Genomic DNA, 72,089 nt, shown 5'->3' with positions numbered 1-72,089 from the left:
AACATTTTTAGAAGAGAATATTAGAGAATATTTTTATGATCTTGGGAACAAACCTGAAGGAAAAAGACCAAAAATTTTAACAGTGTTACAGATTTAAACTTCTGTAAAACAAGACACCATAAATAAGGTGCTAAACAAGCCACAGGCTAAGATAATATAATTGCAATAAATATAACTGACAAATAATTAATATTTAAGATATAAAAAGAACCTGTACAAATCAATAAGAAAATGAAAAGTAATTTAAGAGAAAAAACAGGCAAAAGAGATGAACAAGCAATTTGCAAAGCAGAAAACTCAAATAGCCAATAAACACAAGAAAAGATGTTCCACCTCTCTACTAGTAAGAGAGATACAAATTAAAACAACAGTTAGGTTTAATTCATATACTTCAGACCAAAAATCATGGTTTTGTTTTTTTTTTTGAGATAGAGTCTCGCTTTGTTGCCCAGGCTGGAGTGCAGTGGTGTGATCTTGGCTCACTGCAACCTCCACCTCCCGGGTTCAAGTGATTCTCAGGCCTCAGCTTCCCGAGTAGCTGGGATTACAGGCACCCGCCACAACACATGGCAAAATTTTTTTTTTCTTGTGTTTTTTGTAGAGACAGAGTTTCACCATGTTGGCCAGGCTGGTCTCAAACTCCTGACTTCAAGTGATCTATCCGCCTTGGCCTCCCAAAGTGCTGGGATTACAGGCGTGAGTCACCATGCCCAGCCTGATTTTTAAATAATTATACTCCAGCCAGGAGCTGTGGCTCACACCTGTAATCCCAGCCCTTTGAAAGGCCGAGGCGGGAGAACAGCTTGAGCCCGGGAGTTGGAGACCAGCTTGGGTGACATGGTAAAACCCTGTCTCTACAAAAAATACAAAAATTAGCCAAGCGTGGTGCTGCATGCCTGTAGTCCCAGCTACTTGGGAGGCTGAGATGGGAGAATCATTTGGGCCTGGGAAGTCGAGGCTTCAGTGAGCTAAGATCAAGCCACTGCACTTTAGCCTGGGCAACAAGGCAAGACTCTATCTTAAAAAAAAAAAAAAAAAAAGTCCCTTTGCTTCTTAGTAGCAGGATTTTGACTATTTAGAATAATTTTAATTGTTACATTTGGCTTATCTTAGTTTCTATTTTATGCTTTCTTATTATTATTTCTTCAGTTCTGCCTTTCCTATGAGTTTTACTTTGTTTCTGTTACTTTTTAAATCAGTTTGGAAGGGAAACAGTAGCATGAACAACAAACATTTATTATCTCACCCAATTTCTGAAAGTCAGGAATCCAGAAGTGGTTTAACTGGGTGGTTCTGGCATAATGTCTTTCCTGAGGTTGCAGTCAAGATATTGCCTGTTGCTTTAGTCTTCTGAAGATTTGACAGGAGCTGGAAAATATGCTTCCAAGCTCACTCACATGGCTGTTGTCAAAGGACCTTGGTGTCTGTTGTCCGGAGCTCTCATTCCTTACCACACAGGCCTCTCCACAGGACAGCTATGGCATAGCAGGTGGCTTACCCAAGGGCGAATGATCCAACAGGGAGGGAGAGAGAGCAAGACAGAAGCCACAATATCTTTAATAACCCAGTTTCCCAAATGACATACTATCAGTTTTGCTGTATTCTGTCAATCATAGAGAACAACCCCAGTACAATACGGGAAGAGACGACACAAGGATGTCAAGGCCAGGAGGTGGGAATCACTGGGAGCTATCTTGAAGGCTGGCTACCTCAAACACCCTATTTTTATTCTGCCGGTGAATATTTTAAGTTCACAAACATCCTTAACTGTATATTTGCCTACTTATAGCTGCCTGATAAAAAGTAACTTTGGCCATCATATTATAAGATAAGCAATTTTGTTTATTTTGGCTTATTTTATAACTTTCTTATACTTTCTCATTCTTTATTAACTTATTTAGAGGTTTTATAGTGTCCAAAATCAATCTCTCTTCTACATCTTTTTCTAATATTAATTAAGAAGCCTTACTAACAACTGTAGTTAATATCACTGCATTAATCAGGGTGCTATCAGAGAAAAAGAATCAGTAGGAGATGCAGTTCGCCCTTGAACAACATAAGTATGAACCGCGTGGGTCCCCTTATACATAGATTTTTTTTCAGTAAATATATTGGAAAAGTTTTTGGCGATTTGGGACAATTTGAATAAACTTACAGCCTAGAAAAACCACGTAGTCAAGAAATACGGAAAAAAGTTAAGAAAAAGATATGTCGTGAATGCATACAATGTATAGACTGTTTTATCATTTACTATCATAAAATATACACAAATCTATTACAAAGAGTTAAAATTTATCAAAACTGACAAACATTTATACGCTGAATATGGTAACTTTCACAGTTGTGAGCAATGTAAACAAAGGTGAAGATGCATCATTAAATCATAACTGCATAAATTAACTGTTGTACGTACTGTGCTGCTCTAATCATGTTTTACCCACCTCCTGTTGCTGTTGTGGTGAGCTCAAGTGTGGTTAGTATCTGTTTAAACCACCGCGTGGCTCTAATAATCTCTGCATGAACAGTTCATCTCGCTAGTAAATTGTACATCACAATAAAAAATGATCACTTGAAGTTCTAGCATATTTTTCATCATGTTTAATGCAATACCATAAACCTTGAATAACACCATATGTCCCATACCAAGTGCCACTAGTGACTAGAAGTGCTTCCAAGAAGCAGGAAAAAGTCCTGACATCACAAGGAAAAGCCGAATTGCTTGATGCTTACTATAGATTGAGGGCTGCAGCTGCAGTTGCCTGCCATTACAAGATAAATGAATCCAGCACAAGGACCATTGTTAAAAAAAAAAAAAAGGAAAGAAAATTCACAAAGCCATGGCTCTGCTATGCCAGCAGATACAAAAACTGTGCACACTTTGTGAAATACCTTTTTGTCTGGTATTGAAAATGTAGCTTATTTTTTTTTTTTTTTGAGATGGAGTCTTGCTCTGTCACCCAGGTTGGAGTGCAGTGGCATGATCTCAGCTCACTGCAACCTCCGCTTCCTGGGTTCAAATGATTCTCTTGCCTCAGCCTCCCACATAGCTGGTACTACAGGTGTGTGCCACAATGCCTGGATTTTTTTTTTTTTTTTTTTTTTTTTGTATTTTTAGTAGAGAGGGAGTTTCATCATGTTGGCCAGGCTGGTCTCAAACTCGATCTGTTGATCCCCATGCCAAGGCCTCCCAAAGTGCTGGGATTACAGGATTACAGGCATGATTCACTGCGCCCGGCCAAAAATGGAGCTTTTATGTGGGTACAGAACTGCTGTAAGAAAGGTATTCCTGTAGACTCTAATATGATTTGAGAAAAAGTGAAGTCATTACATGGCAACTTAAAGCAAAAGGAAGGTGAAGGATCTAAAGCTGGAGAATTTAATGCCAGCAAAGGATGGTTTTATAATGTTGTCTGTGTGTTTGGGTTGATAATTTTAGGAAGAGGTTGGGCTTAAAAAATGTCAAGATGACAACAGAAACAGCTTCTGCCAACCTAGAAGCAGCAGATGAGTTCCCAGATGCCACTGAGAAAATCATTAAGGAGAAAGGATATCTGCCTGAACAGATTTTTAATGCAGACAAATGTGTCCTATTCTGGAAAAAAAAAATTGCCAAGAAAGACATTTATTAGTAAGGAAGAGAAGTGAACACCAGGATTTAAGACAGGAAGGAATAGTCTAACTACTGTTTTGTGCAAATGCAATCAGGTTTATGATCAGAACTGCCCTTATTTATAAAGCTACTAACCCTCGAGCCTTGACGGGAAAAGATAAACACAAGCTGTTAGTCTTTTGGTTGCACAACAATAAGGCCTGGAAAATGAGAATCCTTTTTCTGGAGTGATTCCATCAATACTTTGACCCTTTCTTACCTTACCAGTGAGGAACTGCCTTTTAAATTTATTTTGATATTGGACAACGCCCCTGGCCACCCAGAACCCCATGAATTCAACACCGACGGTATCAAAGTGGTCTACCTACTCCCAAACACAAGATTCAGCCTTTAGATTAGGGGGCCATAAGGACCTTGAAGGCTCACTAACACAGCACTCTATGGAAAGGATTGCCAACGCTATGGAGGAAAACCCTGATGGAGAGAACATCATGCAAGTCTGGAAGGATTACACCACTGAAGATGCCATCGTTGTTATAGGAAAGCTGTGAAAGCCATCATGCCTGAAACAATCAATTCCTGCTAGAGAAAACTGTCCGGATGTTGTGCATAACTTCACAGAATTTATGACAGAGCCATCCGAGGAAATCATGAAAGAAAGAGATTGTGGATATAGGAAAAAAAAAAAAAAAAGGAAGGGGTGAAGAGTTTCGAGATTTGAATCTTAGAAAAATTCAAGAGCAAATTGACACCACATTGTAGGAATTAACAAAAGATGACTTGATGGAGAGGTGTGCTTCTGAACCAGTGCCAGCTATTGAGGAAGAATAGGTAGAAGAAGCAGTGGCAGAAAACAGACATTATACAATGGGGCAGAAGGGTTCTGAGTACTCAAGACTATTTTTGACTTCTTTTATGATATGGCACTGAAACTAAAGCAGATGGTGGAAGAAGGATTGGTACTATACAGAAACAATTATAGAGGGATGAAAAAGCAAAAAGGTCAGCAATTATGATGTATTTCTTTTTTTCTTTTCTTTTTTTTTTTTTTTGGAGATGGAGTCTTGCTCTGTTGCCCGGGCTGGAGTGCAGTGGCGCGATCTTGGCTCACTGCAACCTCCGTCTCCCGAGTTCAAGCGATTCTCCTGACTCAGCCTCCCGTGTAGCTGGGACTACAGGTGTGTGCCACCATGCCTGGCTGATTTTTGTATTTTTAGTAGAGATGAGGTTTCACCATGTTGGCCAGGCTGGTCTTGAACTCCTGACCTCAGGTGATCCACCCACCTCGGCCTCCCAAAGTGCTGAGATTACAGATGTGAGCCACCATGCCTGGCCTATACCTTTTAAACTGTGTGACTTGATTAAGGTCCTATGACTAAAACAGGATCAAGTTAGGATCAAAATTCAAATCTTTGGAAAATAGGACATTTTCTTTTCCACTCTACCATGTGCCTCCATTGTAGAGAAGAAACAGCAGCAAAATCATGGCATTGGATAGGAAATGGGCTACAGAGATTGAAATTGCTTTCTCTCCTTCTTGCCCACCTGCCTACCTGCCTTACTTTCTCCCTTCCTTATTTCTCTCCTGCCTCCCTTCCATCTTTTCTTACACTTCAATTATAAACTGTTTCAGGCAAACAGAAAACTACAGTGACTACTTTAAAAACAATGTATCCACCACAGAATATTACAGTGACTAATTTAAAAACAATGTATCCACCACTCAGCTCATCAAATCTTACTTAACATTTGGTCATATTTACTTCAGATGTTTTGTTTATTTTTAAGAAGTTAAACATTTGCATATATAGTTGAATCCAATTTGTACCCTTCTGATAAAATCTTTTTCTTTCTCTGCAACCATGTCCATTATCTTTTTTTTTTTGTGAGACAGAGTCTTGCTCCATCACACAGGCTGGAGTACAGTGGCACGATCTTGGCTCACTGCAACCTCCGCCTCCTAGGTACAAGCGATTCTCCTGCCTCAGCCTCCCGAGTAGCTGGGACTGCAGGTGTCTGCCACCTTACCTGGCTAATTTTGTATTTTTAGTAGAGATGGGGTTTCACCATGTTGGCCAGGATTGTCTCAAACTCCTGACCTTGTGATCCACCCACCTTGGCCTCCCAAAATGCTGGGATTACAGGCGTGAGCCACTGCACCCAGCCCATTATCTTAGTATATATTATATTCTTGCATAGTTTAATACATTTGTTATATGCTATATGATTGTGTTCTGCCTGTTTCTAAAGTTTATTTAAATGGTGTCATAAATATTCTGAAAATTGCTTGTTCTATTCAAGATTATTTTTTAATATTTATCCATATTGGTATATGTAACTCTAGCATATTCATCTTAACTATTAACTTTTTTTATTGAATATGCTTGAATTTATATTCATCTAGTTATCCATTGATGAACATTTAGATTATTTCTAATTTTCTCTGTTACCACAATGCTGCAAAGAATATTCTTGTAAATTTCTCATTGTACATACATACAATAGTTCTCCAGAATATTTCTACTTAGGAGTAGAGTTGTTGGTTCATATGTTATATGCATCTTCAACTTTATTAGTTATTGCCAAATCACTCCCCAAAGTGGTTTTACCAGTTTACCTTCTACTAGCAGTGTATAAGTTTCCAATTCTTCATATGCTCACCAATATTTAGTTTTGTAAGACTTTAAGTTGATTTTCAGGCCAGGCACAGTGGCTCATGCCTGTGGTTCCAGCACTTTGGGAGGCTGAGGTGGGAGGATTGCTTGAGGCCAGGAGTTCAAGACAGTCTGGACAACATAGTGAGACCCAGTTGCTACAACAAGTTTAAAAATTAACCAAGTGTGATGACATGCACCTGAAGTCCCAGTTACTGGGGAGGTTGAGGCAGGAGGATTGCTTGAGTCCATAGGTTCAAGGCTGCAGTGAGCTATGATTGTGCCACTGCATTCCAGCCTTGGTGACAGAGTGAGACCTTGTGCCTAACAACAACAGCAACAACAAAAATACGATTTTTAGGCCTGGCCTGGTGGCTCAAACCTGTAATCTCAGCACTTTGGGAGGCCAAGGTGGGCAGGTCACCTGAGCTCAGGAGTTTGACACCAGCCTGGCCAACATAGTGAAACCCTGCCTCTACTAAAAATACAGAAATTAGCTGGGTGTGGTGGTGCACACCTGTAATCCTAGCTACTCAGGAGGCTGAGGCAGGAGAATCACTTAAACCCGGGAGGTGGAGGTTGCAGTGAGTAGAGACCACGCCACTGCACTCCAGCCTGGGCAACAGAGCAAGACTCTGTCTCAAACAAAAAAAAAAAACCATGATTTTTGGTCTGAAGTATATGAATTAAACCTAACTGTTGTTTTAATTTGTATCTCTCTTACTAGTAGAGAGGTGGAGCATCTTTTCTTGTGTTTATTGGCTATTTGAGTTTTCTGTTTTGCAAATTGCTTGTTCATCTCTTTTGCCTGTTTTTTCTCTTAAGTTACTTTTCATTTTCTTATTGATTTGTACAGGTTCTTTTCATATCTTAAATATTAATTATTTGTCAGTTATATTTATTGCAATTATATTATCTTAGCCTGTGGCTTGTTTAGCACCTTATTTATGGTGTCTTGTTTTACAGAAGTTTAAATCTGTAACACTGTGAAAATTTTTGGTCTTTTTCCTTCAGGTTTGTTCCCAAGATCATAAAAATATTCTCTAATATTCTCTTCTAAAAATGTTAATATTTTGATTTTGATATTTAAATCTTTATCTACATTTTTCTTTTTGTACATGATATAAAATAGGAATTTATTATAATTTTTCAATTACAGATTTTTTTTTTTTTTTTTTGAGACCGAGTCTTGCTCAGTCGCCCAGGCTGGAGATCAGTGGCGCGATCTCGGCTCACTGCAAGCTCCACCTCCCGGGTTCACGCCACTCTCCTGCCTCAGCCTCCTGAGTAGGTGGGACTACAGGCACCTGCCACTACACCCAGCTAATTTTTTGTATTTTTAGCTGATAACGGGGCTCCACCATGTTAGCCAGGATGGTCTCGATCTCCTGACCTCGTGATCCACCCAATTACGGATTATTTATTTTTCTAATATAATTTTTTCAATAATCTATTTTTTTGGCTACAGAATTTGTAATGCCACCTTCATTATGTTTTTATGGGTCTATGCCTAGCTCTCTATTTGACTCACTGGCAGGTTTGACAATTCTTAAACCATTACCAGGATGTTAAATATTATGTCTTGGCCGTGTGCGGTGGCTCACGCCTGTAATCCCAGCACTTTGGAAGGCCAAGGTGGGTGGATCACTTGAGCTCAGAGTTTGAGACCAGCCTGGGCAACACGACAAAACCCCATTTCTACAAAAAACACACACACACAAAAAAATAGCCGAGCATGATGATGTGTGCCTGTAGTGCCAGCTGCTCGGGAGGCTGAGGTGGGAGGATCACTTGAGCGCAGGAGGTCGAGGCTGCAGTAAGCCGTGATCACGTCAACCTGGGAGACAGAGTGAGACCCTGTCTCAAAAAAAAAAAAAAAAAAAAAAAAAAAAACAGCAACAAAAAACACTTGTCTTTATAAGACATCTTGATATCTGGTAGAATAAGTCTCTCTACCTTGTGGTTCCTCTTTAAAATTGTCCTGGCTAATCTTGGTACTTTGATCTTTCAGTTGAATCTTTTAGGTTCGACAAAACAAACTTACTGGAATTTTGTTTGTAATTTCACTGGATTCTTAGATTGATTTGGGCCTGACTTACTTTTTTATCTTACTTTATTTTTTGAGGCAGAGTCTCACTCTGTCACCCAGGCTGGAGTGCAGTGACACGATCTCAGCTCATTGCAACCTCTGGCTCCCAAGTTCAAACAATTCTCGTGCCTCAGCCTCCTGAGTAGCTGGGATTACAGTTGCATAACACCACACCCAGCTAATTTTTGTAGTCTTTTAGAGATAGGGTTTTGCCATGTTGGTCAGGCTGGTCTCAAGCTCCTAGCCTCAAGTGATCTGCCTGCCTTGGCCTCCCAAAGTACTGAGATTACACGTGTGAGCCACTGTGCCCGGACCTGACTGACTTTTTCAAATTAACTTTTAATATTAAGAGTTTTCATACATGAACATAGTATATAAAATTTTACTTAGTTTTATCTTCTGTATGTCTTAAAATTTTAGAATATTCTCTATAAGGATTTTTGAAGATGTTTTTTCAGTAGCTTTTTCCTAGCCCGACAATAGCAACAAGTATAGTAGCAGGGAGCTCAGGGATGAATACCCAAAAGAAAGAAGATTCTGAAGAATGAGGGAAGAGAAATTTGACCTGAGGTTGTCCAGTTGAGTATTGATTCTTTTTTTTTTTTTTTTTTGAAAGAGAGTTTCACTCTTATTGCTCAGGCTGGAGTGCGATGGTATGATCTCAGCTCACTGCAACCTCTGCCTACTGGGTTCAAGTGATTCTCCTGCCTCAGCATCCTGAGTAGCTGGGATCACAGACACCTGCCACCACGCCCAGCTAATTTTGTATTTTTAGTAGAGATGGGGTTTCTCCATGTTGGTCAGGCTGGTTTCAAACTCCTGACCTCAGGTGATCTGCCCCCCTCGGCCTCCCAAAGTGCTAGGATTATAGGCATGAGCCACCACGCCTGGTCTGCGAATTACAGGAGTGAGCGACCTAGCCCAGCCTGCGTGTATCGATTCTTATGCTGGCTTTGTATTGTGTCAATATAGCTAAGCTGTAACTATATTTCCCATAATTTTCTTTCCTATGTATTTCTTGGAATTATCCACAAGAGAAAATTGCATAGGATTTTGAAGGTAGAAATGAAATAGTAGCCAGTTTTATGCTCTGAAAGTCAGCATAGGGCAGGTGCAGTTATGTAGCTCACATGTTGTCAGTTATCTACTGGCTCATTTTGCTGGTTTTGGGGCGGGATCCATTTCCCACTGGATCTCCTCTTTCATCTTCAAATCCTATACCAAGTGCATGTACAGCTCTATGTTGAGGAATACCAGCTTATCCTGGAGATCAATCCCATTACCTAGAGTAGAGGGAGCGAGAGAAAGACACATACAGTTCCAGTTTGTCCTCATGGATTCTACTTTGTCCCTTGTCTCTCCCACATCTTCCCTTTTCAATCAATGACCTTGTTCACTTCAGGCCCGGCAGCAGTTGCAGAAGCAATAAATGTGCATAGACTGCTTAACCAGCTCCCATGATTGCATGAGATCTAATCCCTATAATAAATCCTTTATTCTGTGTTACTCATAGTGGTCTGCTTTCCTGATCAGATCCTAACTGATGTAATTGCTATTTCCCTAAAGGTTCCAGAGGGAACATCTGAAAAATAGAATGAGAATATGATTAATTGCATATAGGCTCTGAGGGAATGAGAGAATATCTCTGAGAATTCAGGGATAAGACATAATTCTTGCAATAAAATGCACGAGACTGATGCTGTGGAAACTACAAAGTTTAATATCAACAGAGAAGAATCTGAGACATACTTCCATACTACTGCACACACGCAAAATCAATGAGCAGGAGGCAAAATTAGGAACGTAGGGCTTATTTGGTAATTAGCTTTACTTTTTATTGCTGATTTATTTTAGAAGCCCCTTACTATAATGTCTGGCACAGTGTGCACTTAACAGATGTTTGTAAAATGAATTGAAATTAGACTATCTATCTCGAAGATATTACAAGACTCACCTTTGCTAAAATACTATTAATTAGGCCAAAGAGAAATACTATTGCCCTGTGTTTGAGAGAGATAATAGATAAAGGGATAGTACAATATTGTCTCTTTTTATGGGAAAATATGGACTGGGTAATAGAATCCCTGGCTTTTGGAAGAGGAAGTAAGTTTAGTGTAGCCCTCCCATTTTCAAAATGAATTCAAGAGAAGTTAATTGACTTGCCCAAAGTCACTGGCAAAGTTTGTGTCAGAATCATGTTTATAGGAATATATTCACCCCATTGCTCCATTCACTAACTTATACCCTCTTCCTTGCAAAACAGTTGGGCAAAATATAGTACTGACAAAATCCATCTTAATTTGGTGAGAGGTCTCTAAAGGCCAGGCCTTGCCTCATTCAACATTTTCTTTAACATCTTGGATAAAGACCTGTGAAAAATACAACATTTTCTTTTTTGAAATTTTTATTTTAGGTTTCAGGGATACATGTGAAGGTTTGTTACATGAGTAAACTTGTGTCACAGGGAGAAATACTTATAACATTTTCTTTTTCTTTTTTATTTTTTTTTTGAGATGGAGTCTCACTCTGTCGCCCAGGGTGGAATGCAATGGCGTGATCTCGATTCACGGCAACTTCCACCTCCTGGGTTCAAGCAATTCTTCTGCCTCAGCCTCCTGAGAAGCTGGGATTACAGGCACCCACTACCACGCCCAACTAATTTTTTGTATTTTTAGTAGAGATGGGGTTTCACCATGCTGTCCAGGCTGGTCTTGAACTCCTGACCTCAGGTGATCCACCCACTTCGGCCTCCCAAAGTGCTGGGATTACAGGCATGAGCCACCACACCCGGCTTACTTATAACATTTTCAGGTGACATAACCTGTAGTAATTATAACCTATTACATTGACCTACAGAGTTAGAATTCCAAATCCTAATTAAATAGCCTATATGTTTGGCTGCAAAAAAAAAGCACAGGGGCGATTGGAAAGCCCAACATATATATTAAATATATAATAAGCATAGGAAGGGAAAGACTTGGTTTGGTAGCAGTTCATGAGAAAAAAGGCCTGGAGTTTTATAGGAGCCAATGAGTGATACAAATAAACTTTTTTTTGTTTGTTTGTTTGTTTGTTTTTTGAGGCATGGTCTCGCTGTGTCACCCAGGCTGGAGTGTAGTGGTGCAATCATGGCTCACTGCAGCCTCCAAATCTTGGACTCAATCAGTCCTCCCATCTGAGCCTCCTGAGTAGCTGGGACTACAGGTGCACACCACTGTGCCTGGCTAATTTTTAGAAACTTTAAAAAAATATTTATGGTCAGGCATGATGTCTCATGTCTATAATTCCAGCACTTTGAGAGGCTGAGGTGGGAGGATTGTTTGAGCCTAGGAGTTTGAGACGAGCCAGGGTAACATGGCAAGGCCCTGTCTCTACAAAAAGTACAGGCTGGGTGCGGTGGCTCACGCCTGTAATGCCAGCACTTTGAGAGGCAGAGGCAGGTGGATTGCTTGAGGTCAGGAGTTTGAGACCAGCCTGACCAACATGGTGAAACCTCATGTCTACTAAAAATTCAAAAATTAGCCGGGTGTGGTGGCAGGTGCTTATAATCCCAGCTACTTCGGAGGCTGAGATAGGAGAATCACTTGAACCTGGGAGACAGAGGTTGCAGTGAGCTGAGATTGTGCCATTGCACTCCAGCCTGGGAAACAGAGCAAGACTCTGTCTCAAAAAAAAAAGTACAAAAAATTAGCCAGGTGTGGTGGCATGTGCCTGTAGTCCCAGCTACTTGAAAGGCTGAGGTGGGAGATTGATTGAGCCCAGGAGGTAGAGGCTGTAGTGAGCTGTGATCATACCGCTGTACTCCAGCCTAGGAAACATAGTGAAACCCTGTTTCAAAAAAAAAAAATAAAAAGCCAGTCGTGGTCGCTCACGCCTGTAATCCCAGCACTTTGGGAGGCCGAGGCGGGCGGATCATGAGGTCAGGAGATCGAGACCATCCTGACTAACACGGTGAAACCCTGTCTCTACTAAAAATACAGAAAATTAGCCGGGTGTGGTGGTGGGCACCTGTAGTCCCAGCTACTCGGGAGGCTGAGGCAGGAGAATGGCATGAACCCGGGAGGCGGAGCTTGCAGTGAGCCGAGATTGTGCCACTGCACTCCAGCCTGGGTGACAGAGTGAGACTCCGTCTCAAAAAAAAAAAAAAAAAAAAAAAGAAAAGAAAAATGTTTATAAGGTCTTCAGTTGCAAGGAGATGGAGGAAACGAGATGAGTTGAGCATATAGACATGGGTACGATTTGGAGAAAGGCCTGAGACAAAGCTTCAAGCTATGGGATCTATATCTTTTCCTAGGAAGCAAGAGAAGCACTAGTGGATAATTTGTTATTATCCCTACTAAACTGAACTTTTGTTATTTCTGGTTATTTCACCTCCCCACCATATAGATGTAGTGTTCTGTTTTTACGTGTATAAAGTGTATACCACATTTCCTCTCTGCTCATCTTAATTCTATCTTTCATTTAAACCTAGCTCAAGTCCTTTTCAGTTTTCAGCCCAGTTCTTGATGAACTCTCCCTTCTTCTGAACTTCTCTAGCATTTATTTAGCCTAAATCCTATGTACTATCTTTTAGCTTGTTACTTTTATTAATGATAATTATGGTGATGATACAGGCAACATTAATGACATATGGCATTGACAATGTATATGAGTTATCTGAGAGGCTGGGCACAGTGGCCCATGCCTGTAATCCCAGCACTCTGGGAAGCCAAGGGGGATCGGATCACCTGAGGTCAGGAGTTCAAGACCAGCCTGACTAACATGATGAAACTCCGTCTCTGCTAAATATTAAAAAATTAGTCAGGGTGGTGGTGGGCACCTGTAATCCCAGCTACTCGGGAGGCTGAGAGAGGAGAATTGTTTGACTCCGTGAGGCAGAGGTTGCAGTGAGTCAAGATTGCACCACTGCACTCCAGCTTAGGTGACAGTGCGAGACTCCGTCTCAAAAACAAACAACAAAAAGAATTATCTGAGAATGATGAAACTTTGAGCAAGGTGACTCATTTCTAAGAAGAGATACAATAAAAGCCAACTATAGAAGCTAAAGAATGAAGTGTAGCCATGTGTTGCTTAATGATGGGGATACTTTCTGAGAAGTGCATTGTTAGATGATTTTGTTGTGTGAACATCATAGAATGTACTTGCATAAGACTAGATGGCATGGCCTACTACACATCTAGGCTGTGTGGTATAGTCTATTGCTCCTAAGATACAAACCTACTGAATACTGTAGGCAATTGTAACAGGATGGTATGTATTTGTGTATTTAAATGTATCTAAACATAGGAAAGTACAGTAAAAACATGGTATCAAAGATTAAAAATCTTATAGGGCACTTACCAAGAACGGAGCTTGCAGGATTGGAAGTTGCTCTGGGTGAGTCAGTGAGTGAGTGAGTGGTGAGTGAATGTGAAGGCCTAGGACATTAGTGTACACTGCTGTAGACTTTGTAAACACTGCACACTAAGCCGGGCATGGTGGCTCACGCCTGTAATCCCAGCACTTTGGGAGGCCGAGGCAGGTGGATCACCTGAGGTCAGGAGTTCGAGACCAGCCTGGCCAACACAGCGAGATCTCATCACTACTAAAAATACAAAACTTAGCCTGGTGTGGTGGCTCATATCTGTAATCCCAGCTACTTGGAAGGCTGAGGCATGAGACTCGCTTGAACTTGGTCGGTGGAGGCTACAGTGAGCCGAGATCATGCCACTGCACTCTAGCCAGACAGAGAGAGTGACAGAGCTAGACTCTGTCTCAAAAAAATAAATAAATAAAAATAAACACTGCAAACTTAGGCTACACTAAATGTATTTAAAATTTTTCTTTACTCAATAGTAAGTTAACCTTAACCTACTATAACTTTTTTACTTTATGAAGTTATTATTATTATTATTATTATTTTTCTGAGACAGGGTTCCACTTTGTCCCCCAGGCTGGAGTGCAGCGGTGCTATCTCAGGTCACTGTAGCCTCCCAGTTTCATGTGATCCTCCCATCTCAACCTTCCTAGTAGCTGGGACTATAGGCGTGCACCACCATGCCCGGCTAATTTTTGTATTTTTTTGTAGAGACAGGGTTTCACCATGTTGCCCAGGCTGGTCTTGAACTCCTAAGCTCAAGCAATCTGCCTGCCTTGGCCTCCCAAAGTGCTGGGATTATAAGCATGAACCACTACACCCAGCCTGAAAATTTTCTTTTCTTTTTTTTTTTTTTTTTTTTTTACTTTTTGACTCTTTCATATTAACACTTCACTTAAAACACAAACATATTATACACCTATATGAAAAATTTTTTCTTTATATCTTTATTCTATATGCTTCTTTCTATTTAAACGTTTTCTTTTTAAACATTTTTGTTAACAACAAAGACACAAGCACACGCATTGGCCTAGGCCTACACAGGATCAGGGTCATTCGTATCACTGTCTTCCCTTCCACATCTTGTCCTACTGGAAGGTCTCCAGTTGCCACGATATGCATGGAGCTGTCACCTCCAATGATACCAATGCCTCCTTCTGGAATTCCTCCTGAAGGACCTGCCTGAGACTGTTTTACAGTTAACTTTTTTAAATATTTAAATAGAAGGGGTACATTCTAAAACAACAATAAAAAGTATAGTATAGTATAGTATGCACATACACCAGTAACATACTTACTTATCATTATCAAGTTTTTTTTATTATCAGTATTATGTATTCTCACTTATAGGTGAGAGCTAAACAATGGCTACATAGACATATAGACAGTGGAATAACAGATATTGGAGACTCCATAAGGTAGAAAATGGGAAGGGGGTGAGGGATAAAATCCTACCTATTGGGTACAATGTATACTGTTTCAGGGATGGGTACACTAAAAGCCCAGATTTTCCCACTATACAATATATCTATGTAAAACAACTGCACATGCACCCCTAAATATTTGAAAATAAAAAACAAGACAAAATAAAATATATTATGTACTGTACATAATTGTATGTGCTATGACTGGCAGCACAATAGATTCGTTTAGCCCAGCATCACCACAGACATAAGAGTAATGCATTGTGCTATGATAATGGCTATAATGTGATGAAGGCCACCATGTCACTAGGTGATAGGGATTTTTCAGCTTCGTTCTAATCTTATGGAACTGCCATGGTACATGGGGTCTGTCATTACCAAAATGTCATTATATGACTGTATGTACTTTGGAAAAACCATTATTCTATTGTGGCTTTGAAATATGGCATCTTGGCCAGGTGCAGTGGCTCACACCTATAATCCTAGCACTTTGGGAGGCCAAGGCGGGAGGATCACTTGAGGTCAGGAGTTTGAGACCCACCTAGCCAACATGGTGAAACCCCATCTCTAGTAAAAATACAAAAATTAGCTGGGCGTGGTGGTGCACACCCATAGTCCCAGCTACTTGGGAGGCTGAGGCAGGAGAATTGCTTGAATCTGGGAGAGGAAGGTTGCAGTCAGCTGAAATCATGCCACTGCACCCGAGCCTGGGTGACAGAGTGAGACTCGGTCTCAAAAAAAAAAAAAAAGACATATGGCATTTTTAAAATTTGTAAAATTTTCTTATAGCAAAGAGGGGCAATATATAAAGAAACTGAGACCCAGAGTGCTAAGTTACTTTGCCCAAAGTCACTAAATCAGAGAAAAATTTGATTCCCAGTGTCTTATATGTCTCTCAGATAAGGTTCTTAGCATGTTAAGTTGCAAGAAACAGAAATCAACTATGGTAGATTTAAACAGAAATGAAATTTATTTGGTGAATACATCTACCTAATGTAGATTTGTAGAGTACTCGTTAAGTACTATGTACTCTTTTAGGCACTGGGGATATGGCAGAAAACAAATGGACGAAGTCCGTACTCTCAGGGAGCTAACGTCCTAGTGGCAGAGACAGACAAACAAATGCATACGTACATGCAGTTGAAGAAAAAAAATAAGGAGGAATGTTTCAGATGTTAGCAAAGAAAAATAGAGGGGAACTGGCAGGAGAGAGAAGTGCAATTTTATTTATTTATTTATTTATTTATATTTATTTATTTATTTATTTTTTTGAGATGGAGTCTCGCTCTGTCGCCCAGGCTGGAGTGCAGTGGCATGATTTCAGCTCACTGCAACCTCCGCCTCCTGGGTTCAAGTGATTCTCCTGCCTCAGCCTCCCGAGTAGCTGGGATTACAGGCGCCCGCCACCATGCCTGGCTAATTTTTGTATTTTTAGTAGAGGTGGGATTTCACCATGTTAGCCAGGCTGGTCTCTAACTGCTGACCTCATGATCCGCCTGCCTCAGCCTCCCAGAGTGCTGGGATTACAGGCGTGAGCCACCACGCTCGGCCAGAAACGCAAGTTTAGATAGGGTGGTCAAGGAAGCCTATCTGATAAAGTAGCATTTAAGTAGAGACCTGATTGAAGTGAGGAAGCAAGTCATATAGGTATCTTGGAGAAGAGCATTCTAGGCAGAGGGAATAGCAAGGCCGAGAGTCCAGCATCAGGAGTGTGCTTGGCATTTTGAGGAGTTGAAGAGAGACTGGTGCAGCTGGGCGGAGTGAGCAAGTAAGGGAGTGAGAGGAGACGAGATTAGAAAGGTAGCAAGCAAGAGACCAATCACGTAGATCTTGACAAGCATTTTGCATTTTATTTTGAGTAATGAGAAGCTGTGGGGTGACTCTGAGCAGAGGAGTGACATGATCTCAGTCATGATTGTAAAAGATAATGGACTACTGTATGGAGACAGGTCTGTATGGGAACAAAGTGAAAGCAGAGAAACCAGTTGAGGCTGTTGCACGGGCAACAAAAGTGAAAACAGACAAATGGGATTATAACAAACTGGAAAGCTCCCGCACAGCCAAGGAAACAATCAACAGAGTGAAGAGACAACTTGTGGAATGGGAGAAAATACTTGCAAACCATACATCTAATAAGGGGTTATATCCAAAACACATAAGGAATTCAAACAATCCAATAGCAAGAAAACAAATAACCCGATTAAAAAATGGGCAAGAGACCTGCATAGCCATTTCTCAAACAAAGACATGCAAATGGCCAACAGGTGTATGACGGCCAATGGGTATATGAAAACGTAATGTCACTAATCATCAGCGAAAAGCAAATTAAAACCACAAGGAGCTATCACCTCACACCTCTTAGAATGGCTGTTAATCAAAAAGTGAAATGATAAGTGTTAGTAGGATGTGAAGAAAAGGAAACCATTGCACAATCTTGGGGAGTATGTAAATTAGTATAGCCATTGTGGAAAACAGTATGGAGGTTCCTCAAAAAAATTAAAGCTAGAATTACCCATATGATCCAGCAATGTCACTACTGGGCATATATCCAAAGAAAATAAGATCAGTGTGTTGAAGAGATGTCTGCACTCCATGTTCATTGCATCATTACTTACAATAGCAAAGATATGGAATCAACCTGAATGTCCATTAATGGATGAATAAATAAAATATGGTACATATACACAATGGAATACTATTCAGCCTTTAAAAAGAAGGAAATTCTGTCATTTGCAACAAGATGGATGAACCTGGAAGACATCCATTGTTTGCTCTGATTGCTGAAGGAGTCAAATGTACTTGAAATCAAAGGGCTGGAGGACATTATGTTAAGTGAAATAAGCTACACACAAAAAGACAAATAGTGGCCAGGAGCAGTGGCTCACTCCTGTAACCCAGCACTTTTGCGAGGTCGAGGCAGGTGAATTGCTTGAGGTCAAGAGTTCAAGACCAGCCTGACCAACATGGTGAAACCCTGTCTCTACTGAAAATACAAAAGTTAGCTGGGCACGCTTGCACAAGCCTGTAATCCCAGCTACTCAGGAGGCTGAGGCAGGAGAACCACTTGAACCCGGGAGGCAGAGGTTGCAGTGAGCCGAGATTGTGCCATTGCACTCTAGCCTGGGCGACAGAGCAAGACTCCATCTCAAAAAAAAAAAAAAAAATAGTGTATGATCTCATTTACATGTGGAATCTAAAAAAGTGAACTCATAGAAGCAGAAAGTAGTATGGTGATTACCAGAGTCTGGGTGTTGGAGGGGGAGATATTGGTCAAAGGATACAAATTTTCAGTTAGAAGGAATATGTTCAAGAGATTTGTTGTAAAACATGGTGACTAGAATTAATAACAATGTGTTGGGCAGCGCACAGTGGCTCACGCCTGTAATCCCAGCACTTTGGGAGGCTGATGCGGGTGGATCACCCAAGGTCAGGCGTTCAAGACCAGCCTGGCCAATGTGGTGAAACCCTGTCTCTACTAAAAATACAAAAATTAGCTGGGTGTGGTGGTGGGCGCCTGTAATCCCAGCTACTCGGGAGACTGAGGCAGGAGAATTGCTTGAACCCAGTAGGCGGAGGTTGCAATGAGCCAAGATTGCGCTATTGCACTCCAGCCTGGGGCAACAAGAGTGAAACTCCGTCTCAAAAAAACACATTCACACACACAAAAACAATGTGTTGCATTCTTCAAAATCACAAAAACAGTAGATTTTAAGCCTTCTCACTACAAAAAAAAGAAGCATGTGAGGTTAAGCATATGATATTTAGCTTGATTTAGCCATTCCACAGCATATACATATTTCAAAACATGATGTTGTACATAATAAATACATAAAATTTTTGGCAATAAAAAATGTTTGATGAACTAATTTTTTTTTAAAGGAGTCTATTTCAGTAATTCAGGGGAGAGATAATGGTGGTTTAGGCCAGGGAGTACTAGCAGAGGAAATAGGCCACTTCCGGAATTTCCTATTGGATTAGATATAAGGTTACAGAGGAAACTCAAAGATGTCTCCCAAGTTTGTGCCTGAAGCAACCAAAAGGAGTTGGATAGTTCGCAGGATTACCTGGAGACTCAAGCTCCACAAATGGACATAAAGGGGAGAGAAAGAGTAAGACGTGGCCACTGCCAAGGTCACACCATAGAACCAGTTTGACAAAGCCTTTCCTGCTGCTGGCATCAGACACCGGATGCCACCCCTGGCATGAAAACTGGATGTTACTGTTGGAATAAAGTGTTTCCCGGCTTCCTTCTTTGCATTACTATTTCCTCAGTCAACACCTTGGGTGGACATGTCCAATTGACCAAGCCAAGGTCACATGCCTTCTCCCTTGCTGCAAGAGGTGCTGGGGCAGTAAATATCGGATCCTTCTACTTCCATAGTGGGACATTGGCCCTGCTTTTTACTAAAGCTCAAATGATAGGGGATTCTCCAAATATAAGGAGTGGGTTCAGATGAAGGGCAGCCACAGAAACAAGGAATGCACACCACACTATGTTAGAGAGTCACCATGGAAATGTGTTAGACTGCAGATGGAGGAAGTTACTGCTACTCTTTTAAGAGCTAGAGATCTGGAAGGAATTTTTAAAAAACAATCCGAGAGAGTTTCATTCATAACTGTGAAAGCATGTCAGACTCTTCAACAGGAAGATGAACTGTTGCATTATCACTCAATAGCACTGAGTATCAGTAAAAAACTTCCTTTTGCTTTGCCCACTTCTCTTACCACAGCCCTGCTAGGCTGGGATTCTTATAAAAGTGAGGCTTGCTTTCAAGGCACCCGGGGCCCTATCTCTGTACTACTTATCCTTCCTAATCATTGCAGAGGAAGCGAGGCTAACAACCTTTGATGATTGCTGGAGGAACCAAATGTACTTGAAATTAAAGGGCTGTACCAAAGTCAGGCATTACTGAGCAGTGGTTGACAAAGTTTTTTGGGGCTGAGTGCAGTGGCTCATGCCTGTAATCCCAGCAATTTGGGAGGCTGAGGTGGGAGGAGCACTTGAACCCAGGAATTTGAGACCAACTTGGGCAACATGATGAAACCCCATCTCTACATAAAATTTGAAAATTAGCTGGGCGTGGTGGCAAGCGCAGTAGTCCCAGCTACTTTAGGAGGCTGAGGTGAGAGTATTGCTCAAGCCTGGGAGGTGAAGGCTGCAGTAAGCTGAGATCACGCCACTACATTCCAGCCTGGGTGACATAGTGAGGCCCTGTCTCCAAAAAAAAAAAAAAATGGATTTGAAACCTATTTGGGTCCTACATCTGTACTGCCTGGGAAATTTCTGCTGTCATAGAATATATGGAGGCCAGAGCTTCATTGTTCCTTGCCTCAAGAATGTTATAACTTGTGAAGCTATGGATTATATTGAGCAACAACAAGAAAAAAGAATGCTAACAGCCTTAACGATAGAACCAGGCTGGCAGCCTTTTCAGTCCCATCCCTTCCTTCCCTCCCTCCCTCTCTCTCTCTCTCTTTCTCTCTTTCTTTCTTTCTTTCTTTCTTGTTTCTTTCGAGACAGAGTCTTGCTCTGTCACCAGGCTAGAGTGCAGTGGCATGATCTTGGCTCACTGCAGCCTCTGCCTCCCAGGTTCAAGCCATTCTCCTGCCTCACCCTCCCGAGTAACTGAGATTACAGGAACATGCCACCACGCCCAGCTAATATTTGTATTTGTGTGTGTGTGTGTATATATAATATATATATTTATTTATTTTGTAGAGACAGGGTTTTACCATGTTGGCCAGGATGGTCTCGATCCCCTGACCTCGTGATCCACCGGCCTCGTCCTTCCAAAGTGCTGGGATTACAGGTGTGAACCACCATGCCTGGCCATCCCCATCACTTTAAACATCATCTGAGCTCTGGATTTGTTACATTGGTGTAAACTGATTGCCACCGAAGTTCAGGTTCTAATTTATGCACCCATTGTTGAAGAGAGAGCCTCCCAGGTCAGCCCAGGGGTGCTTGTTCTTTCTGCACCTGGCTAACCCAGGTGTTGCTTTCCATTTTCCCCTACTTGGTCCCATAGCCTCCTCCTCAGGGACTTTTCTTCAGAGTCTAGGGGGAAAGCTAATTGGTTAGAAAATTTCCCCTTGCCACCAGCCTTGGTCTCTCCTGGCATAGGAGCCATTCCATGGTTTGCGGTCGAGTTGACTAGAAGACAGTTCTGGGTGGCCACCTTTGTTTAGGATGCATGAACTTAAAGCCCGTGAATCACCTCTACAGGCTTTTCCTGACTTGGCTTCTGTGGGTGGGGTTGGGAAATTTCCCCAGGCTTTCATAGTACTTCCTTCCTCTGGGAAAGAATCTCCCAGGTTTGGCCACAACTAGAAGGATGAAACTAACAGGGCATCTGAGCCCTAGTGGGAGAACTGGAGCAAAGTAAGAGTTCATGGTAGGTAGGCAGGAGGACTTCGGCATTGCCTGTTTGCCACGAGGAAACCAGGAGAGGAGGGAAGCGTTATGGGTATGTGAGGGTAGTGGGTGGGGTTACAGAATACAGTATCTATGTTTTGGCATTGAATGTGAAAAACATTTTTAAACTAAGAAATAATAATAAATATAAATATATATGAAATGACTTCTAATTTATGAATCCTTTGTTTGGGACTGTAGTTCTGAGCATATGAAAAGGGGAAAAGAGATAAAAAGTTACCTTATTGGATTTTTTTTTCCCTCAAGTAGAGACGTGGTCTTGCTATGTTGCCTAAGCTGGTCTTGAACTCCTGGCCTCAAAGAGATCCTCTGGCCCTGACCTCCTAGACTGCTGGGATTACAGCCATGAGCCACTGTGTCTGGCTGCCTTATTGCATTTTAAAAATATATCCCCAAAAAACATTTTGTCAGGGAATGGATGGCTTTCAGTTTCCAAACTTCTTGGTGACTCATGGAATCCCCTTTCTTTTCCTTAGATACAGGAAGGGAATTTCTAGAGTGGGAGGGAGCTGGAAAGCTGTGAATATTTTTTAACTACCTCTTTGTTTTCTCAGCTATGTGATGTGTTTATTATTGTAAAAATTATGTATTGCTAGGTTCTACCATATAAGCTCAGAGCCAGTGCCCGTCTTCTATGATATTAAAATTTAAGATCGGTATACTTATGAAGACCCAACCTGCAATGACAGAAAACCAAAACAACAATAGGTGAAGTAGGAGTAGGGTGTTTTCATTGAAAAAAAATAAGTACATTTTAGAGTTCAGAATGAAGGAAAACTTGGGGAAAAAAAGTTGAATTTCAGTGTCCAGGTGAAGTGTTCAGCTAGGAGGTTTCCTAAAGGAAAGAGTATTATAGGATCTATTAGAATAAAATTAATTCTTTCCACTCGATTGTACAGCTTGTTGGGAAGGGAAGAGATCCTTTTGATGGGGGAAAGTCAAGAGCTTTTATGGCCCTAGAGAGGTGAGAAAAGATGGTTGATGAAACAGTTTTCTTTCACTTCTGCAAATCATAGCATCACCAGATGTTTGGGGTGCAGGTGGGCTAGCTAGCAAGATGCTGACTACAGGAGGTGATTGCCGCTGTGTGCCTCATACCTGAGACTTTGCGCCCTTGAAGGTTAATTGTCACATTACCAATCTGCATCTGAGGGGGCCCTTGCAGATCTGAGAAATGAGATATCATCAATGCTGGTTTCTGCAGAACACTGAGCCTGGCAGTCAGGCAGGAGGGGAAGTCATGCAGAGGGGGCTGCCGCAGGAAATATGCCCACCTGGGCAGGTGGCATCTTGTGTCCCCATACCCATCAGAACCTACATCTTTTTGTAGAACAGGAAGCACAAGATTCATACCAGCTACTCAAACTGCAAACCATGCCATAGCTAAAAGTGTGACCTCAATTATCCTGGATCAAGAAAATAACAGGTGGTCAACCTAAACTCTGTCCATAACAAGGGGAAAAGTCCTTGGGACCTGACTCAGGTCTGGGGCTAATCTGTAGGAATCTCTTCTGGACACTCCCCTTTGACTTGAATGCCTTTCCACTCATTGAACAGTTTATTTATGAACCCTATAATAAGAATGAATAAGAAACATTTACCAAATACCAGCAACATATTGCAATATTATGCTAGAACTTACGGGTGATACAAAAAATTATGAAACCTGTACTTTTCTAAGTTATACTTTCCAAAATGCTTTCATATTCTTGCAAGATTTTATCCTTATAACCTCTGCTTATCCCTTCCAGGAAGTCTTCGTCCACTAACCTTACCTTGTTATTTATATATCAGGTTTTTCTTTTTTTGTAGAGATAGGGTTTCGCCATGTTGCTCCTAATGACTAATGAAGCCAGTCATTCTTCTCTTGTGCTTATTTGCTGTCTGTTTATCTTTTCTGGTGAAATGTTTCTTTAAGTTTTTTGCCCATTTTCTTGATTGGGTTGTTGTTATTTTATTATTGAGTTGTGAGAGTTGTTTATATATTTGGGATACAACTTCTTTGTCAAATATGTGGGTTTTTTTAGATTAAACAAAAACCTCAACCTGGCTTAAATGATAAAAATTTACTGGCTCACATTATAGTGAGACCTGGGCAGACTCCGGGATTGGTGTAGTTCAGTTTTTCTTTTTTTTGAGACGGGGTCTCACGCTATCACCCAGGTTGGAGTGCAGTGGCACAATCTCGGCTCACTGCAACCTCTGCCTCTTGGATTCAAGTAATTCTCCTGCCTCAGCCTCCTGAATAGCTGGGACTACAGGTGTGTGCCATCACGCCTGGCTAATCTTTTGTATTTTTAGTAAAGACAGGGTTTCACCGTGTTAGCCAAGATGGTCTCGATCTCCTGATCTCATGATCCGCCCGCCTCGGCCTCCCAAAGTGCTGGGATTGCAGGCGTGAGCCACCGCGCCCGGCCGAGTCTTGGCATCTTACCCCGGTTAGTCTTGAACTCCTGGGCTCAAGTGATCTTCTCACCTCGGCCTCCCAAAGTGTTAGGATTATGAGCGTGAGCCACCACACCTGGCCACATGTTAGATTTTATAAGTCATAGACCTCATCCAAGTTTATGAGTTGGGCATCTGGATGTGAGTACTGGGTTTACTGCAATGGGGAGCCCTGGAGGCAGAAGATTTGAGGAAAGATGACACTAACTTTGAGGTGCCTTTGAGATATCCTATCAGTGAGGCAGTTGGAGATACGGATCTAGGAGCACAGGAGATATAGGGTCATAGGCAAATTGTTAACATGGAAAGGCATAGGGCGGGAGTTTCCTGGGGCCTCACCCTGGCTTGGTTCATACATGCTGTATGAGAGTGCACTGCAAATTTTTCTTTGTAATAGGCAGACCTCTTGGCTACAAGAGACAGAAACTGTTTAACCAGCTTGGGTCGAGGAAGAATTGATGAACCAAACCATAGGAAGAGCAGAAATGCAGCTGGCCCCAAGGAACAATTGGAAAGACAGACTTTCTATAGCTCTTGTCTTTTCTTCTCTTTTCCTCATGTACCGTTAAAGCTCCCTGGCTTCCTCCATATATGGAGGAAATAAGGAGACACAGTTATAGACAGACACAATTGCCAGCTGATTGTGCAGGTAATCAGAGAGAGGCTGCCTCTGTTTACGGTCCCAGTTTGAAAATTGTGGGCAAGGAATTAATTGGCCTGGCCTGGGTCAGGCCTCCCCTTGAAATAATTACCTGTGGTGGTATTAGAGTGGTGGTCATGTTTGCACATGGCAGAGTAGAAATTAAGCATTCTGTATCGTGATATTGGCCTGGCTGCTGTGATGGAGATCCAAAATAACAATGGGTTGGCTGGGCACAGTGGCTCATGCCTATAATCTCAGCACTTGGGAGGCTGAGGTGGGAGGATCACTTGAGGCCAGGAGTTCAAGAACAGCCTGGGTAAACATAGCAAGACCCTGTCTCTACAAAAAATTAAAAACTTAGCTGGGCATTGTGGCATGTGCCTGTAGTCCCAGCTACTCTGGAGGCTGAGGTGGGAGGATCACTTGAGCTTGGAAGGTCAAGACTATAGTGAACCATGATTGCACCACTGCACTCCAGCCTGGGCAACAGAGTGAGACCCTATCTCAAACAAACAAACAAAAAATGAACAAAGCAAATCAAAATAAAAACCACAGTAGGTTAAACAAGACAGGGGTTCATTTTTCTCATGTAAATGCCTAGACGTAAATACAATACTGAAAATATATTTAACAGGACTGCTATGGGTCAAACCAGGAGTGGATCCAGATTTTGTGGGGCTGAATACAATTTTTGGAACCCTCTTTAAGGAAAATAGTACAAAGTTTCCAGTACAAAATTGATACAAAAGTAAATACTTGCTAAAGATGAGAAAAGAAATCACAACAAATTACTGGAGATTTGAAGTTTCAGGTCCCTTTCTTCTGAGATCTCTTTAGCCAATTTACCAGACACACTTTCTAAACACAATCTGTTCCTCTTCATCTAGAACACTCCGCAACTTCCAGTGACTGGGGGCTCTGAAGCTTCATTAGCTTCATGGTACACCTGCCTTTTTGCTGCATAAAAATGACTACATAAAGAGAGAACAGATACACAAGTGGCTATTAGCTCCTTTCACTTTCTCATTACGCATAACCCCAAAGGATATTCTTAGGATTTGTAGGTAAGGGTTTCAGAGAAATATGTCGGATTAAATATGGAGAGAAACTTTTAAATGCAGTCAATAGATATGATGGACTGCATTAAAATATGTTGAATTCCTTGTCCCTGGAGGGGACTGGACTGATAACGATGGATGGAGCTGTCTTAATGAAGACTTGAGCAATGGATTGGGTAGGGCTTATTTAGATAGATGAACTCTGAGGTAATAGAGTGAAATGTAAAAAACCTGGACTTCTAAGTAGAAAAGATCTGGGGTTTTGTCCTCAATCCACATCTAGCTGAAAGGATGACATTGGGCAAGAGGTTTTATCTCTCTGAACTTGGACTTCCTCATCTGGAAAATGGTGATAACAAGACAATTTAGGTTTCTGTACAGATTAAATGTGGATGAATTTTGAACACCCAGGTACATAATAATACAAGTTATTTCCCTCTCTCCAGATCCTTTGCAGTATCAAGATTCTATAATTTTATGTGAGATCTGAGATATGTCTTGAAATCTAAATAGGACTTAGGTGAGCACATAGGGAGATAGGCATTCTAGACGGAGGACTTTGATTTTAAGGTGATATATTTCTAGATTTTGTCTGTCTCACATCCCTTCTCTTTTTTCAATGACAGTCAAGTAATTTGGAGACAATTTATAAATCACAAAACAATCCTCTTATCACCCAACTTCTCATTGTGTAGCTATATAATCCATATCTTGAATGGCAGAAGTAAATCTTCAAGTAATTCCTTTTAAAAGGACAGTAGGTATTCTATTGACTGAGCTTTTGCATATCTGAGAATGCTTTTCTGTTGTCTTCACCCAGGCGTATTCGTTTGGTCAGATATAAAATACTTTTTTGTAAATCCATTTTATGTCTGGCTTAACAGGAGACAGATGAATTCTCATAGGTTTCTGCATTCAAACTGTTATAATACATTGTCTTGGTTGAAATATATGAAGAAAATCTGGCTTCACACGGATATATACTTGGGAAAGGGAGAAATATTTAAATATTCTTTTCAGATAATTCTGGATATTCTCCTTTGATACTATATCAAAATTCAAGAAGTGGCAGTCTCCTGAAGTTTAGTTGCAATGTGGACTCTAAAACCATATCAGTGAATCTTTCATACTCTGTTCAGTTAGAATCCATCAGTCTATCTTTCACATTGAATGGATCTTTTACCCTAATTTTGTAACATCATGCATTTGGTTATTTGGAAAATAATAGTTGGCTGAGTTATACATGTCTTCCAAATGTCAACACATTTCATTAAACAATATTTAAAAAGTCACATTCATTTGCATTCCCACTAATCTCATCAGAAAAGTCTTTAAGCAACAGAGAACTGAGCTCAAAGGTGGCAGATATGACTTTCCCAATATTTTAATTTTCACTTGAAATATGACATTTTTGCATTGGCAACAAACACCAGCAATTGTTTCCTTTGAAGTAACAGGTTCACTTTGTTCATTTTCAAGTAAAAATGATGATACATGAAAACAGCAGCTAGGTCAGCTTGCAACTCAATTGCACATATGCTTTTCCTTGAGATGATCAGTATGTTCCACTAGGTACCAGAAGAGCTTTATGTATACTTCCTATTTGTCACACAGAATATTAAAAAGATGTGTACTTAAGATTCAGGACAGGGCCGGGCGCGGTGGCTCACGCCTGTAATCCCAGCACTTTGGGAGGCAGAGGTGGGCGGATCACCAAGTCAGGAGATTGAGACCATCCTGGCTAACACGGTGAAACCCCGTCTCTACTAAAAATACAAAAAAATTAGCCGGGCGTGGTGGCGGGCACCTGTAGTCCCAGCTACTCGGGAGGCTGAGGCAGGAGAATGGCGTGAACCTGGGAGGCAGAGCTTGCGGTGAGCCGAGATTGCGCCACTGCACTCCAGCCTGGGTGACAGAGCAAGACTCGGTCTCAAAAAAAAAAAAAAAAGAAAGAAAGAAAAGAAAAGATTCAGGACAACAAAAATTAGTATTTTTTATTGTTTCAAGTACACTCTTTTTTCTTCCTGCAAGTGTGTGGTGGTGAAGAATATAATAATTACTAGTACAGTTGGCACCATGGCATTGATTTGTGCTAAACTGCAGTTTTATCCAGCCTTGTTTTTTATCAACAGTGCAAATATCTACGTGGTGAAAAAGGCCAATAACATCTTAGTATTATTACAAAAATAACTTTGACCTTGAAGACTCTCTGAAAAGTTTTCAAAGACCCTGAAGGGGTTCATGGACTACCCTTTGAGGACATCTGTTTTAGGACATGTCTTTTGCTGATTTATGGCTAAGTCATATAACTTTTCCCTAAAAGTTCTGTATCTATTGTTCCCTTGGTTTCTTATATTTAGTATTACAAAAAAGATTAAAATCAAACATAATTTGTTTTCTTTATAGCTCACCTGTTTAGGTACTTAGGTCATTTTTCTTTATTTTGTAATTAACAATTTTTGCCAGAGTATGTCTATATGGGTCTATTTGACTTTTCTTCAATATGATGATCACTCTTGGTTTTCATGCTTTTACCCATCTCTAAAAACTTTCAATTTTGACTTTTTTTTTTTTGTTTTTTTTTTTTGTTTTTTTTTTTTTGAGACAAGATCTCACTCTGTCGCCCAGGCTGGAGTTCAGTGGCGCGATCTCAGCTGACTGCAACCTCCGCCTCTCGGGTTCAAGCGATTCTCCCACCTCAACCTCCCAAGTAGCTGAGATCACAGGCACATGCCACCACGCTTGGCTAATTTTTGTATTTTAGAGACAGGGTTTCATCATGTTGGCCAGGCTGGTCTCGAATTCCTGGTCTCAAGTGATCCATCTTAGCCTCCCAAAGTGCTGGGATTACAGGTGTGAGCCACTATGCCTGGCCTCAATTTTGACTTTTTTTTCCCCCCATTTTTCCTCCCTCTCTTAGGAACAGCTGTAATTCTTGAGTTATTAATGAATTTATTTTGTCTGCTGTTGCTACCATCTTTTTCTCTTTATTTCATCCTTTCTCATCTTTTTCCCACAGTTTGGGAGATTTCCTCGTTTTGCCCCCTACGTCATTCATCGATTGCATTTTCTGTGGTGTCCATGCTCTGCGTTACTGTCTTTGCATCTTTTGGTTGTAATGGCTGTTTTGATTTTCTTGCAGTTCTCTCATATCGCACCTAAGTCTGTTTTCATTTCTCTTGTGCTGCTTGTATTTCATTCTGCTGTCCTTTTATCTCTCCTATTCCCTCTTTATGACTTTTTACTCCCTGTTTGTGGAGGACATGACCTCTTACCTCCCAGCGATTATCAAACCCAGTAAAAGATATAGATTTTCTTTGACTTGATCACTGCTAATTTTTGGACTACCTGAGCACCTTGTTGGAGCTCTAGCTGTTTGACAAGTTGTGTGCAGAGCTTCTAACCCTATTCTCTAGGTCTGTTACACATTCCCCTAGAGCAGTTTTGACACAGTAAGATGAGATCTTCTAACTTCCAATGCATGGTTTTCTGAACCAATAGGTTTGGAGAGAATGTATCTTTCTATCACTTGGTGAATTGGGGAGAGCTTCATTAGCATAACTTTCCTGGCTTCTCTCTACTTCCTCACTCTTAGCTTCCTGGGGAGAGGAGTAAGGGTTACCTGAGTGGTGAGTTTAAGAAAATGGGTCTGGGTAACTTAGTCTTTTCCTCCAGGAAGCTGGTTTGCCTGTAGAAAGTAGAATCTTCTGATAGTTATTGTCCATGAAGGAAGATATCCAGAGGCAAACATTGTCTTTATAGTAAGGAGGCTTGCATTTCAGACGTGTAACCTCAAAAACCCCAACACCTGAAATGTTGGGCTGTGAACCCTGGTAAGTATATAGGGGGTTAAATTTTGGATGGCGAAATATACACACAAGGGGGCATTGAGTTATGTAAGGTGTGTAGCTTTGAGCTTTAGACTTCAGAGTGTGTTTAACATGTCTTGACTTTGGCATCTTAAAGAAGTTATATTAAGCCAAGTGGGTTTTTACTGTTTTGTAGATCGCTTTTAACTTCTCAGGAGCCTTTAAGTCTTAAGCCACCTCCTATTTTGACCTTGGCAGGCAGCTATAGTTTATGTGGGGACATTGCAACTTGTTCTTTTACAAAAAGGCAAAGCTGCACACACTGGGTCTTAGTGAAGATGTGGTCCTTAGGAAAACAGTACACCCCTCAACAAGCCTCTTCATAGGCCTCAAGTGGCTTTGTAGTGCACACCGTGATTTTATGCTGAAGCTTTAGCTATGGCACTGGTCTTACTTCACACGTGTGAACTTCTTGGAAACTTCAGCAGACACTGGTGGATATAGAGGACTTAGTGAGCAGGCAGAGCTAAGGCAAGAATTCAGATTCTGGGGGAAAACAAACAACTATTTCAACATGTAATTATTTTAGGAACTGGTGGGCAAAAAAAATGTTTACTGCTGTTAAAATCCAAGCCAGTTGAATCCATGTGAGCTACAAAGCATTTGTAAGAATTAAATTTTAAATTATTACTGCCACGAGGAATCTTCTGTTTTATGGTAATTTTCTTTATCTTGATCTATGTGCTGGTGACTTGGATGCATTCACTTTGTGAAAATGTGTTGAGCTGTGCACTCGATTTGTATATCTGTCCATTTGTATGTCTTACTTCTAAAAATGTTTGTATAAAAAACAATTAGTGCCAAGCCTATGTAAATAGAATTTGATTCCCTGACCAAAATCCATTCTATATTTTAATTAAGGCTGGGCGCAATGGCTCATGCCTGTAATCCCAGCACTTTGGGAGGCTGACGTGGGTGGATCACTTGAGCATAGGAATTGGAAACCAGCCTGGGCAACATAGCCAGACTCTGTCCCTAAAAAGAAAAAATTAGACTGGCACAGTGGTATGCACCTGGGGTCCCAGCTACTCAGGTAAGGTAGGAGGATTGCTTGAGCCTGAGAGGATAAAGCTATGGTGAGCAGTAATGGCACCATGACACTCCAGCCTGGGAGACAGAGTGAGAGCCCTGTCTCAAAAAAAAAATAAATAAATAAATAAATAAAAACCCCAAAATCTAAAAATTAATTTAAAAAGTATATTTTAACTAAATGTTTTATTGCAGGCTGGGCATGGTGGCTCACACCTGTAATCCCAGCACTTTGAGAGGCTGAGGTGGCCAGATCACTTGAGGGCAGGAATTCCAGACCAGCCTGGCCAACATGGTGAAACACCGTCTCTACTAAAAATACAAAAATTAGCTGGGTCTGGTGGTGGGCACCTGTAATCCCAGCTACTTGGGAGGCTGAGGCAGGAGAATTGCTTGAGCCTGGGAGACGGAGGTTGCAGTGGGCCAAGATCGTGCCACTGCATTCCAGCCTGGGTGACAGAGCAAGACTCCATCTCAAAAAAAAAAAAAAAAAAGTCTTATTGCTCAACAACTGTTAATCAGATATTCTCTTACATGAAGGCAAATATATCCTAATGCATTGTTCATTTCATGTAAGTTTACTAACATAAAGTTCTTCATAATAGTTTCCTATACTTTAAAACTCTATGTCCCCCTTTCCACTCATTATTCTTTTTATGTAAACTTATTTATTAAGCATTTATTTATTATCAATCTTGCCATACATTTGCCTATTTTAATGCCTGTTTTGTTGTTATGCACCCCTCTATGATGTCATTTCTTCTCTATTTCATCAATTTCTATTTTTACTTTTATTATTTCCTTTGTTATGCTTACTCTTAATTTGTTCTGGTTTTTAAGATCGTCTCTTTTCTCATTTGCTGTTACATGGTGGTATGTCTCTGTTGGATTTATTTTTATTTATCCTCTCTGAATTTTGTTAGGCTGTCTGGATATGAGAATTGGTATCTCTCAACAACCCTGGAAGATTCTCAGCCATTTTATCTTCAAATGTTGCTTCATCTTCGTTCTTAATGTTATCTCCTTCTGGAGCTCCACTGAGGTATGTTAGACTTTTTTATCCTGTCTTCCATGACTCTTAACCACCTTTCATTCATATTTTCCATATTTGAATCCATAGACTGAATCCTAATAAATTCTTCTTTGTTTTTACCCAGATCGAAAATGGTCAATATCTAATAAATTCTTTGGGTCTGTTTTTTGGTACACTGGTTCTTTTTTCAGTTGTGTCTAATCTACTCTTTAGTCAGTCCGTTGACTAATTTAAAATTATATATTTTTCATTTCTAGAAGTTCTGCTTTGTTCTTTTTAAAATCTACTTGGCTCTTGTTTATAGTTTCTTATTTCCTGCTCATAGTTTCTTTTTTCTGCCTTTATTTCCTGAAATACATTAAACATATTCCTTTTAGATTCTATGGCTGGGAAATCTGGCATAAGGAGTCCTTGCATTTCTGCTTCTCCTGTCTATTGGTTCATTGGGTCTGACTCATGGTGTCTTGCCTTTAGAAATTTTGTGATCCTTCTTTTTATTTATTTATTTATTTTTTTTGAGATGGAGTCTTGCTCTGTCGCCTAGGCTGGAGTGCAGTGGTGCAATCTCAGCTCACTGCAACCTCCACTTCCTGGGTTCAAGTGATTCTCCTGCCTCAGCCTCCCGAATAGCTGGGATTACAGGAGCCTGCCACCATGCCAGGCTAATTTTTGTATTTTTAATAGAGACAGGGTTTTGCCATGTTGGCCAGGCTGGTCTCGAACTCCTGACCTCAGGTGATCTGCCCACCTCGGCCTCCCAAAGTGCTGGGATTACAGGCGTTAGCCACCGCACCTGGCTGGTATTTTGTGATTCTTAACGTAAACTATTATTTTCCTTGAAAATTATCCTTAGTAATTCTTTGAGACCTGGGTTGAAAATAAGCTCTTCCTAAGACATTTTGTATTTGTTTCTACAGGTTGTTAAATTTCCACTTGAAATTTTTCTGACCATGCAGGCAGCATAAATTCAGACCAAAAACTTTTATGAGATCTAGTATATTAGTTACTTATTATATAACAAATTACATAAAATTTAGTAGCTTAAAACAAACCTCAGTTATCTTTACATAATCTTTGTAGAAAATGGGAGTTTTCTAGCTGGTGGTTCTAGCTCATGGTCTCACCTGAGGTTACATTAAAGATGTCAGTTGGGACTGCAGTCATCTAAAGGCTTAACTTAACTGGGGCTGGGGGGTACACTTTCAAGGGGGTTCAGTCCCGGGTCTGGCAAGGTAATGCTGGTTACTAGGAAAAGGCCTCTGTTCCTTGTCTGTCTACAGACCAGCTTGAATGTCTTCATGACATGGCAGCTGATTTCCCCCAGAGAGAGTGTTCCAACAGAGTAAAAACTAGAAGCCTCAATATTTTATATCCTAGCCCTTGGAAGTCACATCTAGTAATTTCTGCAATATTTTATTAGCTGCACATATCAGCCCTATTCAATGTACAAGGTGAGCGTATGCAAGAAGTGAATGCTAGCAGGCAGAGGTCACTGAAACCATCTTAGATCCTGGGTACCACAGATGGCTCATTGTTGTAAATTACCCATGGAGATTTTCTCCTCATTCTGTCTAGTACTAAGGTCAAATCGGTTGTCACCCGACTTTTTTACAATAGGATTTTATTTTTGTTTACTTTTATACTGGGGTATATTCATTTGGATCCTAACTGTAAGTAGCTATCTCCCATTAAGTTCTCCACTGGGGCCGGGTGTGGTGGCTCACGCCTGTAATCCCAGCACTTTGGGAGGCTGAGGTGGGTGGATCACCTGAGCTCAGGAGTTCAAGAACAGCCTGACCAACATGGTGAAACCCCGTCTCTACTAAAAATACAAAAAAGTAGCCAGGTGTGGTGGCAGACACCTGTAATCCCAGCTACTTGTGAGGCTGAGGTGGGAGAATTGCTTGAACCTGGGAGGCAGAGGTTGCAGTGAGCCAAGATCAAGCCATTGCACTCCGGCATGGGCAACAAGAGTGAAACTCAGTCTCAAAAAAAAAACAAAAGACAAACAAACAAAAAACATATTCCCCACTGAGGAAGTTCCCTAGGCCTATTTCCTGAAACCCTGTAATCCATGGAAATCAAGATCTCAGAGTTGTTTAGACAACCTCAGAGTGGATGTAAGAGCATTTACCTTCCAGAACCCCTGCTTGCAAGTCATACTGGGAATTTGGAGATTTATGCCAGCCCATCAATACATTTTAAAAAGTTATTTTTATTGAAAAAAAGTGTTTATTGAGAATTTTCATTGTTTTATTTATTATTTTAGTTTTTGAGACAGGGTCTCGCTCTGTCACCCAGGCTGGAATGCAGTGGCACCATCTTGGCTCACTGCAAATTCTGCCTCCCAGGCTCAAGCGATTCTCCCACCTCAGCCTCCTGAGTAGCTGGGACTACAGACACGCCACCACCATGCCCGGTCAATTTTTGTATTTGTTGTAGAGACGGGGTTTCACCATGTTACCCAGGCTAGTCTTGAACTTCTGGCCTCGAGTGATCCTCTGGCCTCAGCCTCCCAAAGGGCTGGGACTACAGGCATGAGCCACCACACCCGGCCAGAATTTTAATTGTTTTAATCAGATTTGTACAAATAAATTATCCATCATATGACAGAAATAGAATTCAATTAAAATGTTTTCCTTGAATTTGCACAATTTGCACTATTATTACAGGGTCTGCACTATTATTACAGTATTTCTAACTTTTAGAAGGGAATTCTTACCACTTTAACTCCAATGTAGCCTCTGCTGTACTATAAACATTTAAGACTAGTAATGTTCCTTTTGGTACTGTTTCAGTGACTTCTTACAAATTTTGGAATGTAAGTATTTTTTTATTACATTCAGTTCTAAATATATTATAATTCCCCATTATGTTTCCTTCTTTGGTTCGTGAATTGTTAAAAAATATATATATGTATGTATGTTTTATAGGCCAGGCGCGGTGGCTCACGCCTGTAATCCCAGCACTTTGGGAGGCTGAGATGGGTGGATCATGAGGTCAGGAGTTCGAACAGCCTGGCCAAGATGCTGAAACCTTATCTCTACTTAAAAATACAAAAAAAATTAGCCAGGCATGGTGGCACACGCCTGTAATCCCAGCTACTCGGGAGGCCGAGACAGGAGAATCTCTTAAACCCAGGCAGCAGAGGTTGCAGTGAGCCGAGATGGAGCCACTGCACTCCAGCCTGGGCAACAGAGCAAGACTCCGTCTCAAAAAATATATATATATATATTTTTTTTAATAAATAATTTTGAACACTTAATTTTAGATTAGTTGATATATTCATAGTATTGAAAAATGAAAAATATAAGATGGTATTCAGGGAAAAGTTTCACTACTACTACTGATCCCATGCACGTGGTTTCACATACTTCCTCCAGTAAAGTGCCCATTGTTAAATTTTTTGTGTATATTTCCAGATAATTTATATATATGGAAATATAAATATATACTTCCCCCCTTTACATAAATGGTGCCATATGTTAAACAATATTCAATACTTTGAATTATTTACTTCAAGTGTATATCTTGGAACTCTTTCCATGAGTTCATAGAGAGACTTGTATTTATGTTTTCCAGATATCTGCATTTGAAAATTATCTTTTTGTTACTGATTTCTACTTTTATCTCATTAGGATCAGGAAATGTGGCCCACACTATAGTAATTTTTTGGTATTTGTTTATTGTTGCTTCCTAGCTTGGTATGTGCAAGGATGATTATTGTTAAAGTATCCCCATTGAACTCACTTGTTTAATTTTGGATTTTGGAGAACGATGGTAGGTTATAAAATTTATCAGGGAAGCACTCCTATTATAGTTATTCTTCCAGATGTAGTATTTCTTTCTCTCTAACATTATATAATATAATCCAAAGAAATTTTGATGGTCCTGACATCTTGCGATCATCATAGTAGTCTAAATATAGGCTGGGAGTGGTAGCTCATGCCTGTAATCCCAGCACTTTGGGAAGCCGAGGTGGGAGGATCATTTGAGCAGGAATTCAAGACCAGCTTGAGCACAGGAGTTTGAGAGCAGACTGGGCAACATAGGGACACCCTGTCTCTACCAAAAAAAAAAAAAATTAAAAAATTAGCCAGGCACAGTGGCCTGTGCCTGTGGCCCCAGCTACTTGGGCAGCTGAAGCGAGAGGATCACCTGAGCCTAGCAGATCCAGGCTGCAGTGAGCCATGATGGCACCACTGCACTCCAGCCCAGGTGACAGAATGATACCTTGTCTCTAAAAAATAAATAAACAAAATAAATAAATAGATATAGTATGCTGTTTGCACCTATTCAGCTGGAGGTACTTAAATGCTTTTAGAGAGACTTTCACTTCTGAACATGGAAGTATAACAAAGACTACATTTACCCTCCCACCTTCAACAACTAAAAACACAGACAAAAGACAAGAAACAATAGTTTTTCTAAAACGGACAACAGCCATGCAGAAAAATATTGGTCCCTTTGAGTGAAAAAATGTGAAAAATGGCTCACCCAGCCTCATAGCTGGAGGTGTTTTCTAGACCTCCGCACAATGAGGAGGAGCCCACACGGAGCTCAGGGCCTCCTTGAGTTGAGAAGCTACAGCTGAGAATTTGAAGAGGTGAAGGCATCTAGAATTCACAGGGCAAACTATTGGAGAGAGCTGCAGAGACCTACAAAGGGTTTCCTTTTAGTCTTCAGTTGAGTACTGATTAGCACGTGGGTGTGAAAAAACTGACAGGGACCAAAGAAAGAATCATTGGACAGAATCGGGCAGAATGATTATCAGCAATTACACAAGGTTGAGAATAGTCCATATTCCCCATAATCAAAGTGGAGCAACTTTACAATACACAGGGCTAGGGTAGAGTACTGAGAAGGACTGTCTCAGTAGTGAAGTCAATTTCACTGCAGAATAAAGGTTGCTCTAATTTCACTTAAAAAACTAAAAACTGGCCAGGCATAATGGCTCATGCCTGTAATCCCAGCACTTTGGGAAGCCAAGGTTGGAGGGTCACTTGAGCTTAGGAGTTCAAGACCAGCCTTGGCAATATAGTGAGACCCCATTTCATAAAAACAAACAAACAAACAAAAACCTGAAAAGCGATCATTGAAATGACCAATATGTTTACAAATAATAGCATCCCAGAATGAATACAATAACATTTTAAAACTACAAAAAAATTCAGCACCCATGAATATAAAATTCAGTTTGTCATCCAATAAAAAATTATCAAGCATGCAAAAACAGCCCATAATGAGGAGAAAAATAAGTCAGTAGAAACAGACTCAGAAATGACACAAATGATTGGCATTAAACTAGCTATCATAGGCCAGGTGATGTGGCTCACATCTGTAATCCCAATGCTTGGGGAGGCTGAGGCTGAAGAATTGCTTAAGGCCAGGAGTTCAAGACCAGCCTGGGCAACATAGCAAGACCTCCATCTCTACAAAAAAATTTTTTTAATTGGCCAGGCATGATGGCATGCACCTGTAATCTTAGCTTCTTAGCTAAGTAGGAGGATCATGTGAGCCCAGGAGTTTGAGGCTGCAGTGAGCTATAATTACATCACTGCATTCAAGTCTGTACACAGAGCAAGACTCTGTCCCTAAAAAAATAAAATAACTATCATAAATATATTCCATATTTTCAAGAAGAAAGGACATGTTTTCAAGAAGGAATTAAGAGCATGCTGAAACACATGGAAGGTTTTTAAAAAAAAAAAATCCATATAGAACTTACAGCAATATACTGGATGGGATTTGTATTATTAGTCTACTAGGGGTGGCATAACATAATACTATGGACTGAGTGGCCTAAACAAAAGAAGTTTATATTTATTTATTTATTTTTTCTTGAGACAAGATCTCACTCTGTCATCCAGGCTGGAGTGCAGTGGTGCAATCATGGCCCATGGCAGCCTTGACTTCCTGGGCTCCAGAGATCCTCCCATCTCAGTCTCCTGAGTATCTGGGACCACAGGCATGTGCCATCATGCCTGGCTAATTTTTGTATTTTTGGTAGAGATGGGGTTTTGCCATGTTGCCCAAGCTGGTCTTGAACTCTTGAGCTCAAGCGATCCACCCGCCTCGGCCTCCCAAAGTGCTGGGATTACAGGCATGAGCCACTGCGCCTGGCCAGAAGTTTATTTTCTCACAGTTTTGGATGTTGGAAGTCCAAGATCAAGGTGCCAGGGTTGGTTTATTGTGAGGTTTCTATCCTGGGCTTGTAGACAGCAAACTTCTTGCTGTGTCCTCACATGGTTGTTTATCTGGGTGCACACACACAGAGGTGTCTCCTTCTTTTCTCATAAGGACATCAGTCCTATTTGATTAGGATGTGCCTTTCTGACTTCCTGCAACCTTCATAGCCTCTATAAAGATCCTTTCTCCAAATACAGTCTCATAGGGAGTTAGAGCTTCAACATACGGACTTTGGGAGCCACAATTCAGCCTATAGCAGGATTAATAGCCGATTAGACACTACAGAAAAAAAAATGATTGCAGAATTTGAAGACATGGGAACTATACAAAATAAAACATGCAGAAGGAAATAGATCACAGAAAAAGGTACACAGAACATTGGTGAGATGTGTGAAAACTTCAACTGGCCTAACATGCACATAATTGGAGTCCCAGAAAAAGTGAGGGGTAGGCAGAAAAAATATTTGAAAGACTAATAGATAAAAATTTTCTAAATAGGCCAGGAATGGTGGCTCATGCCTGTAATCTCAGCACTTTGGAAAGCTGAGGCAGGCAGATCACTTGAGGCCAGGAGTTTGAGACTAGCCTGGCAAACATGGCAAAACCCTGTCTCTACTAAAAATACAAAAAATTAGCTGGGCATGGTGGCATGCAGCTGTAGTCCCAGCTATGTGGGCAGCTGAGATGAGAATTGCTTGAACCTGGGAGGTGGAGGCTGCAGTGAGCTGAGGTCACACCACTGCACTCCAGCCTGGGTGACAGAATGAGACTCTGTCTCAAAAAAAAAAAAAAAATTCTAAATTGATGAAAAGTGTCAATCGATGGATCTAAGAAGATCAATGAACCCCAAGCCCAAGCAACATCAACAAAAGTAGTATGCCAGTATGCCATATTCAAGTTGCTTAGAACTACTTATAAGAAGAAAAATTTTAAATTTAAAATCAGCCAAAGGAAAAAAGAAGTCTTATCTACAGAATATAAAAAATAGCAAAAGATTTTTGCTGCAAGTAATGCAAGCCTAGAAGAGAGTGAAGCAATATACTTAAAGTACTAGAAGACAATTGTCAACCTAGAATTCTATTCCCAGAGAAAAATTTTCAAAAACATAGGACACAAGTTTTTCAGCATGCAAAAGCTGAAAGAATTTAACCAGCACACTTGAACAATAAGAATGTTGAAAGAGGGCGGGAGGCAGGCAGCACAGAGTGCGAGGTTGTTTTGTTTGGCTGAGGGGAGGGCCCTTGGCCAGGACCTGCAGTAGGCCACTTCAGGGAGGGGCTCTGCTGTGGCCACCCAGCTTGCTGCTTTCCTGGGTGCCACTCCCTCTGCCGACCCAATGCAATGTGCCAGTACCACGGCACCGATTCCTCTTGGACTCTTGGGCACTGCTCTGAGTAGTGTCACCCTTTACACCAGAAAGCTAGTGGGCGCTATGAGGAAAAAACAAAACAAGAAGAAAGTGGAGGAGGTGCTAGAAGTGGAGGAAGAGAAATATGTGGTGGAAAAAGTTCTTGACTGTGGAGGGGTAAAGGGCAAAGTGGAGTAGCTCCTAAAGTGGAAGGGGTTCTCAATGAGGACCAGAAGAGAACCTGGTTCAATGGGAACCAGAAGAGAACCTGGATTGCCCTGACCTCATTGCTGAGTTTCTGCAGTCATAGAAAACAACACATGAGACAGATAAATCAGAGGGAGGCAAGCGCAAAGCTGATGATTTTGAAGATAAGGTGTTGCGGGAATTAAAGGGACAGGAGAGACCAATAGGTGGCTCAGGAGGATTTACGTAGGTGCTCCGGCCCAGCAGATTAACCTCCAAAAGTTGAGCCCCAAACAAAGACAGGGCTTGACTTTTATACATGCAACCGAAAGGGGTTGGCCAGCTAGTGGTGCAAAACCTGCAGGACAGCAAGCAAGCTTACAGAAGCAGAACAAAGGCAGTTTATCAAACAGAGACAGGTGTTGCAACTCAGGCATGTCTTGTGACCTTTACCATACCGCACAGATGGGAAAACAGAAACTTACAAAATCCTTACCAACTTGCAGAGATAGTTACAAAGATAGTTATGAGAGCAGAACAAAGAATAATGGTATGGAGAGATAATTTTAAAAAGGGAAAACTGATAAGAAGAACTTGTTTTTCTCATCCCTGCTCTGGAGCCCATTCCTTCTGGGCCCTGGCTCTGCTGATAGCACTATGAGAGCCCTGACAGAGCCTTGCTTATTGCTGGGCCTTGGAGTGAGTCAGCCTGTACAGAAAACTTGTTTTCTTCTCTCTCTCTCTCTTTTTTTTTTTTTACATCTCTTGCTTCATAGGGAGAGGAGGGCAAACCAAAGAAGAAGAAAGAAGAGTCAGAAAAGCCATGAGGCTTTGCTGGGGGTTTGGTGCCACAGCAGATTGTTGGAGCTACATACTCCAGTGGAGAGCTCATGATCCCAATGAAATGGAAAAACTCTGATGAGGCTGACCTGTTTCCTAGCAAGGAAGCCAATGTCAAGTACCCACAGGTTGTCATATCTTTCTATGAGGAAAGGTATTCCTACCTCAAGAAGGAGGATGACAAAAAAGATGACAAGAATTGACTCTCCTGAGTACCAGCCCATGTCACATCTGAATGTGGATTTCCAATGGGAAGGGAAGGAGTTCTACTTGTCTTGACAGCATAGAGGTGGCTTGAGAAGATGTCCTTTGAAGAGCCAGTATTGTGCCCTGCAGCAGCCCCAGTGCTTTAAAGCCATTCCAAGCTCTAGAGTTTGCACACCCATCCCAGTGGAGGGGAAGGGGGATAAGTGTTTCAAGGCAACCTTTTCTTCATTTTTCTGAGAAAAGCAAAGGGCCTTCTATGAAGGACAAAACTTGCAGAGTTAAGTGTGTGGGAGAGCAAACAAAAATACTGTAGATCTTCAAAGAGCATCTCCACAACCCATAGCCTACTTCCCAATAGTGTTAACTGCATTTTTACAGCATAGCATGTGTGTAGTTTTTGGCTATTACTGGTGTATTATTTGGGGAGGGAGTGATGGGGAGAAGAGGAAGGGATATGGGTAGCATCATTTTGATTAAAATTTGGGGCTTGATAGGGGAAATGGTGAAGCAATGGAAAGAACAGACAACTAATGATTTGCTTCTATGTCTAGAATATTTTACCTTTGAAAGAAATGTCATTGGCATCATAAATAAGGACTATAATTAAAAGCTGTGAATGCCTAGACCCAGGGCAGGTCACCAGTCAGGGGGCTGGAGTGTGAGGGTCCCGCAGCCTGCAGGACCTCATGCCACCCGGAGGGCTGAGCCTGACCCCATGAGAGTGTCCTGTCCCCTAGCAAGGCCAGTGCAGTTTGGTGTGTTTCTCCACCTCACCAGAAGACCTTGAAGAATTGTTTTTCATTATTGATTTTCCAATCATTTGACTAATAGTCTCCATTTAAAAAAAGTTTTTAAAATGAAAAAAAAAAGCCATGAATGTCTGAAACCTATATAAGCCAAGGTGTTCCCTGCCTAAACCTAATGCTGTTCCCCACAAAGGATAAGCTAGTTGATAAGTTACCAAAGTTGCCATTTTAGAGATGGAAATTGACTGAGGAGGGAAGGTCTTTTATTAGGGAGTATACAGTATGAGCAGATCATTCTGTCTCAGAGGGGCTAATTCCTGAAATTAGACAGAAGACACTTTTCTTTCAAATAATGAAATTATAAATATCAGCTTGTTGAAGCCATTGGCTGAGGTGTTGCGGAAGGGGAAGAGGGTGGTAGAGGAGATAAGACAGTAGGGAAAGACAAGGGCCCATACTCTTAGTAGGGAGAACTCTTGGAGCAGTTCTCTTTTTGGACCTTTGAACTCTGAAACCACTGGTAGAAGGGTTCAGTCACTGACAGCACAAGTTCCACTGAATTGATTTGAGTTGAGTGATTTCAAAAGCCTTGGTCTCAGGAGAAGATTTAACTTTCATACTGGGCAGTGGTTCACTTTAAAACATGAAAAAACAAACAAAATCTTTTTTTTTTTTTTTTAGATGGAGTCTTGCTCTGTTGCCAGGCTGGACTGCAGTGGCATGATCTTGGCTCACTGCAACCTCTGCCTCCTCGGTTCAAGCAATTCTCCTGCCTCAGCCTCCTGAGTAGCTGGGACTACAGGTGCCCGCCACCACGCCTGGCTAATTTTTGTATTTTTAGTAGAGATGAGGTTTCACCATTGTTGGCGAGGATGGTCTCGATCTCTTGACCTCATGACCTGCCCACTTCAGCCTTCCAAAGTGCTGGGATTACAGGCATGAGCCACCGCGCCTGGCCAACAAAACCATTTTTTAAGAAATCCTAAGAAGTAACTGATATCTAAAATGTTCTGTCTTGAGTCATGAGATCCATCAGTTCTTGATATTGCCTAGACTTGCATCTAGAACTACACTGTAAAATCTTTTTAGGCATGTGTTAGATTTCTGTGAAAACTTTTTTTAAATGTAAACTTCATACCACACTGTCAGTTTTTGTCTTAATAAAACTATAGGTTTATTAAAAGAAAAAAAAAAGAATGTGAAAGAGCCTGGGCATGGTGGCTCACACCTGTAATCTCAGAGCTTTGGGAAGCTAAGGTGGGTGGGTCGCTTGGGCCCTGGAATTCAAGACCAGCCTGGGCAACATGGTGAAACCTCGTCTCTACATAGAATACAAGAATTATCCAGGCAAGGCATGGTGTTGCACACGTGTAGTTCCAGCTACTTTGGAGGCTGAGGTAGGAGGATCATCCGAGCCCAGGAAGGTCAAGGCTGCAGTGAGCCATGATCACACCACCACACTCCAACCTGGGCGACAGAGTGAGACCCTGTCTCAAAAAAAAAAAAAAAAGAATTTGAAGAAAGTCACCAGGTAGAAGCAATATATTATGAGACGAAAATCTGAATCTGGCCGGGTGCAGTGGCTCATGCCTGTAATCCCAGCACTTTGGGAGGCTAAGGTGGGCGGATTCACAAGTTCAAATCCAAGCTGGCCAACATGGTGAAACCCCATCTCTACTAAAAATACAATTAGGAGTTTCAGTCCAGCCTGGGCCCCTTAGCAAGACTCTATTGCTCTAAAACAAACAAACAAACAAAAATAAGCCAAACAATCTGAGAACTTGAAGACAGAATAATTGAGGAGATTACTCATTCTGAGGAACTGAAGGGAAAAAAAAAAAAAAAGGGCCTCGGAGATGTATGGAAAACCATAAAGTGTGTCAATATATACATAATAGAAGTCTCAGAAGGAAAAGACAGAAAAAATGGTCAGAAAGAATATTCAAATGAATAATGGCCAAAACCCTTTCAAATTTGAAAGAAACAAAACAACAACAAACAAAAGTCAGCACATCCAAGAAAATAAACTCCCAGTAGGATAAACTCAAAGGGATCCACACCTTGACATGTCATATAAAAACTGTTAAAAGAGACTGAGCATGTTGTCTCACACCTATAATTTCAGCATGTTGGGAGAGCAAGGCAAAAGGATCACTTGAGACCAGTAGTTTGAAACCAGCCTGGTCAACATAGCAAGACCCCCAACTCTACAAAAAATAAAAATATAAATAAATTAGCTGAGTATGGTGACGTATGCCAGTAGTCCTAGCTACTTGGGAGGCTTAGGCATAAGGATCAATTCCAGACTACAGTGAGCTATGATAGTGCCACTGTACTCCAGCCTGAGCAACAGAGCAAAACCCTATCTTTATTTAAACAAACAAACAAACAAACTGAAATTATCAAAAGACAAAGAGAGTCTTGAAAGCAGCAACAGAAAAGCAATTCATTACATACAAGAGTTCTTAGGTAAAATTAACAGCTGATTTCTCATCAGAAGCCCTGGAAGCCAAGGCTGGGCATGGTGGCTCACACCTTTAATCCCAGAACTTTGGGAGGCCAAGGCGGGTGGATCACCTGAGGTCAGGAGTTCGAGACCAGCCTGACCAACATGGAGAAACCCCATCTCTACTAAAAATACAAAATTAGCCGGGTGTGGTGGCACATGCCTGTAATCCCAGCTACTCGGGAGACTGAGGCAGGAGAATCACTTGAACCTGGGAGGCGAAGCTTGCAGTGAGCTGAGATTGCACCATTGCACTCCGGCCGGGACAATAAGAGGGAAACTCCATCTCAAAAAAAAGAAAAAAGAAACCCTGAAAGTCAGAAAGTCCTGGTATAACATATTCATTGCTAAAAGAAAGACTATCACTCAAGAGTTCTATATTCAGCAAAACTATCCTGCAAAAATAAAAGAGAAATTAAGACATTTTCAGTTAAAGAAAAACTGAGAGATTTCATCACCAAATATCTGCCCTACAAGAAATACTAAAGTTCCCTTTAGGCAAAATGGCAGACATATTCTACCTCGTCAGTAATTACACTGAATGTAAACTGACTAAATATTCCAATGAAGGCCAGGTGCAGTGGTTCACACCTGTAATCCCAGAATTTTGGGAGGCTGAGGTGGGTGGATCACTTGAGGTCAGGGGTTCGAAACCAGCCTGGCCAACATGGTGACACCAAGTCTCTACTAAAAATACAAAACTAGCTGGGTGTGTTGGCACATTCCTGTGATCCCAGCTACTTGGGAATCTGAGGCAGGAGAATCACTTGAACCTGGGAGGTGGAGGTTGCAGTGAGCTGAAATTGCACCATTGCACTCCAACCTGGGCAACAAGAACAACACTCCATCTCAAAAAAAAAAAAAAAAAAAGTTCACTGGAGAGGAAGATATTGGTGGAAGGGATAAAGGAAGATGTTATCCAACTATATATGGTCTACAAAAGATATACTTTAGTTATCCTTTTTTTGCTGTTATTTCTTTTATAAGAGACATACTTTAGATTAAAAAACACACAGAGTTTAAAAGTAAAAGGAAGGAAAGAGATATACCATGCAACAGTAACTAAAAGACAGCTGGAGTGGCTATGCTAATATCAGACAAAATAGATTTCAAGACAAAAAATCATTACTGAAGACAAAGAAGGACATTTTAGAGGGATAAGGGTCAATTAATCAGAAATACATGACAATTATAAACATATATACACTTAACAATTGAGCCTCGAAATACATAAAGCAAAAATTGACATAATTGAATCAAGATATAGACAATTCAACAATAATAGTTGAAGACTTCATTCAATACCCCATTTTCAATAATAGAAGAACAAAGCAGAAAATCAATAAGAAAATAGGAGAACAGCACTGTAAACCAAATAGACTCAACAGACATCTATGGAACACTTCACTGAACAAAAGCAGCATACATATTGTGTCAAGAGCACATGAGACATACTTCAGGATAGAATATGTATTAGGCCTAAAACCAGCCTCTTTGAGAGAACACAGTGCACCAAGGAGACTATTATTATGACTATCGGGAGGATAATACCAAGAGTTTGAAGTATGCTCCTCACACAAGGTCCCCATAAACCAAACTTCTTAAAATCAAATAGCTCAAAGAATGAGCTAGATGAAGAGTCTACTTGCTTAACTAAGTGGTCTTTTCATGAATCCTCTAAAACTGAATTTATATAATCTACATTTGATGTATTTCTCCATAGGCCACAGGTGCCAGCAGCTGCACAGCTACTTTTCTGTTTAGCCAATTCTATAATTTAACATAGCTTTCACAAGAGAATTTAAAGTCTGTTACTATAGGCTTTACGATAGAATCTGCTAGAGAGCCTATCATGAGGGACACATTTCTAACCATTGCCTCTTTCATTCCAAACCATGGAAAAAGGGCCTAACAATTGATGCACTTCTAGAAGAGTGAAGGCCTCCTGGCAATTTCTCTTTAACCTATGATGTGGGATAAGAGGAGTGAATCAATGTTCTGTTTCTGACTGATTATGAGGCAAGGTATGTACCATTAAAGTTTCTCACCGATATTGGGCCTTCATCTTTTATCTGTCAAAGTATAAGTTTATCCATGTATATGGCTGGCTGCAAAATCCTTCACAAATGAAAGTATACACCATAAGTGCATGCAACAGACCCCTTTTTCATTTCTGTTGTTCAAAGAGGCATAAACAAGGAAAAAAATATTCAAAGATAAGAGTCTCATGACAGTAGAAGTCTTGATCCATGATCTTAGGAAGAACTGTTCACATCAAAGATGCCATTTTCTTCTGGGGAGACATTTCCTTGGTTAGCTTTACCTTAAGGGTTCCAATGAGTGTACAGTTCCAAGAGTGTGGAGGGATCCTTCTCAGTTGTGAGATTATGAACCCAAGGTTCAGGATCCCCAAGTTTCATTGCAGTGTGGATGGCAAGGACAGTCTTTCTCTGATGCTCTCAGAAGATCCAATCTTTGGGTTCTAGATTGTGAAGAGGCTGACTGTCCTCAGTGAACCATAAAAAGCTTTTTTTACCTGGTGAAAATACACTGTAGCATAATAATCTACTGTTATAACATCAGCCCTCTTGCATGGGAGAGCATCTATACAACTAGAAAACATGCATTAGAAATGATAATTGAATGAAATCCCTTTATAAAATGTATAAATGGCCCATCCAGTAACCAAATATACCTGAACCTTGATTGTTTTCCCAGGAATTTGGGTTTGACAAACCAAACATTAGTTATAAATGATTTTAGCAATTTATAAATTACCACACCAATATATTTAATTTGGATTATTTTATCTTTTCCATGATGAGTTGTGGAATGCAGAATACCAGTTATTTCTCCAAATTAGATGCTAAGCACTAACTGATGGGTTATCATAGGTAACCTGACTTAGACCATGAATTTTATTCAAATTGTACATCTGAACAATTTCATTGTCAGCTGATTTAACACTAAAATTTGGCAAAGTATTTTCTAGGTATTCAGTTAATTTCTGTTCTACTTGGGTTAGCAGTTCTATAAATCAGTCAGTCTTTTCACTAAAGTTCCAGGAATTCTTACCCAGTTCAAATGATATAATTCTAAAGTTACTAGAAACCTGTATTCAAGAGTGCTTTTTAGGGTCCTTTCCATCCCTTCATGAATCTCCTAAAATACACCATATTCTAGGATTTTGCATGCTTGTGAAATTTTCAGAAACTGCATCAGCATTAAGCAATGAACTGTGAAAATAACTTTAAGTAGTTATAGTTAAAGGCACAATAGACAATGAAATTTTGTTATTTCTGTGGTCTACAATAACTTAACATCATAACCATAATTATGATTGATAGCATATATTCAGAGATATTAGAATTTTATAAATCCCATACAATTTTGGAACATAAATTAATGTCATTCACTAAAATATAACCTGAAGAAGGTTAAACATTATTTTTTATTTTGACAGTGCTTCCTATGTAACTTAAAATGTCAAATAGTCCTGTTTACCTCTCTTTTGGATGTTTCAGGGGCCTTCTGTTGCATCCCAAAGTTAGAAGTCAGAAAACGCAATTTTGAAGCTGAAATTTAATTTTGGGAAGCCTATCAAATATGTTAAAGGTTTAAAACACTTTATGATTAACCAGTTTGACTATGAGGTGAGATTCTTATGAATCTTTTGTAGCCCTTTACAATTTTTGTGAAAGAGGAGATCAATGCTTTAAGAAAAGCCTGTTGTGCTTTTATTTTGATGTCAATTTACAGAAAAACTGAATAATACCCCTTTAAATTTAGTCAACATTTTCACACACAGAATTTTTTTATAAGATTAATTTTTACAAACCTTCCACAACTTACTCAAACTTTTAGCTTTATCTTACCTAATTTAAAAATCCTTTAACCCTCTAAACTAGGCAAAAATTTACATTCCTGGGCCGGATGTGGTGGCTCATGCCTGTAATCCTAGCACTTTGGGAGGCTGAGGTGGCCGGATTGCCTGAACTCAGGACTTTGAGACCAGCCTGGCCAACATGGTAAAACACTGTCTCTACTAAAAATACAAAAAATTACCTGAGCATGGTGGCACGTGCCTATAGTCCCAGCTACGTGGGAGGCTGAGGCAGGAGAATTGCTTGAACCCAGGAGACAGAGGTTGCAGTGAGCCGAGATCATGCTACTGCACTCCAGCCTGGATGACAGAGTAAGACTCTGTCTCAAAAAAAAAAAAAAAAAAATTTACATTACCATGCCTTCTTATAATCTTTTACCAAAAACACATTTCACTCTCCTCACACACCTTACACATAAAGTTTTTTTTTTTTATTAGTTTCAACTACCTGTTATAATGGTAACTCTTAGCAACTTTTACTTTTGGTGTATAAATTTCCTTTCACAACTTACACAGACCATCTACAATATACTTGGACTTTCTGACTTGTCCTAAAAATCTTTTTTTTTTTTTTTTAGACGGAGTCTTGCTCTGTCACCCAGGCTGGAGTGCAGTGGCGCAATCTCAGCTCACTGCAAGCTCCACCTCCCAGGTTCACACCATACTCCCATCTCAGCATCCCGAGTAGCTGGGACTACAGGTGCCCACCACCATGCCTGGCTAATTTTGTTTTTGTATTTTTAGTAGAGATGAGGTTTCACCGTGTTAGCCAGGATGGTCTCGATCACCTGACCTCATGATCCGCCTGCCTCAGCCTCCCAAACTGCTGGGATTACAGGCATGAGCCACCTCGCCCAGCCAACATCTTTCTTTTTAAACAACCAGTTATTTTACTTTAGGACAAGAATTTACCATACAAGATTCTTTTTTTTTTTTTTTGAGGTGGAGTTTCACTCTTGTTGCCCAAGCTGGAGTGCAATGGCATGATCTCAGCTCACTGCAACCTCTTCCTCCTGGGTTCAAGTCATCCTCCTACCTCAGCCTCCCAAGTAGCTGGGATTACAGGCGCATGCCACCATGCTTGGCTAAGTTTTTCTATTTTTAGTAGAAACAGGGTTTCACCATGTTAACCAGGCTGGTCTCAAACTCCTGACCTCAGGTGATCTGCCCGCCTCAGCCTCCCAAAGTGCTGGGATTGCAGGTGTGAGCCACTTCACCCAGCCACAAGATTTTTTCTTTTCTTTTTTTTTTTTAGAGACGGAATCTCACTCTGTTGCCAGGCTGGAGTGCAGTGGCGCGGTCTTGGCTCACTGCAACCTCCACCTCCTGGGTTCAAGCAATTCTCCTGCCTCAGCCTCCCAAGTAGCTGGGATTACAGGCACATGCCACCACAGTCGACTAATTTTTATATTTTTAGTAGAGATGGGGTTTCACCATGTTGGCCAGGCTGGTCTTGAACTCCTGACCTCGTGATCTGCCCACCTCAGCCTCCCAAAGTGTTGGGATTACAGGCGTGAGCCACTACACCTGGCCACAAGATTCTTTCTTATTTAAAATACGTTTTCTTTATAACTTTCTTTGCATAGCTGGGGGGCATGGCTAATTCCACATGCCCCAAGCCTTATCTAGAATCTAATGTCTCCAAGCTAGGCAAATTGAACAATTTTGAAAAGTCAAAGCAGTTTATGACCTTAAAACCTAGTATCTAACCTCCCTAATTTGGGCCAAATATCTTTATTTTTGCCAATAATCTTTAAAATTTTTTATTTCCCAAAGATTACTAAAGTTACGTGAACTAAAAGGCATTATAGTTTTTATTTTTCTTTCAAAATATTTAAGTGCTTATTTTTCTTAAAGCCAATTCATTAGAGCTCTTTTATATAAACATTACACACACAACAAATATATAACTACACAGACAGACAGAAGAAGATCCAGTAGTTGCAGTAGTTGGAAGATTTTTCATTTACCAGTTTCTAAGTTTCTTTTTTTTTTTGGATGAAGTCTAGCTCTGTCGCCCAGGCTGGAGTACAGTGGTGCAATCTCAGCTCACTGCAACCTCTGCCTCCTGGGTTCAAGCGATTCTCCTGCCTCAGCCTCCTGAGTAGCTGGGATTACAAGTGCATGCCACCATGTCTGGTTAATTTTTGTATATTTAGTAGAGATGGGGTTTCACCATGTTGGTCACGCTGTTCTCGAACTCCTGACCTCAGGTGGTCCATCCACTTAGGCCTCCCAAAGTGCTGGGATTACAGGCGTGAACCACCACAGCTGGCACCAGTTTCTAAGTTTCTTAATTGGATTACTGGCTTTACAGTGGAGTCCTTGGAAGAACAGGGCCAGGAAAGCATACAGTTTCTAGGGCCTAATATAAAAAGCAGGCACAGCTGGAAAGCAAAACATCTCCAATAATTAAGTCCCACTATTATACCAGATCCTGGATCCCTCCCAAAAAAGAGGGAGTCAACCCATCCCCATGGGAGTCTTATTTCTCAGTCGGGGGTGGAGACATCTCCATACTTCTTTGTGGCCAAGAGCTTGCTTCTCTGGTCCAAATGTGCAGAGCTGAGTATTTCCCCATAACTGTAACTAGACATCCCTAAAAGTATATTTCCTACTTTGTTATTACACACCAAAGCTCTCTCATAGTGTGAAATAATTTCTGATACTCCCAAAGTAAAAAATGTCAGATAATGCAACGCAAAACAGAACACAGCCTTAGATTTTGAAAGGAATCTATCCACTTCCAATTCTGGGATTTCAGGAAATCCCAGGAATTGGAAGTGGAGGAAAACAGAGGTTTTTCCCAAAACAGAATCTCTTGTATCTGTTGTTTTTCCCAAGGAGTCCCAGGCTGTTAGAGCTTGAATATCCACTTTTAATTAAGCTGACTTTAAAAGTCCTTTTAAATTTCTTATTACCTGACTTTCGCCAGACCATATGGCTGATATTTCTGGCTTTTAAACTTTACCAAAAGTAACCTCACAGGTGCTCTGATAAAGGAAAATTCAAGACAGTTTGTGGAGGGGAAGAGAATCAAAAAATGGCAAATGTTACCCAAATATCAACCAGAAAGTACTCATTCCCTAAGTTGGGAATTGAACCTGGGCCACAATTTTAAAATGGCGGACACCAAAAGAAAGTACTGCCACGTAGTTACAAGGTCAAGCACCAAGGACATACTAGACAAGATAGAGACTTCACCCAGTTTTTTTTTTCAAGGACCTGCAGCAAAGTTTATTGCTGACCAGTTTTGCTGGGCCCTCCTGAACAGCAGGCTTATGGGGTCCTAAGCCCGCATTCTATCCTAAGGTACCCCTTGTTATGACACAACAATACGGAAAGACACAAAAAGCACAATACAGCTTACGATTAGCCTCATGAATCATTTTTTCAATTAATCAAAACTTTACAGAGGAGATAAACAATGATTTTTACCATTCATTCAGCCAGTCTGCACAGAGAGAGAGGAAGAGAGGGGCCAGAAACCTGACTAGTAAGAAATTCTTACCCTTTGGCCTGCATGCCAGGCTTCTGGGTTCCCTTTCCCTTAGTGGCCCTAGTAACCAAGATCTCCACACCATAGCTCTGGGGGCCAAGCCACATCATAAAGGAAAATCATATTTTTCTGTTTCAAGGAACCCGAGGCAAAAGCCTCTGAATTTTGCAAGATGCCACTCAACCGGCTGCATGGAGGCACCAAATATCAAACTGGCAAGGCTCAAACTTGACCCTGATTGGGCCCTGTCATCTTTAACCCATTTTTAACCAAGAGGGACTTTACTGAGGGGAGGGTCTCTAACCCAATCCCATCCTTTACTCAGGTAAATGTACTCCATTACTTATCCAAAGTCAGCCTATTGGTGCTTCAGCAGTCTATTTCCTTTGGATCAAGATGGTAACTAAGCTAAAAGGTTATCAGATTTAATATTTGAGAGTCTTCATTTTAAAATGCACTTCAATGCATTGTTGTTCATTCAGAACATTCCATTGTAAGTTATCTTTAGTAAGATCTTGCCATTTCTGTAAGACTTTGCTGCTTTCTGTGCCTAATGTATAAGCCAGAAGGAACTCAGTTTTCCAGAAATTAAGGATCCCATTTTTACCTAAAATATTGGTTTTACTCTCCAGTTCCCTTGATTAACTTAGCCAATGTTTTTTTCCTACTGCAAGAAAAATGAAACAAAGGGGTAGAACACAAAAATCCCCACAAATTTTTAAAAGCCAAATTCTACACCCCCTGCAATGTTACCATTTATTACCAGTTTCTTTCTGACCCAGTCAGATGTAAGAGGCCTCTAATGGATCCATCAGATCAGATCCATTCCTGGACTCAGTCCAGTTTCTGTTGCGACTTCCAAACCCAGTTTGGATCAGAAATTTGCTCAAAGAAACTCAGAGAGCTCAAAACACAAATCTGTGGAGCTCCAAAATTGAGATAACTTACTTATGATCCCTAGCTGCTCCAAGAGATCAATGTACACAAGTGGGTCCTGCAGGTACCTTGCTTGTTCACTCAGGACTCTTGGGGGTCATGAGAAGCTCCACTTCAGACCCCACTTCTGATACCATCTGTTAAAAGAAAAACTTCAGCTGAATTAAATGTAAAGGAGTTTAACTGAGCAATGAATCATTTGCAAATTGGGCAGCCCCCAGAATCACAGAAAATTCAGAGACTCCTGGGTTGCCTTGTGGTCAGAATAAATTTATAGACGAAAAAGGGAAGTGATGTACAGAAATTGGGAGAGAGGTACAGAAACAACTGGATTGGTTACAGGTTGGCTTTTGCTTTATTTGAATACAGTTTGAACACTCAGCAGTCTATGAGTGGTTGAAGTATAGTTACTGGGATTTGCCAATGCTCAGCTATTGTTACAGGTGCATACTCCTAAATTAGGGTTTCAATCTTGTCTACCTATTAAGTTAGGTTACAGTTCGCCCACAAGTACTCAAATATAGAAGTCTGGAGTCCTTCTCAGGCCACATATAGTTTCCTTTAGCAATATATACTATTACATAATGTATAATATGTATAAAAAATATAAATAAATGTATATTTTATATATAAATAAAATATATTATATATAAATAAAATATATATATGGGGTTTATTTTGTTCTCTCTTTTTGTTCTCTCTCTATATATATAGAAAGAACACTCTATATATATATATCACACTATCTTTTGTATAGTGTGATATGGGCATGAGGATGGAAATATAAATCAATGAAATAGAATTGAGAGTCCCAAAATAAACCCATATATCTATCACCAACTGGTTTTTAATAAGAGCCCCAAAATCATTCAGTAGGAATGAAAGAATATTTTCTTCAATAAATGGTATGGGAAAAGTTGAATAGCCACATGCAAAAAATGAATTTGGACCCCAACCTCACCATATACAAAAATTAACTCAAAAAGGGATCACAGACTTAAATTTAAGAACTAAAACTATAAAACTCTTAGAAGAAAACATATGTGTAAATATTCTTGACTTTGGATTAGACAATAGGTTTTTGGAGATGACACCAAAAATACAAGAGACGAAGAAAGAATAGATGAATTAAAATTCATCATACTAGAAACTTTTCAACCAGGCATGGTGGCTCACACCTGTAATCCCAACACTTTGGGAGGCCGAAGCAGACAGATTACCTGATGTCAGGACTTCAAGACCAGCCTGGTTAACATGGTGAAACCCCATCTCTACTAAAAATAAAAAAATTAGCCAGGCATGGTGGCATGCACGTGTAATCCCAGCTACTTGGGAGAGTGAGGCAGGAGAATCACTTGAGCCTGGGAGGCAGAGGTTGTAGTGAGCTGAGATCATGCCACTGCACTCCAGCCTGAGCAACAGAGTGAGCCTCCATCTCAAAAAAAAAAAAAAAAAAGAAAAAAGAAAAAGAAAAAGAAACTTTTGTGTTTTGAAGAATACCATCAAGAAAGGGAAAAAGCCAGGGGCTCATGCCTGTAATCCCAGCACTTTGGGAGGCTGCGGTGGGAGGACTACTTGATCCGAGGAGTTCAAGACCAGCCTGGGTAACATAGGGAAACCCTCATCTCCACACACACACACACACAAAAATTAGCCAGGCATAGTGGTATGCATCTGTGTTCCCAGCTACTTAGGAGGCTGAGGTGGGAGGATTGCTTGAGACCAGGAAGTTGAAGCTGCTATGAGCTGTGATAACACCACTGCACTTCAGCCTGGGTGACAGAGTGAGACCTGTCTCAAGAAAGAAATAACAATAAATTATTAGAGAAAAGAAAGAGAAAAAAATAACTCCTGGGATGTGAGAAAGTATTTTCAAGCCATACATCAGATAGAGGAGTTATATCCAGAATATTTGAAAAATGCTTACAACTCCATAATAAAAAGAAAAATAAGCTGGGTGTGTTGGCTTGGACCTGTAATCCCCACACTTTGGGAGGACAAGACAGGCAGATTACTTGAGCTCATGAGTTCAAGACCAGTCTGGACAACATAGTGACTTTCCATCTCTATGAAAAATACAAAAATTGGCCAGGCATGGTAGTGTGCACCTGTGGTCTCAGCTACTTGGGAGGCTGAGGTGGGAGGATACCTTGAGCCTGGGAGGTGGAGGTTGCAGTCACCAAGATGGCACCATTGCACTCCAGCCTGGTCAACAGAGCCAGACATTATCTGAAAAACAAAGAAAAATAAAAAAGACAAGTAAGCCAATTTAAAAATAGTCAAAGGATCTGAACGGACATTTTTTCAAAGAAGATACACAAATTGTTGATGGGCTCATGAAAAGGTGCCCAATGTCACTCTATGTCAATAGGGAAATATAAAGCAAAACCAGAAAGAGATACAATACCACTACACACCCGCTAGAATAGCTATAATGAAAAAGAAGAATAATAACAAGTATTGGTGAGGCTGTGGATAATTGGAGCTCTTTTAAATTGTTATTAGGAATGTAAAATCGTGCAGTTATTCTGGAAAACAGCTGGACAATCTCTCAAAAAGTTAACCATAGAGTTACCATATGACACAGCAATTCCACTCCTAGGTATATACTCAAGGTATGTACCAAGAGAATTGAAAACATATGTCACACAAACAATTAAACATGAATGTTCATAGCCTCATTATTTATAATCACCAAAAACTGCAAGTAACCCAAATGTCTATCAACAGATAAATGGCATATTCATAAAATGGAACATTATTTGGCCATAAAAAGAAAAGAAGTTCTGATACATACTATTACATAGATGAACCTTGAATACATTATGCTAGCTAACTGAAAGAAGCTAGACACAAAAGATCACATATCATATGATCCTATGTATATGAGATGTCCAGAAGGGCCAATTCATAAGGAGAAAGGGTAGATTAGCGGTAGCCAGACTTTTAATTAGGGAAAATGGGGAGTAGCAGCTGATGTGGTTTCTTTTTAAGTTGATTGAAATGTTATGGATGACAATGCAGTGGCTCATGCCTGTAATCCTAGTATCTTGGGAAGCCAAGGCAGGAGGATCACTTGAGGCCAGGAGTTTGAGACCAGCCTAGTCAACACAGCAAGATCCTGTCTCTACAAATATGGATACATGTTCATATATATATGTTCATTCATATATATGTTCATATATATGTTCTGGAATTATCACAAATTTATGTGATGGATGTGGTGATGAATGTGAACTCTGAATATACTAAAAGTCACTAAATTGTGCACTTCAAAGAGAGGTATGTGTGAATTTTATTTCAGTAACGCTGTTACAAAAAAGGAAAAGTAAGCTCGAGTATCTATGTTAATATCCAACAAAACGTATTTCAGATAAAACAATATGACTAGGGATAAAGAGGATCATTTCATGATAAAGATGCCAATTTGTCAAAAGGGCAAAATAATGCTAAATGTTTATGTACCCGATAGCAGAGCATACATTAAGAAAATACTGATGTAACTAGAATTAGACAAATCCACAATTATAGCTGAAGATTGTAATGCCTGTCTCTCAATGATTGATATAACGAATAAACAGAAAATAGGTAAGGATGTAAAAGATGTAGCCTAAGCTATCAACCAATTTTACTTAATTGACATTTCTAGAACACTTTATAGAACCACAAAATTGTTTAGTAAAAAATTTGGCCTTTCCCAAAGAGAGGTCTGGCCTTTGCTCTCAGCTTCTGGCAGGTAATCTGTGTCATACCAGATAGGAATGTCTTTGTTTAAAGCAGGGGCTGGCCACATCATATCTTGGGGTGGGGCTGGCCACAGCTAATAGTCTGAGAGTAGGGGCTTTGGGTGACCTGGTAGAAACCAACCTGGAGACTGAATTCAACCATATGGGCAATCAATCATGTCTTTATGATGAGGCCCCAATAAAAACTCTGGACACCAAAGCTCAGGTGAGCTTTCCTGGGTGGTAATACTTCTTGCATATTTTCACAAACCAATGATGAGTCCTGATTCCACAGAGAAAGGAAAACAGGAACTGCATGTTGGATACTTCTCCTAGACTCTGTTTAACATGCTTGTATCGTGCCTGATTTTAATCTGTACCTTTTCCCAATAATCACAGCTATAGCCATGAGTATACTTTCAGTGGGTTATCTGAGTTCTAGCAAGTTATCGAAACTTAGAGTGGTTTTGGGAACACCCTGAGCTTTTAGCTGGTGTCAGAGGTGAGGGCAGTCTTGAAGACCGTGACCTCCAACTTTATAGTTGACCCAAACCCTTGCAAGAATATTCTTTTTTATTTATTTACTTTGTAAAGGCAGGCTCCCACTATGTTGCTGATGCTGGTCTTGAATGCCTGATCTCAAGTGACCCCCTTCCTCAGCCTCCCAAAGTGCTGGAATTACAGGTGTGAGCCACTGTGCCCAGCCTTATTTTTTATTTTATTCATTTATTTTTGAAAATTCTTTGTTGTTGTTGTTGAGACGATGTCTCGCTCTGTCACCCAGGTGGAGTGCAGTGGCACGATCTCAGCTCACTGCAACATTCACCTCCCAGGTTCAAGTGATTCTCCTGCCTCAGCCTCCTGAGTAGCTGGGATTACAGGCGTGCACCACTTGTATTTTTAGTAGAGATGGGGTTTCACCATGTTGGTCAGACTGGTCTTGAATTCCTGACCTCATGATCCACCCATCTCGGACTCCTAAAGTGCTGGGATTACAGGCGTGAGCCACCATGCCCGGCCCGAAAATTCTTTTTTAGCACACATGGAACCATATACCACAGACCATGTTCTTGGACATAAAACAAGTCTTAATACATTTAAAATAAATCAAATTATATTGTGTGTTATTTTACTTCAGTGGAATTAAATTAAAAATCAAGATCAGAGTAAGGCAAAGAATCCTCCCAAACTCATGCATGACAGTCATGAGGTTCACCTTCCTCTGGAAGGGAAAGAAAGTTGGTGGGGTTTAGGGTATTGCAGTACTGGAAATATATGCATGTTAGAGTAGAAGGATTCCATAGGAGGTCAGTCTAGAAGCACAAAAATGTTGGGTGGCTTTTAGTTGAATATAAGGCTTGAACAGCATGAGGGACCATGAGGTTAAGTGGAAATCCTAAGACTAAATCATCAAAGGCTTCAGTTAACTTTGCAGCTGCTGTGACTACACACAAACAAGAAGGGTAGGCTTTTGCTACAGGGTCAAGTGAGAGGCCAAAATAAGCTGCTGGACTATGATGTCCATTGAGCTTTTGATTTAGAAGCCCGCAAGATTCGTACTGATCTTTCATGTATACATAGAAAGGTTTATAGTAATTGGGAAATTCAAGGATAGGAATGTTTTGAAGGGAGTCCTTTAAGTTATAGAAAATAGTCTCAAGTGAACCCGTCCAGGGCAAGGGCTCAGGTATTTCTGCTGTTATCAGAACATTTAAAGGGACGGCAAATTCTGAAAATTAGGAATCCAATGTCTATGGTTTTCTATGAGGCTGAGAAATCCTTGATGTTGTCTTTTAATAATTGGATGGGGGCAAGTCCCTAAAGTTTTTCAACAAAGAAGCTTTCCATCTTGTGTGATGTCATGGCCTAGATAATGGATGTGATAAACTTGGGAGTTTATTCTTGGAGACATTTTGTGCCTTGTATGTAAACACTCTCTGCAAATGGAGAAAATCAATTTTGCAAGCCTCTTCATCTGGAGAGCATAACAGAGAGGCATCATATTTTATAAGAATAGATTCCTAGGAGAATTGGATGTCTCCAAGGTTATTGTTGAGTACTTGGGCGAAATAAGAGAATGCTTCTGCAAGCCCTTTGGGCATCATTGTCCACATGTATTGTTGGTTTTCCCAAATAAATACTGTAAGTATGTTTGCAAGGACATTCTAAAGCATGTAAGGAATAGGCCTATGACTATAAAGTAAGTAGCTGTTTCAGGGATTGAGGATAGGATGGAATTGACATTGGCAATTACAGGGAAGCAAGAAAGCAAATTATTAATAGCCCTAGCTCTTGTATGATGTGGCTGCTAAACCTATAGGCCTTTTTGATAAGCATAATGCAGTTAATACAAGGGCTAGTGCAAGGAATAATTTGTTTTTTTTGTTTTTTTTTTTTTTGTCGTTTTTTTGTTTTTCTGGCAGTATACAGGATAAGACAGCCTAAAGGGCTTCGACATCCTGCTTTTTGTAGCAGTTTTGGGAGGTCATAACTAGATCAGTTGAGGTTTTTAAGGATCTAGCCTTTGCTGTGTGTCCCACATCTGAATTGTCTTTGGCCCAGAGTCTATCACAGCTAGGTCCAAGGTTTGAGGTGTTTATAGGGGAGGCATCAGGCAGTGATTAATCAGTCTCTGCCATCATCAAACTATTGGCCAAATTATGGTACTCCACTTATAACAAATTCACTGGAGTGAAATTACTAAGCAGAAAAGTACATTGACTAGCGAGAAAGCCCAAACAGACAGGAAACAGCTGAGACAAAGGCAGAGACTGAGGTGTATTTGAGATTTCTACCGCTGAAAACTTTTTGTTACTCCAAGGAAGAGAATGATAGAACGGTAGTATGGTTTATGGTAGAAAGTAAGCATTCTGTTTTTGCAATTGCATGCGAATTTCTCCCTTTTGTGTTAAGGGCAGTTGTGGACAGACCAGAGCAGCTACTCCTGCAGAGCTGTCATTTGGCAACCAAACTTTGCTCTTTGTCTTTTCAGATCCTATCTTTTGAGCTAAGGTAGAGCAACTGTTCTTTGTGTCCCTTTTCCTTATACTATGAACAGGTGTCTTTGTGTAGACTAGACATAGAGGTGTCCTTGTTCTAGTTATTTCTAGTTGCCTAATCTAAAAAGTTTATTTATATATTTTTTCTAAGTCAAAATATCACAGTATTCTGAAAGATCTTGTAATTTAGAGAAGGGGACATACTATCTTCTATTTTTAAACTAAACCTGCCACCTTGGTTTAGGACCATCTAGAAAAAATTAAATAAGACAGCTGTGATATCTTTGCCCTTATCAAGACTAGAGAGCTCCTGGAAAGTGGTAGTTAAGTGATCTCTGAAATTAGAATAACTTTATTCTTTCTCTGTTTACAAATTTGACTTTTTTTTTTTTTTTTTTTTGAGACGGAGTCTTGCTCTGTCGCCCAGGCTGGAGTGCAGTGGCACGATCTTGGCCCACTGCAACCTCCACCTCCTGAGTTCAAGTGATTCTCCTGCCTCAGCCTCCTGAGTAGCTGGAATTACAGGCACCCACCATCATGCCTGGCTAATTTTTCTATTTTTACAGATTTTTTGTATTTTACAGATTTGACTTTTTGATCTTTTTTTTTCTACAGGAAAGACTTCATGGAAAGCTGCTAAGAGATCTTGTCTCATATATATAATATATATGTAGAGAGAGAGAGAGAGACAGGATCTCTTTTAAAAATCCCATGCAATTGGCATCACAATGTATGTACATATGTGTAAGAGGCTGGACCATGACCTAGAATTTCACTGAATGACTGGTGATTGCCCATACCCAAATAATGAGAACATGCAAGAGACAATAGTTGGCCCAGAAAATCTCAGCACTATACCCCACCATGCCTGTAAGAGTCCTGAATGGTGCAAAATAATCAAATCAATAGGCTTATACCAAGGACAATTAAAAAAAGAATAGAATAGAGGCTTAGACGATGCTTATGAGGAGGGAGGGGCTGGGCGTGGTGGCTCATGCCTATAATTGCAACACTTTGGGAGGCTGAGGCAGGAGGACTGCTTGAAGCTATGATCTCAAGACCAGCCTGGGCAACATAGCAAGACCTCATTTCTACAAAAAATAAAAATTAGCCAGGCATGGTGTTGCATGTCTGTAGTCCCAGCCACTTGGGAGGCTGGGGCAGGATGATGGCTTGAGCCCAGGAGACTGGGGCTGCAGTGAGCCATGATCATGCCACTGCACTCCAGCCTGGGGAATAGAAGTCTCTGTCTTAAAAAAAAAAAAAAGAGAGAGAGAACTGAAAAGAGGGGTGCATTTACTCAGAGCAGGACTTACTCAGCTCTGGAATCACCAGTACTCTTAGGAGAGAAAACAGCAAAGTTTCTACCGAATTTTATCCATATCTGAGCAGAAGAGGGTCCAGGATTCAGGTCACAGCATCAGAAACTGTGGGAGAAAATGAGCCACTGCACCACGAAGTCCAAGCGTCCATTCAGAATGCTGCAGCCTGAGAACTGTTCTGAAGGGATGCTTTGCCTTGAGGAAGAAAGTGGAGATTGTATAGAGCTTTAGACTAAGAATGTCAAGTTGAAGTTCAACTAGTCTTGAGAATAGTTGGTCAAAAATACTTCTTGGAAAAATTGTTTTTTTGTTTGTTTGTTTTTTTTTTCAGTTTTTGGCTATTCGTTGGGCAGTACAGCCAAAGGATACCAATATTTATAAGTAACAGGCTACTGAGTGTAGTCTGAGGAATAGGACAGGTATAGCCTCTCAGAAAATAGAATTTGTGACAAATGAATTATTATTTATTTATTTATTTATTTTGAGATGGAGGCTCCCTCCCCCAAATGATTCTCCTGCCTCAGCGTCCTAAGTAGCTAGGATCACAGGCTCCTGCCACCATGCCCTGCTAATTTTTGTATTTTTAGTAGAAATGGGGTTTCACCATGTTGGCCAGGCTGGTCTCGAACTCCTGACTTTGTGATCTGCCCACCTTGGCCTCCCAAAGTGTTGGCATTACAGGCATGAGCCACCACACCTGGCGGACAACTGAATTATTTACCAGGGAAATTCAAACTCATGCTCTGATTAAGGAAACAAATACTAATACCATTGAAATTTGTAGGCGTTATTATTTTGAGATGGAGTCTCTCTCTGTCACCCAGGCTGGAGTGCAATGGCACTATCTTAGCTCACTGTAACCCCCACCTCCTGGGTTCAAACTGTTCACATGACTCAGCCTCCTGAGTAGCTGGGATTACAGGCATCCGCTACCACACCCAACTAATTTTTGTATTTTTAGTAGAGACGGGGTTTCACATGTTGGCCAGGCTGGTCTTGAATTCCTGACCTCCAGTGATCCACCCGCTTCGGCCTCCCAAAGTGCAGGGATTACAGGTGTGAGCCACCACTCCTGGCCATGTAGATGTTACATTTTTACCTCAGTATCTGTTCCTGCCCAGCAGGACCTGGGTACCTCATTTGCTAACAAAGTGTTGGAGCTCTACTGGAAGTTTCCTTTATTCTCCTTTTCTAAGAGGAAATCTTTATATTAGCTACACTGATTTTCCCCATTTTTGTAAAGTAGGGCTTTTTTTTTTGAGATGGAGCCTTACTCTATCACCCAGGCTGGAGTGCAATGGTGCAATCTTGGCTCACTGCAACCTCCGCCTCCCAGGTTCAAGTGATTCTCCTGCCTCAGCCTCCCGAGTAGCTGGGATTACAGGTGCCCACCATCACGTCCAGTTAATTTTTGTGTTTTTAGTAGAGACAGGGGTTTCTTCATGTTGGTCAGGCTGGTCTCGAACTCCCGACCTCAAGTGATCCACCCAACTAGGCCTCCCAAAGTGCTGGGGTTACAGGTGTGAGCCACCACGCCCCGCCATAAAGTAGGGCTATTGCAAGTGGTTAACTCCATCACTTAGTCCATGTGGAGTTAAGAGTGCCAGGACTGGAATCCTGGCTGTGCTAACTCTAGCTGTGTGACCCACCTTATGGTTATGCTTGACCCGTAGTTGAAATTTTAGAATTGGAGCCCTAAGAGTTCTTTCTGGGCCTGTCTGTATGTTCATGTGTCCATAGCTCATGAAAGTCTTTATGCTCATTGTGTGAATGTGTAGTATTATCCCCACCTTCAGATGGTATTAATAATTTAGATTACAAACCCTGTTAGAAGAATTCTATTTTGATTGGCTTAGAGATAAATAAGCACTTATATAAGTGAAGTGTTCCTAAAATTCCCAGAAATTAAGGAAATCTAACCTCTATTTTTTTTTTCTGACACAGGGTCTCACCCTGTCACCTAGGCTGGAGTGCAGTGGCACTATCACGGCTCACTGCAGCTTAGACCTCCTGGGCTCAAGTGATCCTCTTGCTTCAGCCTCGCAAACAGCTGGGACTACCTACAGGCAAACGTCATCATGACTGGCTAATTTTTGTATTTTTTATAGTGATGGGGTTTCGCCATGTTGCCCAGGCTTGTCTTAAACTCCTGGGCTTAAGTGACCTGCCTCCCTTAGCCTCCAAAAGTGCTGGGATTACAGGCGTAAGCCACTGCACCCGGCCTTCTAATATTTTTAATGTGAAAAAAGAAGCGTTCTTATAGAAACTAACTCAGAAACATTTTAAGAACTCGAGTTAACATAATTTAGATAAATCTCTAGCAAGCAAAACTAGTTTAATACTTTTGGTTTAGTAAAAACAGCTATATTTTCTCTGAATTACAGGCATTAAATATGTGTACATTTTTATTCTACTTAGGTATGCTCTTTAATTCATACAGATCTACTGATTGAATAAGTTAGCATTAGTTCTATGTAATGTTTAAGATTAAAAAACATATAAATTTATGTTTAACCAAATAGAAAAATCATTCCGATAAGCTTTATTAAATAATTAACTTGTAGTTTCCAATAATTTTCAAAGATCTTTGGTAACTTAAAATTTTAGAGTGATTCTAAATTGCAACAATTAATGGATATTCATTAGGCATCGAGATCATTTCCAAGAAACACTGATTACTAAGCATAATTTTAAGTTACGTGCTCCTTACTTTTATATGCAACAGAGAGACTTTATCTTTGGGTTTTTTATGAGCATGTTCATTTCTGCCACTTTGGGAGTATATAAATGCTGTTGTGTGACAGATAGTGCACAATTATCCACTGTAGGGGAGGGAAAAAACCCTTTTTGTCTACCCTCCTACGTTCTACAGCTGGGGCCCCAGAAATTAAACTGAGGTAAGACAGATAAACACCAGAAAAACAAACAGAGCTTATTAACAAATGCAACGTGAATACATATAAGAAGAACTCAGTGATGAGTAACTCAAAGGGGTGTTTAGAACTTGGGGCTTATATAGCATGTTAGCAAAGAACAATAAATTTGTAGAGAAGTGACAAGATAAAGGAAAAGCAATTTAGGGCTGAGTGTGGTGGCTCATACCAATAATTCCAGCACTTCGGGAGGTCAGGGCAGGAGGATTGCTTGAGCCTAGGAGTTTGAGACCAGCCTGGACAACATAGCGTCTCTATAAAATAAAACAGTGAGGCAAGCACAGTGGTACGTACCTGTAATCCCAGCTACTCAGGATCACTTGAGCCCAGGAGGTTGAGGCCACAGTGAGCCTTGATTGTGCCACTGCACTCCAGTCTGGGCAACAAAGTGAGGCCTTATTTCAAATAAAAAAAAATGGAAAGGGGCCGGGCATGGTGGCTTACACCTGTAATCCCAGCACGTTGGGAGGCCGAGGCGGTCGGAGTTTGAGACCAGCCTGGCCAACATGGCAAAACCCCATCTCTACTAAAAATACAAAAATTAGCTGGGTGTGGTGGTGGGTGCCTGTAATCCCAGTTACTCAGGAGACTGAGGCAGGAGAATCGTTTGAACTCGGGAGGTGGAGGTTGCAGTGAGCCGAGGTCATGCCATTGCACTCCAGCCTGGGCATCAGGGTGAGACTCCGTCTCAAAAAAAAAAAAAAAACCCAAAAGAAAAGGAAAAGCAGTTTAGGCCTTTTAGGGATGGCAAACTGTGGAAAGGTAAATATATGGGGGAAACTAATGGATGATAAGGGCTATTTTATAAGGTTTCTATGTAGATACCTCTCTGTGCCATTTCTGGGCTAAGAGTCTAGAGTTGTCTCTGGTAATTAAGAGTTTCATAGTTGTCCTTCTATTGCTGGCATGGGAGAGAGAGACACCTCCACAAATGAAAATTCATGTCTGACTTTTAGGCAAATGAGGGGGAGGGCGAGAATTTTTTTCAGTGTCTGCTGTTTCTCAATTGCTTTCAGCTCAAAATAATCCTTACACCAAAGTGGCATATTGTGGAGTGGCATATTCTGATCCCCTACATCACCCCTTAGTTTTCACTGTTAAATACAAGTTACTATGGTTAGTTGTCTGGTGCATTTGGTCTTTCATGCTTTAAAATATCTAGTATCTCTGAATTCATTCATGTCATTTTATTTCCATCACAAACACCACCCTCCTTGTCCAAGCCATAAATCTTTTTCACCCGGTGTATTGAATTAGCTTTTTAACCATCCCTACAGTTTACAGTAATATTTATAAAACCAAAGTCAGAATATGATATTCACTTTGTAACTGTCAGTGTCCCACTGCACAGTCTAACCACACACGACTTCTCCAGCTTCATCTTCTGTCCCTTTTCTTCTCACTCACTTCTCTGGAGCCACACATGCTTCCTTGGGGCTCCACGAGCATCGTCCCCGGCCCAGCGCCTCGGTGCTTGTTCTTCTCTCTACCTGAATGTTCTTTGCATGGCTGGATCCTTTTCATCATCTGGTCTTAGAGGAAATATTACCCTCTGTGGTATGATATGACATATCCCAGTTCCTGTCACAGGGCTCCTAAAACCCTTAGAATATCCTGAGTGATAGGGGTGCCTTTTGTTATTCATAATGAGCCCCCTTTGATCACACCTGGGTTCGTGCTAATGAGTGATTTGGGGTGAAGCCCCTAGATAGCCCAGGATGTGGCCAGTCACCAAAAAGACCCAATGATTAGCGGATTAGAAGGTTGGAACTTTCAGCCCATCCACCAGCCTCCAGGAAAGGGGGCTGGAAGCTGGATGTTAAGCTCTATAAAAACTCCTTAACAAGATCTGATGAGCTTTCAAGTTGCTGAACACATGGAGGTGCCTCTTCCTCAATGCCTTTCCCTGTGCACTTCTGCATCTGGCTTTTCATCTCTACCCTTTATAATCAATAGGCTTTGTAATAAACCAGTAAACATAAGTAAGTGTTTCCCTGGATTCTATGGCCTGTCCGAGCAAACTATCAAACCCGAGGAGGGAGATTGTGGGAACCCAGATTTATAGCTGGTATGTCAGAATCACAGGTCATAACCTGGGACTTGGAATTGGCACCTGAAGTGGGGCAGTCTTGGGAGACTGAGCTGTGGGATCTGTTGCTGTGTCCAGGTATCTAGTGTCAGAATTGAATTGAATTATAGGATATGCAGTTACCGTACATTGGAGAATTGATAGGGAGAAATGCCAACACAATTTGGTGATCACAAGTTAAGTGTTCTGAACTGCTTTGAGTGTGAGAGCAAGAAAATCCGTTAGTTTGGCTTTTTATATCTAATAGACCTCAGAGACCTTCCCTGACCAGCCTATCTACACTAGTTTCTCCCACATCGTATCCCGTTTTTAATTTTCTTCTTAGTGTCTACCAAGTACCATCATCTGAAACTATCTAAATCCCTTTTTACTTGATTATTTTCTGTCTTCCCAACCAGAACATAAGCTCCATGAAAGCAGGGACCTTGTATTAATCATCACTGTTTCCTCAAGGCCAAGAATGTGTCTGACCATAATAGAAGCTCAAGAAATGTTTGTTGCCAGGCACGGTGGCTTATGCCTGTAATCCCAGCACTTTGGGAGGCCAAGGCAGGCAGATCACAAGGTCAGGAGTTCGAGACCAGCCTGGCCAATATGGTGAAACCCCGTCTCTACTAAAAATGCAAAAATTAGCCAGGTGTGGTGGCACGCACCTGTAGTCCCAGCTACTTGGGAGGCTGAGGCAGAAGAATCACTTAAACCCGGGAGGTGGAGTTTGCAGTGAGCCGAGATTGTGCCACTGCACTACAGCCTGGGCGATAGAGCAAGACTCCATCTCAAAAAAAAAAAAATTAAAAAAAAAAAAAGGAATGTTTGTTTATGGATGAAAGAATATCAGCAAAGTTGCTGGATCTTACCATGTGTATTTCCAACCCTACTGAGGTGAAAAGCCAGGCCTGGGCCAGGACTGTAGGTCTTCCATTTCTTAGCAACCCCAGCTGTTTTCTGCTTAATGGCCTTAGCCTTCAGGCATAGACCCAGAACAAAAGGGTATCAAGGGAGTTGCAAGGAACCTATCTTCTTTAATCTCCCCAGGAATGTTGCCCCTGCCCCCAAACTGCATTCCAGTCTTAGCCTTGGAATGAGAGCCCTCTTTCACCGAAAGCGTGCATGACAAGAGGCTGTTTCAGAGGGTCCAAGACCAGGGTTTCCGCAATTCTTAGTGTCTTCTCCATATTCCCAGTAAGTGTTTTAGGATTCCACATTTTTCCGGTCAAATGTGTCAACCATTTTTACACAAATATGGAGCAAATTAGAGCACTTGGTTGGCTGCATTTGGGCCTTGCAAGTTGTTGATTGATTGATCTGGATTTCAGAATCTGGTTTGTAGTTCAGTTTTTTTTCCCTGCTTCCAGCTTTGCACATTTGAACTGGAATTTGCCTTATTGTCCCTTGTCAAAATCATTGAACTGTTCTGATTAGCCTAAATCTCACTCAACAGATTTGTTTTCTGTTGCTATAATGGAATACCACAGACTGGGTAATTTATAAAGAACAGAGATTTGTTTCTTATAGTTCTGGAGGCTGGGAAGTCCAAGGTGGAGGGGCATGCATCTGGCCAGGGCCTTCTTGCTGCATCAACCCATGGCAAAAGGCAGAAGGGCAAGAGAGTAGATATGAGCCAGCTAGAGCAGACAGGCCCCAACTTGCTTTTTATCAGGAACCCACTCTGGAGATAACAGCATTAATCCATTCATGAGAGCAGAGCCCTCATGGCCTAATTGTCTCTTAACAATCCCACTTCTTAATACCATCACGATGGCAATTACATTTCAACATGAGTTTTGGAGGGGGCATTCAAACAATAGCAGTACTGAGTGCCTCTTACATGCCAGACACAGTTGTGAGCACTTGAAACACACCAGGAAGCAAGAGACACAAGTTCCTCGCCCAAGAGGGCCTTCCATTCTGGGGGTATTGGGGTAGGTGGGTGGGATAACAACAAACATAATAACGAAGTAAATTGTACAGGATTTTGGGGGGTGATAAGTAAGTTCTTTGGACAAAAGAAAAAGTAAATGGGGGTAAAAAGATTTGTGGGAAGTAGCAATTTTAAACAGAGGAGCCCAGTGTAGATTGTGACATTGGAAAAAAGACTTGAAGGAAGTAAGAGAATCAGACCTGAATATTTAAGAGCAGAGCATCCCAGGCAGAGAGAGCAACTAATACTGAGGCCTCAAGGCAGGAGCATGCCTGGTACGTTAAGAAACAGCAGTGTGGCTGGACTGGGTGAATGAGAAGGGTAGGAGACAAGGCCAGAGAAGTGATGGGGATTGAACCATTTAGGGCCTTGTAGCCACTGTAGGACTTGGGTTTTTACTCTCAGGGACATGGGGAGTTGTGGTTGGATTTTGAACAGAGGAGTGACAGGAGCTACTCTGTTTTCAAAGGATCACTTAGGCAGCTGTGTTGAGAACAGACTATGGAGGTGCAAGGGTGGAAGCTAGAAGACCTGTTACTATTTCAGCAATGCAGGCAAGAAATGATGGTGGCAGCAGGGAAAATAATGCAAATTGGTCAGATTTCGGATATACTCTGAAGAGAAACCCACAGGAAGAAATGGGTATGGTGTTTGAGAGAAAGAAAGGAGTCGAAGCTGACTTCAAGGTTCTCTCGTGAGCAATGACAAGGATAGAGTTGCCATGAACTTAGATGGGGAAGGCTGAGGGGAGCACCAGCTTGGGGAGTGTATTTCCTGAGTGGAGAAGTTGAGCAGGCAGTTGGATAGACAAGTCAGGAGCTCAGAGGAGAGGTCTGGGCGAGAAGTTTAGATTTGGGAGTTCTTGGCATATATTAAGTATTTAAAGCCATAAAATTGGATAAGAGAATAACAGTAGAGAAAGAACAGAGGGTCAAAGATTGAACCCTGGGGCATTGCAACTTTTAGAACAGTACTGAAGAATAAAAACATAATGTGAGCCACAGTGATTTAAAATTTTCCACTAGCTGCATTTTTGGTGTGTTTGTTTTTTGAGACAGAGTCTTGGTCTGTCACCCATGCCAGAGTACAGGGACATGATCACAGCTCACTGCAGCCTCAACTTCTTGGGCTCAAGCAGTCCTCCCACCTCAGCCTCCCCAGTAGCTGAGACCACAGGTACATGCCACCATGCCAGGCCAATTTTCGTATTTTATTTTGAGGTGGGGTTTTGCCGTGTTACCCAGGCTAGTCTTGAACTCCTAGGCTTAAGCCAACCTCCTGCCTCCACCTCCCGAAGTACTGGGATTACAGGGATGAGCCACCACACCTGGCCTAGAAGCTGAATTTTTAAAGGAAAAGGAAAATTAGTTGGGCATGATGGCCATGCACCTGTAGTCCCAGCTACCTGGGAGGCTGAGACAGGAGGATCACTTGAGCCCAGGAGCTGGGAGCTATAGTGAGCCGTGATCACACCATCGCGCTTCAGCCTGGGTATGAGACTATGTCTCAAAAAAATGCATAAATAATATAAAATTTAAAAATACAGAAAAAAGAAACAGGCAAAATTAATTTTAAACTTTTTTTAATTTAACCCAAGATATCTAAAATTTTACCATTTCATCATGTAAGCAACATAAAAATTCACAATGAAATATTTTACATCCCTTTTTCTCCTAGTAAGTCTTTGCAATCTTATGTGTCCTGAACACTTACAGCAATCTCAATTCAGGCTAACCACATTTCTAATGCTCTATAGCGATGTGAGGCCAGTGGCTAATTCGTTGGATAGCTTAGATTGAGAGGTTTAGGAGAAGATAAGCTAGCAAAGGAGATTGAGAAGGAGGAACCTGTGAGGTAGAAAGAAAACCGAGACACCACAGCATTTCAGAAGCCACGTGGGTAGAAGTGGTGATAATCTGTAGAAGTTCTCTTCTGATGGTTTCCATTTTCTTAGTGAAGGAGCAAGGAAGGTTTCCTGCCCAGGGTGAGGACGTGGGAGGAGGTATTGGAGGTTTGAGGAGAGAGGACATGGTATGAAATAGGAGAGTGAGGTGGCAGAGTGAATACACCAGGGAAGTAAGGGATGATTGCTGGGCAGCAGGAAAACTCACTGAGATTGAGATGCATGAATTTAAAGGGAAAACAAGGCAGTGAGGCTGAATGTTTTTCTCTAGCCACAAAGATCCAGGAGGTAGAGATGGAGACTTGGATTTCACCAGGGTAATGGTTTTATGGCCTATTCTTGATGCCATTTTGTTTTGGTTAAACTTATTCTGATTGCAGATAACAGAAATCAGCTCATACAAAAAAGGAAATTTAGAGAAAAAAATTTAGAATTAAAAAAAAGGAAATTTATTGGAAAAATTCTGGATAATTTTCAGAAATAGAAAGGTACGCAGAAAGTCAGGAAGCAGCAGGCAGTGGTCTGCACTGAGCTGCAGGTGCCCTCTCAGCGTGCCTGCCTCCGCCTCTTCTTTTGCATTTCTAGCCACTACACCGCACAAGATGACCCCGCCATTGCCAGTTAGATATCACCTCACCCCCACCCTCAGAACTCACAGTTGTCTTTGAATTTATATTATTCCATGGGCTGAACTGTGTCACCCCGAAACTCATACGTTGAAGCCTTAACCCCAGGGTGATGGTGTTTGGAGACAGAGCCTTTGGGAGATAACTAGGGTTAGATGAGGTCACTAGAATGGGGTCTACGTGATGGGATTACTGCCGTTATAAGAAGAGACTAGAGAGCTAGCTTTCCCTCCACCAAGGAAAGGCCACAGGGAGAAAGCAACCATCTTGCGAGCCAGGCAGCATGGCTTCTCCAGGAGCCAAGCTAGCTGGCACCATGATAGTGGACTTCCAGCCTCCAGAACTGTGAGAAATACATTTTTGTTTAAGCCATCAAGTCTATGGTATTTTGTTATAGCAACCCACACTCACTAAGACACATTACTAAGAGAGAGAATCTGATGGAACGACCTTGGGTCAAATGGGGTGTAAATCAAGGAAAAAGTCATAAGGGAAAGGCAATGGTTAATAGTTCAAAAGATTGTTTTATATATTTGCAAAAAGAGCTTCAAAGGCTGACTCCTAATAAGTGTTCAAATGAAGTTTCGTAGAATATTCAGTATTAAAGGGTAATCAATATATATAGTCTCTCTCTATATATAAAACCACAACTCAAATATAAAGTGAATGCATATCAAAGATTTTATTTAACTCATTAATTAATGAAGGGATCAGTAAAATGTTTCAACCAGTTCAAAAGAGAATTCAAGGTCACACATATAAATAGGCCAAAAAATGCATTTATAAATAGATGCAAAACTGGCTTTTTGTGGGGATGGGAGGAGAGAAAAATCAATTGCCCCTCCATTAGACAAGATTCATTTTCATGTGTATAAAGCAGAATTATTTGCATTGCTATCAGTTGTTTACAACTTATGGTGTTGTAAAATAGCTTTGAGACAATGAAAGGTGCAAGTCCCATAGAATCAGAGGGTGAGCTGTACGTAAAGCATGGTTTTTCACTAAAGAAATTTAGTAATTCTTTGATCCATTTCACAGCCTTTCACAATTTTTTTCTGACAACTAAAAATACCTGAGTCATTGGTAAGCACCATTTCTTCACAATTCCCTCACTGTCCATTATTTTTATGTGCTCAATATTAGTTGGCACCTTTTCATTTTTAAAAATGAAGTTTTCTATTTAATTATTTAAAGGTATATGGCACTCAGAGTCATAATCACATACAATAAAATATCAGATATCCAAATTCCTTGTAAATGTGCATAATTTTATCCTGTTAAGCCCCAAAGCTGTGTTATCTCATCCATTTTGGTCTTTCTAAACCATATTAGATCTCTGCCTCATATAAAAAAAAATGGAAAAGACTATTAATGATATGAGCAAATGCTCACGAGGTTAATATTAAACCTCAAAAAGCAGGATAAAATTGTGTTCTAGTGGATCTAAATTTTCTCCTGTGTCTTTTTTGTTTTGAGAACTTTGAAAATACAAAACGTAATTACCTATATTTTTCCACCTGAGAATCAACAGCTGTTAGCAGTCACATTGTGCCAGTCTTTTTTCTTGTTGTATTACTATTTTCAAATTATGCCCTTTCCTGAGAGAATCTTATGCACCCCTCTCATTGCCACGTGACTTGCAGGACACATCCCATTTATGGCGGGTGTGGCCATCTGACTTAGTTTGGTGGGCTCTGTGCTACTTCCTAGCTGATGCTTTGGTTCTGCCACCTTTCATTTCCCTCTGCTGTGAAAAGAGCGTCTTTGTAGTAGAAGCGTTTGCTTCCACTTAAATCCCAGAATAAAGAAGACACGTCGAGCAGAACCCTGGCTAATCTGCAGCTGGGTTGACCAGAGCAGTAAATACACCTGTGTGCATGTAAGTCCTTGGGGTGTGCGGAGGCCGTTTGTTACTGTGACACCACCTACCCATGTATTTCATTTTTAAAATTAAAGATGTGGCCGGGTGTGGTGGCTCATGCTTGTAATCACAGCACTTTGGGAGGCTGAGGCAGGAGGATCACTTCTGCCCAGGAGTTCAAGACCAGCCTAGGCAACATAGCGAGACTCTGTCTCTATGAAAAATCAAATAATTAGCCAGGTGTGGTGCTGGACCCCTGTAATCCCAGTTACTTGGGAGGCTGAGGTGGGAGGATCACTTAAGCCCAAGAATTCGAGGCTGCAATGAGATATAATTGCACCACTACACTCCAACCTGGGCAACAAGAGTAAGATTCTGTCTCTAAAAACAAATTATAGATGTGTATGTGTTGCATTTTGATTCCTACATTTTCTCCTTCAGAATTCACTTTTCTTTTTGTTCAAACAGTTCTTTCAGTGAGTCTGTGATTAGTAAAATTTCAGAGTTCGTGTGTCTTACTGGGCATAGATTTTTACATTTAACATTATTTTATTTCAGCATTTTCAGGATTTTATTCCATTGCATCTGCTTATGTATGAGAAAGTCGGGAATCAATCCGATTTTTTTTTTTTTTTTTTGAGACAGGGTCTCACTCTGTCGCCCAGGCTGGAGTGCAGTGGCACAGTCACAGGTCACTCCAAGCCTCAATCTCCCGGGTTCAACT

General features: G+C 40.9%; 1 pseudogene; it reads left to right on the top strand.

Annotated features, from left to right (window-relative positions):
- The first annotated feature begins 39,267 nt into the window (after positions 1-39,267).
- LOC116458073 (chromobox protein homolog 1-like) lies at positions 39,268-40,412 on the top strand (annotated as a pseudogene).
- The last annotated feature ends 31,677 nt before the right edge of the window (positions 40,413-72,089 follow it).

The sequence above is a fragment of the Hylobates moloch genome, unplaced genomic scaffold (assembly GCF_009828535.3).
Source record: "Hylobates moloch isolate HMO894 unplaced genomic scaffold, HMol_V3 SCAFFOLD_18, whole genome shotgun sequence".
Classification (NCBI taxonomy): domain Eukaryota; kingdom Metazoa; phylum Chordata; class Mammalia; order Primates; family Hylobatidae; genus Hylobates; species Hylobates moloch.
This window is presented reverse-complemented; position numbering and strand designations above follow the sequence as displayed.